The sequence below is a fragment of the Tachysurus fulvidraco genome, chromosome 23, assembly GCF_022655615.1.
Source record: "Tachysurus fulvidraco isolate hzauxx_2018 chromosome 23, HZAU_PFXX_2.0, whole genome shotgun sequence".
Lineage (NCBI taxonomy): Eukaryota > Metazoa > Chordata > Actinopteri > Siluriformes > Bagridae > Tachysurus > Tachysurus fulvidraco.
Genome location: NC_062540.1, coordinates 7274925 through 7328909, shown reverse-complemented (window position 1 = coordinate 7328909; position 53985 = coordinate 7274925). Strand labels below are relative to the sequence as shown.

The window sequence follows — 53985 nt, the reverse complement described above, 5'->3', positions numbered from 1 at the left end:
TATCTCTACAGGAACTTGTGCCTTTTTAGCACACAAAGACTGAAATTAACTTGCATTTATCAAACTGCCAACTTCAGTGTAGCTCTTACAAAAAAAAAAAATTACAAATTACAAGCTCTGTCTTTTAAACAAGTCAAAATATTTTAAACATAAATATATAATATAATGTAATAACATAATATAATGAGGCTATAACAATAGCAAACGCCATAATCAAGCATAAGTTTAACCATCTTAACACAACTGTCATATTAGAAGTGTTGCCATTAACATATTGAATGCATTTTGCACAATGCTTGCACACAGTCACAGTTCTATTTACTGTTTTATTTCCATTGTCATCGTAAGTAACATGAAATCCAAAATGTTCCCACACACCGGATTTGAATGTCGCGGGCGCATCCGCCAACTCTGGGCAGCCTTCATTATCTCCTCCACTTGCCATTTTTGCAGCACTCCTTACTCAGGGCTCCATTTGCGACTAAAAATATTAATTTGCGACTGATAGTTGTGCTGAGGTCGCCAATGGCGACCAATCAAATTTACACTTTATGATTATATAATTTTTACGTTATGTGTGTTCTGTGAACAGTAGCCTATCCACTGGTGTAGTCTACATGATACGCAGGTATACGCCGTATACCCACTAGGAAAGGCCAAGGATTTCCGTATATACCCACTTAAAGAGCGTGAGGATACGTAACAATATCGTTTTGTGACAGAACTTTCATTCATAAATTTCATTCCCGTCTGAGTTGCGAAAACAGGCCATGGTTGCTATTGCGAATCACTAACATTTTTGGATTATTGGGGGTTCCGTGGCCTGTGACCTGATCTTACGTCACCTACCAAGGAGGCAAATCAGTTTCTTGACTGTCTTTTTTTGCGCAAATTTGAAATTAACTAAATAATGTAAAAGAAGATATGAAATGAAAGCAGATTCAAACTACACTCTTTGTGTTTTCGGAAACTACAAGTTCATTCAGTTCATAATATTCTGCAATGAAAGCGTGTTGGGGATAAAACTGAACAAATGTTTATTGTTCACTCTTAAATGTACATTGAAAATTGACAGCTGATAAAACCTGTGCTCCAGGTCCCATATTCATATAACATTTAAGGCTAAATGTAGCTCTTAAAGGTATAGTTCACCCAAAAATGAAAATTGTGTTATTTCCTCACCCTCAATTTGTTCCAAAACTGTATGTTTCTTTCTTCTGTTTAACACAAAAAATGATATTTTGAAAAATGTTGGTAATCAGACAGTTGGCAGCACCCATTGACTTTCATAGTGTATATTTTTTTTACTGTGAAAGTCAATGGGTGCTGCCAACTGTCTGATTACATTTAGCCTTAAATGTTATATGAATATGGGACCTGGAGCACAGGTTTTATCAGCTGACTGTCTTTTGTTGCTTACAATAAATTGGAATGTTGATAACACACAAGCAGTCTTTAATAATGCTCTAAATTACATGTAGATGCATATTTTATGCATTAGTGAGTGTGGTGGTGCCTATGGGGTGTCTCTCTAGGATGGGTGAGTATGAGGCGGGGGGGTCACAGTATACTCGCTACAAAAAACTCACATAATATTTCCCTGAGTTAGAGCGGCAAAATACGAATGAGCAAACCGAGAATCACCTTTCCGCGCCAGAAGAACTATGTCAAAACGATAAAAATGCTCGTGATTATGTTATCGCGAAGAGTGCTCCACAGACTACAGTGTTAGCACATGCAGTTTCTCACGCATGCGAACTGCGTGACGAAAAAGAATGGAAGGATCTAAAAATTAAGTTTAACACAGTCTATATGATCGCATGTCCAAAAATTTACCTCTCAGGTGTTACTTTTGAAGAAAAACGGACTTGATGTGAGCAAAACGTATGACGACGACACAGCATGCACTGAGTTTGTAGGATGCATTGCAGATGAGCTAAAAGAACATGCACTGACAGACGCCCATACAGCTAATTACATCTCCATTATCACTGACTGTGGCACAGACGTTTCTGGGAAAAACAATGTGATTGCATACTGCAAGCACATTTCTGCAGGTGTAGCAGTGAACCAGTTTATTGGTTTAGCTGAGCTTGAACACTGCCATGCACATGGAGTATTAGATAAAATAAAATGCTTGTTTAGTGATGCTAAACAAACTGATCATGATTGGTGGCAGAAGAAAATGACATCCTTTGGAGCAGATGGGGCTGCCGTTAACATGGGTGTCTCAGGTGGTGTAGGTGCTCTTTTAAGAGAAGAAATAGGAGAGCACCTTCTTTCCTTTCATTGTATGCCACATAGACTGGAATTAGCCATGCTGGATGTTCAGAAGACTGTTCCAATGATTGAAAAAATCTATGACTTGCTACAACTAGTATTGAAAACATACCATTTTAGCCCCAAAAGCAAGCGTGAGTTGAAAGCCATCGGTATGGAGTTAGGCTGTGCCATACGAACACCTTCTGCATCTGATGTCACTACATGCCAGGGTCAATATACAGCTGTGCAACTCCACATGCAACACCTTGCTGCCTCATCCAAAAACACTGAAATAAGAGGAAGAGCAAAGCACATCTCACACAAATGGAAAAGTTGCCTTTTGTGGTGTTTTGTCACTTTCTCCATGAACTTTTTGGAGAAATCTCGAAGTTGAGTCTTATAATTCAGAAGAACTCTGTTATTCTTCCTCAGGCTATAGCAGCTATTGTGATTCCTGTGTTTGTACAATAAAGGGAGTGAAGGACAAACAAGTGAGAAATGGAAAGTTGGAGGAATTTCTCAATTACACAAACTTAAATTCAGTTTCTCAGCATGATGTGGTGGAGCAGGACATCCACACTTTTGGAGAAAATGAAATTGACACACTGCTGAAATGGTATCGAGACATCTTGCTGAAAAATGGTTGTGACATCAGTTCTGTGCAGGCTGAATGGAGATTTCTGAAAGCTCTTGTAAAAGGACAGTTTTGGGAAGTCCTACTTACAAAAGAGCCCTACTGCACAGATTTCCAGAACGTTTAGCATCTAGTTGAGATAATGCTTGTCCTACCAATTTCGGCTGCTCAGTGTGAACGTGGCTTTTCAGCTCAAAACAGGATCAAATCTAAAGTACACAATTCACTTCATGTGTCAACACTGGAAGATCTGATCAGAATCAGCATTGAAGAATCACTTGAACAGATTGATCCAGAACCATGTGTCAAATGCTGGCTTTCTGCAAAAAAGAAGAGGACGCGGCCAAACTACACAGTGGCCAAGTGATGCTGAGATAATTATGGTCGGTGTCACTGGCTCGGATTCTGCATGAAGAGAAATTCTTTTGACAGTAGGGCCTACATAGTTTGTAAGTTGGAAAAGACATTAAGTTCCCACATGAACTTCAGTTCCCAGAACATTCAAGATAAAAATGCTGAAACTGTAAAAGTGGGGTATAAAAGTAAGTAATTAAAAAAAATAAGTTTATTGTTATGTGGGTCTTAAAAAAATTATTTGGCGCCTGTTTTTTCCCCCTAAGGAGCCATTGGCTCCTTAATTGATTTTTTTTTTTCTGGAGCCCTGTTACTCAACTTTTGCTGTCTATATGTATGTTCAGGCGAAACTGAGCATGGGGCTACATTGCGCATTCGTCGAACCGTGCGACGCACACACGAACTGAACCGAGACAAGCAAACGGTTCAGGTGTTTTTTCATGTACCATGCCATCCCTAATTTACACTGGTCGGTGCTGTTTGTTTATTGTCTTTTGTGTATTGTCTTGTAATTTTTTGTTTGCACTGGCTTTTGTCCTGCACTGTCTTGTTATGTCTTGTCCTGCACTGTTTGCACCAGGATGCACAGATGCACTTTATGTGACTAGGACTACTTACTAAGTCCTAGCTCTGTCTTTGTTTTATGTAGTACCATGGCCCTGGAGAAACGTTGTCTCATTTCACTGTCTACTGCAACAGCTATACAGTATATGGTTGAAATGACAATAAAAGCTTATTGACTTGACTTGATAAAAGAGAAACTCCTGGAGTCTTTTTTTGTATTCTTTTTTTTTTTTAAATTAATTATTTTATTTTAACAACACAACACAACACAACACAGTGGTACCGGTATCTCACATCAGCATACACAGCTACATAGGGCATATCACCTTATAATCTTTGGATATACACGTTCATACATAGACAGACAAAGTGCCAAAACAATATAATAATAGGAAATAATAATAATAATAATAATAATAATAGTAACAAAAAATACAGCAGGGCATGTCAAAGCAAATAGCATATTCAATCCCAGTCCAGCGAGAATCAGATCTGTTAAGAAACCTGCTTAACATGTGTTAGATTTGTGCAGACCAAAAATATAACTGAAAATTAGGGAGCAAAACCCCACCCAATTCCCTTGGTTTCATCAAAACAGAAAGTTTGTGTCTAGGTTTCTTATGATTCCAAATGTACTTTGAAAGTGAGGAGTTAATCCTTTTAAAAAAAATCTTCACTTAAATAACATGGCAAATTTTGAAACAAAAAATTTAGTCTTTCTTAAGAATTTGGAAGAATTGACCAATCTGATTAATTTTCGTAATTAACTCGGGATAGTTGGCTTTATACAAATCGACTAAATTAGGCGTGACGTTGATTCCCAAATATCGAAATCCAGAAGGTGCTAAATTAAAAGGGGATTTTGTAATGGCTTCAGGGGGAGTGTGCAAATACAGTGCCTGAGACTTGTCTAAATTGATCTTATATCCTGAGAAGTTACTATATTTTTCATTTACGGAAAGAATTGCGTCAGTAGAGGTCTTGGGACAACAAATCTGTCAGACAACATTCTGTTAGCGTTAACTTGAGCCATAGGGTTGGAATATAAAAGTTTAACCAAGCTGATGAAATTAGATCCTAGTTCTATTTTTTCTAACACTGCAAAAAGTAAACCATTCCACCCTATCAAATGCCTTTTCAGTGTTCAGTGTTCAGAGCTACAATGAAGGCAGGTTCTTTGGTAGCATTCAAATGATCAATAATATTCAGCACTGTACGAATATTATCAGTGCTGAAGTATCTGGACTTCACAAAAGGCAAGACAGTTTCGAGCCGGCGAGCTAAAGATTTGGTTATAATTTTATAATCCACATTGAGCAAACTAATTGGGTGATAAGAAGAACAATTTACTGGGTCTTTGTCTTTTTTCAGAAGCAAGCTGATCAGCGCCAATGACCAGGATTCAGGCATAGAATTTGAATCTAAAGTACTATTTATTGCCTGCATTAAAATAGGACAAAGCTCAGGCCAGAATTGCTTATAGAACTCAACGGAAACCCATCTAGGCCAGGAGCTTTACCAGTTGGCATAGATTGCCAAATTTCTTCCTTAGTAAAAGGGGCATTTAAAAAAGCTCAAGTATCTTCCGGAATGCTAGGAAGGGAGACCTCACTCAGAAAATTCAAATCTTCACTGGAGCCACTGGACCCAGCTGTATAAAGAGTTTTGTGAAAATCAGAGAAAGCAGTGTTAATGTCTTAAATGCTTTTATGGTTCTTTCGTTCTGCTCTTTTTTTTAGATGATACGCCAAAAGGCGACTTGGCTTGTTTCCAAATTCTTAATAACGCTGTTTACTGAAAAATAATAGTTTTTTAACATGTTCTGTATGATCTAGATTAAGTTTGACTCTGGCTTTATTTAACAAAGTCCAACTATCTTGATTTGGGAGTCTTTTATGTTGTTTTTCCAAAAAGCATACTTCAGCTTCTAATTCTTTCCTTCTTTGGGTTCTAAGTTTCTTCATCAAAGAAGCATAAGCAATAAGGTGGCTTCGCAGCATGGCTTTGGCAGCATCCCATTTTACCGTAGGGGAAACTGGTGAATTCTGATTGTCCTGCCAATATTGAATTATTTTCTGTTTAAAAAAAGAGTGAAAGTTAGTATTGCTTAAGAAAGAAGTGTTAAATTTCCAGTAGGATGAATTCTGAATTGATATACTAATATCTATCTCTAAATAAACAGGACCATGGTCAGATAACACAATAGGGCCAACATAACAAGAACTCACGCGACGTGATGTCAGAAGGTATGAAAAAATAATCCAGTCTTGAATAGGAATTATGAGAGTGAGAATAAAAAGTATAATCTCTGTCTTTAGGATGCAGCTCTCTCCAAATGTCCACCAGGCCGAGGTTTTTACAAGTGTTGCGCAAAATATGTGAGGATTTACAGCTAATTGAGCAACATTGCTACCCTTCTCAGGAGTGGTCAACCAATAAAGATCACTCCAAAAGCAAGAGGTGTAATAATCCTGAGGACACAAATGAACCGAGGGTAATTTTTAATGAAATTAAGGTGTCTGTAAATTATTGATAAGGATACAGGCAAAGTGCTACCAGGATGGTGTGCCCATTAAAACACAGAAGCTCCAAATAATCCAGTTTGTTAATATTTTATTGTCAGGCAATCATGAGACCAGAGTTGTATAGTATAAATTCAAGCATTCATCAACTCTGAATCTCCCCATGAGCTGTTGGATGACACACTGAACAAAGGGCCACTACTTAACAATTTAACGCAGCTGTGGAGACAAAGCTCCTCCCACCCTACTACAAAGAATTCTCAACAGTGTCTCTTACATTGGCTACTGTTAATGTTCATGAGTCCACCATCAGGTAAACACTGAATAAACTTCTTGTGCATGGCAGACATCCAAAGAGAAAGTCACTTTCCAAAAACATTGCTGCCTGACTGAAGTTCACTAAAGATTATCTGTATAAGCCTCAGGGCAATTGGAAAAATATCTTGTGGAGAGACTAGAACAAAATAGAAGATTTAGGTTTAAATGGGAAGTATTAAGTTTGGAGACACGAAATGCTGCATTCCAGCATAAGAACCTTATCCAACTTTGGGTCCTGTTTAACCATCAAAATGGGGAAAATGTGATCTCAGTGATTTGACAGTGGCATGACTGGTACCACTTTGGCTAGTTTGAGTATTGCTTAAATGATGATCTCCTGGGATTTTTCTTCTTAGCACAAACAGTTTAAGTTTACTGTGAACTGTGCAATAAAGTAAAAAAAAAAATCCAATATGCTCTCCTCAAACAACTTGTTGAGAGAAAGTACAGTAACACAGATAGCCATACTGTAAAATTGTTGTGAGCAGAAAATCAGCTCAAAATGCACAAGTCAAACCTTGAATCACCGTATAAAAGTGCACCTGGGAAACCAGCATTAATTGTGTGACACAATCATGTAAAAACTTAGAAAGCCATGCCACAAATTGCAAAATGTAAATTATCCATTACATTTTAAACCCTTCAAAAATAAGGAAAAAAATAATTCCTCAAATTCCTTGATTGAATGAGAAAAAAGCCAAAGCCAAGTGAAAGTTCTCGGTCAATGCTTTACGTACAGCTAGAATAAAGTGCAAGTGAAAAACATGTTGATCGTATAGTGAAATTTAGCCCTACACTACACTGATCATTTCTATGAGGCCAAAAGAAGTCTAGTAAATTAAAAGTCCTGGATTTGGTGTCAGGTTACCTTCTTATCACCTTTAATTACTTTTAATTTCTTTGTGTCCAACAAATTCTTTAAAAATACCAATATGTTGTAGAGTTACATTTGAGATGTAATAAAAGCCCTTGTGTGAAAATAGTAGATGGCTTATGACAAAATCAATATTACATTGATACAATGTTGATAGCAACTGATAACTCTTTAATCATCCATAAACCTGTATGCCATACCCACAGGATGTCAATCAAGAAGTGTCCCTCTAAGCAGTGTCTGGTACTATTAATACCTGCAGAACCTTTGGTTGATTTAAACAGAAAAACCTTCAAGTTGAGCAAGATAGTTTTGGTTCTTGCATCACATTATCTCCTGCTATTTTGTTATGTCCAGGACCTTCGATTCTTTTCCCAGATGGATACAAACCAGAAAAAAATATGCTTGCATCTTCTATAGCTAATAATAATGCTGCCCCAGCTGGGAGCTTAGAGTAGCCATTTTCTGAGATGTTTTCTATTTGAAGATAAGCTCCTGGCTTCTGCAAGGACACTCCATGAAGATGGGAGAAGAGCAGTGGCAAGTCCTCTGGAAGAGTATAATGAGAGGCCAAACTTAACATGGTGGGTATGTCTGAAGACTTTGAATACTCAAAAGTTGCAGTTATGTATTTGGAGATGTCCTGACTCAGAGATTTGGCACGGAATAACTCTTCTCCAATCATGGCTATAATAGCGAGAGAGGTATTTGTCCTTTCCTCCACTTCTCTCTGGTTATGCTGTCTCTGGTTGAGACCATTAGAGCAGATGACGAGCACAAAGTCGCTCTCCTTCATCTTCCTGCAATACCACCCAAAATCTCCCTCCTCTGTCATACGTAAGGCATCCCACAGATCTAAATGTACCTGACAGGTAATTTATCATCACTTCATCATGCAAACATATATACATAACATATAAAACACTGATCATGCATTCTAATATTATTAATGTTTCAAATGTTAAAGATATTTTAACTGTTTTACCTCAGTAGCCATATGCTTTTGCAAAAACGTTGCCAATTGTAAGACAACCCTTATATGGGCAGAACCATCACTGCTGGAGTAGCAAATAAGGAGTCGAGGGGGTCTGGTCCTGTTTTCTAAAGGTAAAAACTGATGCTCTGTATATTCATCATAATATTCCTCAGTTATGTCTGAGAAAAAAATACTGAGATTAGAGGATTTATTGGATTATGCACAACAAATAACAGTAATTTTATATAATAGTACTACTAAATAAAGTATGAGTAACTATGTAGTACTTGGAATTGAATTACATTTACGGAAACAAACAAACAAACAAAACACTTTATTTGGTCACCTGATGGTGTCTCCGTTTTTGCTGCCTTTTGCTTTTGTTTTTTCTGCCAGTGAATAGTAAAGATGACTGATAAGAAGACTGCTAGTAGAATACCCACAGAGAAGAGAACTGCTAAAGAGACACTTGCCTTGTTCAAGGCTGAAGGATCTGGAAACAATGACATTGTAAATGGCAGGAAACAATGACATTCAATATATTTCTACAGTACAGTCACTTACAGTGCATCAGAGAAAGGGCAAATTGCAACTAATGTCAAATGATGAAAAGCAACAAAATACTGAATGGGCACTACTTAAGAAACATTCTCATCATTTATGTAATTGGCCAATTAGTCAATAATGTGGCAGTAGTACGATGCATAAAATCATGCAGAATTTAAAAGCAAGAGCTCAAGTCAAACATTCAAATGGGAAAATGTGAGCTCGGTGACCATGGCACGGTTGTTGGTATCAGGCAGTTTGGTTTAATTTTTTTAGAAACTGATGATCTGGAATTAAAAATAAATAAATAAAAAATCCAGTTTCAGCACTAAAGTGGCCAATGTGTGTCTGTACCTTTCACAGTGTGCTGCACTTGAACAAAGAAAGGCTTCCTTACAGCATCCACAATATCTGCTGCAATCTAAACAAAAATGTAATTATAGATAAAACAGAACTATTATACAATTCAAGTAAAGAAGAAAAAGATTAGGCAAAATTAGGCTAGAATATTCCTCTGAAAAAAGTATTCCAAGAATTATTTTACTACCATTGTTACAGCGGCGTTCTAATATATTGTAATGCATAATAGGCTTACAGCAGGAACAGTCAGTTATAGCTGACCAGTGAGAAAAATATAAAACTGTTCTTTAGGAAATATTACTAATAAAGTGTTTGACTTTCATTGACTTTGCTTACAACTCACCTCACAGGTATAATTGGTTTCTGTGTGGAGATTCTGCAAACGGTATGTATGATGAGTGCTATTTACACTAAAGTCCTATAAGGTAAAACTCTGCATTAAAACAGAACAGCTAGATAAATGCTATATATAACTTATTTAACTAATTACAGTAGTTTAATTTAAATATAGTACAACATTTATATATTATTGTCATTTTGCCTTTAATTACAAAATAAATTAGGTTACATTCGTTTATCATGTTTTTGTGGTTTTCCTCAAGAATATATGACAAGATGTGGCATTAAAATAATTACTGGTTGAATAACTGTAATTATGCTGCGTGAGTCCCTTCCAAAGCATGATGAAAAATAACGAGAGATTCCCAACTTCTTAGGTGCCAAGTTAAAAGTCACTACAATATCCTTGTTTTCCTGGTGGACTTCAATATATCTGGGATACCAGTCTTTAAAGAAAGAAATGCAAAAAAAATAAAATAATTTATTTATTTTATGTACAAAAAATTCTACATTGATTATGCACTAGACCTCAAAATCAACAACAAATAATAACCAAATAGTACTGACTTATCTACAATATATAGAAGCATTACTATATCATATACTTAATTACCTGTCTTGCAGTGCTCCAGGCCATTTTTCTCAGGACATGCTGTAGAGAGGCAAAGCAAAACTGTCCATTATTTATTGTAACCAGTTTAAAAAAATAAATAAATTATATATGTGCCAATGTTAGTTTTTGTTAATCCTAGTAGACTTGAATGCTGAAGAGCTGATGTTTAAACAGATGGTAAATAACTAGGTGCAAGGAACCGTACAGCGAGTGAAGAACAATTTTCTATGATAAAATTTCTCCCAGATCTCAGGAACTGGAAGTGCCATCACAGTCACTGCATACTGGGTACCAAGGGAAAGATCTGTGAAAAAATCTGAGTAATACACCTGCAAAAATACATAAAGTACTTAAGTTTTAATGTTAGACAAATCTATTTTATTAGTTTATTTGGTCCATTAAATGCAGATATTGCTGTACCCTTTGAGCATGCACAGCTGAGAATGACATATTATTTTGAAGAAGCAAGAGTTGGCATGTGCTCTGAGTGCCTCCTAGAGTCTGGAGGGAAACTAGGAAACCACGCAAAAAAGCAATACCTGCAGCACAAAAAAAGGCTATTTCAGGAACAGAAAAATACATTTAAAAAATGCTATAATTTCACTTGATACTTGTTAATATCATGAACAGAAACCTTTAATACACAAACTATTAAACAGAGCCAATTTAAAGACAAGCTGCTGTTTACTTATTACCGTATTGGCTAGGCCTCCAAGACACAACAACAGTCTCATATTTAGGATTTTGACTTTCCACAAACTCAATAGTGACATTCCTTGGTGCATGTACATAGTGCTGGCAGACCTCAGGACTCTGCAGACCTAAAAAAGAATGACACAGCCATGGTATACAACCTGGAAAAAAAGCAGTGTGTCAGCACTACAGGAAAATATGTAAGAGACCAGCTGTATATCTAATATCATGTAAAGGAATAGGATGTCCCATGAGCATTCATTAGCCTCACTGTATACAGAATATATACCTCCCATACACACTTGCCTTTGAATTTTCAAAGAACTGTTGATGTTCACATTGCCTGCTCTTTCTAAAAGTTCTTTATTTGCATCATGCATGATAAAAAAAAATAAAATTATTTTCCATACTTCTATCCAAATTCTTTTTAAATTTTTGTACTTTTCGATGTCTGGAATTAGTGCCTACATATTTCAAACATATCCAGACTTTCCACACCTTTACAAGAAAACTACTTTTCAAACTGCTACCCATGTACCTTAATAGTGCCCTATACTTTGACACCCCCAAATTTTTGTATCATCTCCATTGCTTGGCCTGTCCAAAACCCCAGATAGGATTAGGTATTTCAAGTAATCTTTCTACTACATGAAAGAAAACATTAGGTTTCTCTGTTCCTGATATCATTCTGACTGTGATGCACAATATAAATCTCACTCCTCCTTAATTTCTCCTTATAGAATAATGTGTTTCAGGAATGTTCAAGCTACCTGCAAAGAGACCAGCAGAGGTGAATCCAAGTGTAGTTTCAACATCATCTTTACTAATCCTGCAATACTCACATCCTGGTGAACCCTGATCAAAGTAATAAAAATATGACAAATTTGAATCTTACAATAAAAAGTCTGTGAACAGTAGTCCAAGCTACAAAATCATAAGTCACTAGTGTGCCACCGTCATGTTTTAAAGAGGTCAGAAATTGATACAAGATACCCTAGATGTATTTGCTATTTGCCAGCTATCACTTAACAGATCGTTGTGAGATTTACAGATACACAAAATATGGACATACAAAAGTAAAAAAATAAAATATCTACACTAAAAACAGGAAACAAAATGTGATTTTGATAAATGTTGTTACATAAAATGATAAGAAATGCACAGATCAAAACACAACCTTCCAACTTATTTTAAACAGGTAGCTTACCTGGCAAACACACTGCAGTGTACAGTAATGAGGTCTGAAAGATGTCTGGAACCCTTTGTCTATCACAAACACTGTAATCGACAACAACAGAGACAGTTTGCCTCGCCACATTTTATTCCGTAATTTCCTTGATCGTTTAAGACAGATTGTTTAAGACTTGTTTCAGAAGAAATAAAGAAAAAGACAGAGTGAGAAATTTTGAGAAGTACAGACAAAATATATAGTACAAAAATAAAAGAGAAAGAATGTCAATGAGAGTTCTTCCAGAACACAACGACAGGGTTTGGAGGAGTGGTAGCTTCAGGCAAAAGGCAGTCCTGGTATTTCTTGTTATACAAGCAAGTCTTGTTGAACATGTGCTTTGTTGTTTAGCTAAATATACATTTATGCTGGCCTGTAACACAACTCTACAAACATGAGTAAAGTAAATGTCTTTTCAAAAAATTTAAGACAACTTTATTCACTGGCTGATATGCTGGCACATTAATAAATCTTACAATAGAGCAAAATTACATTTATATTCTGTGTCCGAGAAAACATAATTCACAAGATACCAGAATGCATGTAGGTACTACAAGACTAACTTGAAAAAATAGGCTGAAAAATTATAATACCAAAAAAAAAAGTTTTTTCTTATTTAAGATATTTTTCTTATTAAAGGACATTTCTAAACTGTACTCCCATACTGAGACCTATTTGTCATAAAATTTATGTTTATTCACTGTGTATGAAAATTTTTGACTATATAGAGGGACATTTCACAAGTATTACAGATGTAGAATCATGTGTTGAATGAATGATATCCTCTTAAAAAGAAATCATAAAATCTGAATACAACACGGATGCAGAGCCATGTCATCGGATCTAAAGGGGGGGGAGAAAGAGAAAAAAATAAATATTTATACACACACAGATAAGTTCATATATATTTGGACAAGGTCATATTTTTGTCCCTGTATGCCACCAGAATAAAGTTAAAATGAAACAATCAAGTTTAATTTGAATTGCAAACTTTCATCTGTAATTCAAGGGATTGAACAAAAAAATCAAGTACAAATTTTAGGAACTGCAACCTTTTTTATTCACACCCCCCATTTTCTCAAATGTAATTGGACAATAGAATATAACCATAAATAAAATGTTCATTTTTATAATTTTGTTGGGAATCCTTTGCAGGCAATGACTGGCTGAAGTCTGGAACCCGTGGACTTTACCAAAGACTGGGTTTTCTCCTTTCTGATGCTTTGCCAGGCTCTAACTGCAGTGGTCTTCATTTGTTTGTTCATGGGTATTTCTGCCTTTAGTTTTGACTTCAGCAAGTGAAATAAATGCTTGACTGGGATGAGATCAGGTAACTGACTCAGGCATTGCAGAATATTCCACTTATTTTCTTAGTAAATTCCTGGGTTGCTTTTGCAGTGTGTTTTGGATCGTTGCCCATCTGTACCATGAAGTGCATGCAGTCCAATCGACTTGGCTGCATGTGTGAATCTGGGCTGACAGTATATTTCTACACACTTCAGAATTCATCCGGCTGCTTCTGTCTTCTGTCACATAAAACACCAGTGACCCAGTGCCATTGGGAGACATGCATACCCATTCCATCACACTGCCTCCACCAAGTTTTACACATGACATTGAATGCTTTGCATCAAGAGCTGTTCTAAGCCTTCTCCATAATTTTTTGTTCCGGCCATTTTGGTACTGATTGATCTTAGATTCATCTGTCCAAAGAATGTTTTTCGGCAAAGTCTAGTCTGGCCTTTCTACTCTTAAGGCTTGTGAATGATTTGCACCTTGTGCTAAACCCTGTACATAAGCTCTCGTCTTCACTTGATTATATAATTTGACAAGACATGCATACCTCCTGGAGACTGTGCTACATTTGGCTGAATGTTCTTAATGGGTTTTTATTTACCATGAAGAGGATCCTGTATTCATATAACACTGTTGTCTTTCATCAACGTCCAGGCCTTTTTATTTTGCTGAGCTCACCAGTGTGTTCTTTTTTCTTTACAATAAACCTGTTTTCCTTAGAGTATACCTGTAGGATATAAACTGTTGATTTGTCCACTCCTAATATTTATGCTATCTCTCCGATGGATTTCTTTTGTTTTTGAAGCCTAATGACTTGCATGGAGTGATCCTTTGATCACTCACTATTTGGTAAATACCTGAAATCAAACAAAAACTGAGTCTGTGTCCAAATACAGTCGTATGCAAAAGTTTAGGAACTCCTGACAAAACCCCTGATTTTCATTTATAAATATTTGGGTGTTTGGATCAGCAATTTTATTTTGATCTGAAGGACACAGTAATATTTCAGTAGTGAAATAATGTTTATTGGATTAACACAAAATGCGCAATATGCATCAAAACAAAATTAGACAGGTGCATAAATTGGAGCACCCCAACAAAAAAAAAATCACATATATTTAGTAGAGCCTCCTTTAGCAGAAATAACAGCCTCTAGATGCTTCCTATAGCCTGTAATGAGTGTCTGGATGAATGTATTTTGGACCACTCCTCCTTACAAAACATCTCCAGTTCAGTTAGGTTTGATGGTTGCCGAGCATGGACAGCCCGCTTCAAATCACCCCACAGATGTTCAATGATATTCAGGTCTGGGGACTGGGATGGCCATTCCAGAACACTGCTCAAAATCTACTCGGGCATTTATGCAGAGGAACAAGTACAGTGTTTTGGGTCATTGTCCTGTTGAAATATCCAGCCCAGGGATAATATTATTTTCAAGAATCTGCTGATATTGAGTGGAATCCATGCGAACCTCAACTTCAACCAGATTCACAGTACCGGCACTGGCCACACAGCTCCACAGCATGATGGAACCTCCACCAAATTTTACTGTGGGTAGCAAGTGTTTTTCTTGGAATGCTGTGTTCTTTTGCCGCCATGCATTACGCCCTTGTTATGACCAAATAACTCAATCTTTGTTTCATCACTCCACAGTCCCTTATTCAAAAATGAAGCTGGCTTGTCCAAATGTGCGTTTGCATACCTCAAGCGACTCCGTTTGTGGCGTGTGTGTGCAGAAAAGGCTTCTTTTGTTTCACTCTCACGTACAGCTTCACCTTGTGCAAAGTGCGCTTTATTGTTCAATACACAGTGACACCATCTGCAGCAAGTTGATGTACGTCTTTGGAGGTGGTCTGTGGGTCGTTTTTAACCGTCCTCTCCATCCTTGACCTCTAATATTTTATGTGGCCTGCCACTTCTGGCCTTAACAAGAACTGTGCTTGTGGTTTTCCATTTCCTCACAGTGGACACTGACTGCTTATATCTCTGTGATAACTTTTTGTAGCCTTCCTCTAAACCATAATGTTGAACAGTCTTTGTTTTCAGGTTATCTGAGAGTTGTTTTGAGGCCTCCATGTTGCCAATCTTCAGAGGAGAGTCAAAGAGAACAACAACTTTCAATTGACCACCTTAAATACCTTTTCTCATGATTGGATGCACCTGTCTATGGAGTTCAAGGCTTCAAAGTTCGAAGTTCACACCAACTGTGTGTTCCAATTAATCAGTGCTAAGTAGTTACAGGTATTCAAATCAACAAAATGGCAAGGGTGCCCAAATTTATGCACGTGTCTAATTTGTTTTGATGCATATTGCACATTTTCTGTTAATCCAATAAACCTTATTTCACTACTGAAATATTACTGTGTCCTTCAGTTATTTGACAGATCAAAATGAAATTGCTGATCCAAACCAATATTTATAAATGAAAAGTGCATATATATGTTTGGATCAGCAATTTCATTTTGACCTAACTCTGTGTGTGTGTGTGTGTACACATATACATATATACACACGTGGACAAAATTGTTGGTATCCTTCGATCAATGAAAAAACTTACAATGGTCACAGAAGAAACTTTAATCTGGCAAAAGTAATAATAGATAAAAATTCTATGAATGTTAACGGATGAAAATCAGACATTGCTTTTCAACCATGCTTCAATGGAATTATAAAAAAAAACAAAAAACTCATGGAACAGGCCTAGACAAAAATGATGGTACCCCTAGAAAAGACTGAAAATAATGTGACCAAAAGGACATGTTAAGTCAAGGTGTGTCCACTAATTAGCATCACAGGTGTCTACAATCTTGTAATCAGTCAGTGGGCCTATAATACAGTCCCTGACAAAAGTCTCATTGCTTGTGTACAAATTGACCTGAAGTGCCGCTGAAATATATTTCTAATCAAGATTTTTTTTTTTTTTTTTACAAGAAATGGCTCATGTTAATCCCAACAGCTTTTGTAATAATGTTTCAGTGCAAAATGAAACTGTCAAAAAGTATTCTAATATTTCACAGCTTGGTAAAGGCCATTGAGTCAATTTTTGTAAAGACATAAGTGTTGTCACCTTGTCATATGAGCTTCACCTGTGACTAATAATGGATCAATTAGGTCTCAGGTGTGTATAAAAAGAACCCCAGTACTAGTGATGGCGAAGTGAAGCTTTATTGAAGCAGTGAAGCTTTCAACCCAATTGTATCAGAAAAAGGTTCATTACTCGAAGCTTTTCAAATCAGAGCTCGATGAGGACCTCTGCTGGTGAAAGTGCTATCACAGAATGTTCCACAACCAAACAACGTATTAATTTTAGAAGCAAAAATTAATGGATTGACAAATTAAGGATAAATGAATAAATAAATGAATCAATATTAAATACAAGAATGTACGTTCTTATTGTATTTCTATAATTTACTATTTTACTTTTGATTATGCACAATGTACTTTGTTTAAATTTAACGTTTCGTACTTTTGTATGCAGCACGGCTGCAAATGCATTGGTAATACAAATGTACAGTTTTTGTCATGCCAATAAAGCACACAAATTGAAAGAGAAAGAGTGAGAGAGAGAGAGAGAGAGAGAGAGAGAGAGAGAGAGCGCATGAGAGAGAGACAGAGAGAAGGTGTTCCTATTTTGACAATAATAAAATAACAGCAGCATTTTTAAACCACTTATTTATTCAAATAATTAAAACTGAAACAAGTGAATAAAATTAAAAGTAGGCTTTAACCTTGGCTGTTGGCTACATCTTGGCCAGAGGATCTGGCTCTATCATGCATTGCATGAAAATGCCTCAACATGGATGATGTATTATTATTATTATTATTATTATTATTATTATTATTATTATTATTATTATTATTATAGACCAGCTGCTGGGAGCAAATCAAACACTGGATCTAAAAACAGATTAAGGATAGATCTTGTCTCAAAAGTATAAAATGTGAACCATTTAAAAAAAAGATCATGCTATTAATCGGTGCACAAATGGCTTTTCTTGCATTCCTTTTAATTTTTAAACTTATTACTACTATCCAATATATATATATATATATATATATGACAAAATATACAACATGAAATGTTACATTGAATCGTATAATTGCCCAATGATGAGTGAGATTTAAGTTATAAATATAGGCTTCACAACAAAACCATATATATGTATAAACATACATGTTCCCACATTTCAGAACGCGATCTTTTTGTAACAGGCTCCATTGACAACTCGCAACAATAAGCTCTCCTAAACCCACTATACAGTAATAGATTCCATGTAATACTCCAATACAACACTCGCGCACGATTTTAAACCTTTGAATCAGATAACATAGCAGTCACATGGGTGTGTGTGAAACGAAGCTTCGGACGTCATCGGTCACGTGATTTTGCCAGAACGAATCAAGCTTTGATACAAAGCTTCAATGAAAATCGGTTAATTTTTTTTTTGACACGCCTCGAAGCTTCGGTGTCACTGGTAACATCACTACCCAGTACACTGCTGATGTGGCAGACACCTTCAAATGTGTCTTAGCGTCAAGTACAGAGGATAAAAAAAGATTTGAAGAGACTGGAGACGTTTTGGATAAGCCCAGGTCAGGCAGACCCCGCAAGACAACTGCTAGAGAGGACCGTTTGTTGACTCAAAGATCCAAGGCCAGCCCATTTTCCACTGCAGCAGAGCTCCACGAGACCTGGTCACCTGAAGTCCCTGTGTCAACCAGAACAGTTTGTCGGATTCTGTCTCGAAATGGCCTCCATGGTCGAATCAGTGCCCAGAAGCCAGCACTAAACAAAAGACAATTGAAAAACCGTGTGGCATTTGCCAAGGCCCACAGCGTGCTAAAAGGATGGACGCTGGAAAAGTGGCAGAAGGTGGATTTTTCAGGAGAATCTTCTGTTGAATTACACCACAATCGCTGCAAAAATTGCAGGAGACCTACTGGAGCCCGCATGGATCCGAGATTCACCCAGAAAACAGTGAAGTTTGGTGGCGGAAAAATCATGGTCTGGAGTTACATCCAGTATGTGGGGTGTGCAAGAGATCTGCAGGGTGGAAGGCAACATCAACAGTCTAAAATACCAAGAAATCTTAGCTACCTCTTATATTCCCAACCATAAAAGAGGCCAAATTCTGCAGCAGGATGGTGCTCCATCGCATACTTCCATCTCCACATCAAAAGTTGCTCAAGGCGAAGATCAAGATGCTCCAGGATTGGCCAGTCCAATCACCAGACATGAACATCATTGAGCATATGTGGGGTAGGATGAAAGAGGAAGCATGGAAGACTAAACCAAAGAATATTCATGAACTCTGGGAGGCATGCAAGACTGTGTTCTTTGCTATTCCTGATGAATTCCTGATCAATAAATTGTATGAATCCTTGCCAAACCGCATGGATGCAGTCCTTCAAGCTCATGGAAGTCATACAAGATATTCAATTTGGATGTCACAGCACCACTACTTAATTTTCTGATATATTTTTGTATTTGCAGGAAATTTGTTCAATTTCTGTATAGGCGACAAAACCTTTCTGTCTTGATTAAATGTTAAATCTTTTTTCAGTGAAACTAATTTATTTCAGTGCATTAAACATCATTTGAGAGGGTATTAGCTTTTCAGAGCTATTTCTAACACCAACTGATTAATTAAAAGTCAGGTTAATAGCAGGTGTTTGTACAAAATATATAAGTGACAAGACTTTTGTCAGGAACTGTATAGGGCTCCAGGTAGTCACTGTCTTGTCTGGTGACATGGTGTGTACCACACTCAACATGGACCAGAGGAAGTGAAGGAAAGAGTCTCAGGACATGAGAAAGAAAATTATAGACAAGCATGATAAAGGTAAAGCATACAAGACCATCTCCAAGCAGCTAGATGTTCCTGTGACTACAGTTGCACATATTATTCAGAAATTTAAGATCCATGGGACTGTAGCCAAACTCCCTGGACGTAGCCGCAGGAGGAAAATTGATGACAAATCAAAGAGACGGATATTCCAAACGGTAACAAAATACCTGCTGAGAGGTGCAGAAGTCTCATTGACAGTAAGTTAGGGGTACCATTATTTTTGTCCGGGCCTGTTCCATGAGTTAATTTTTTTAAATAATTCAAAAAGCAATGTCTGACTTTCATTGGTTAACATTCATAGAATTTTTATTTACTATTACTTTTGTCAGATTAAAGTTTTTTCTGTGACCATTTTGAATTTTTGTTTCATTGACCGACGAAGGGTACCAACAATTTTGTCCACACACACTATATTTTTTATATATATATATATATACACAAGTGTATGTGTATGTGTGTATACAAGTGTATACACGTGTATACAAGTGTAAGTGTATGTGTGTATATATATATATATATATATATATATATATATATATATATATATATATATATATATACATACATACATAAGTATACAAGTAAGTAAATATATAATATCATATATACATACACACACATATACACACACAAACAATCACTACACATTAGTGAACAATACAATACACACACACACTTTATATATATATAAAAATACAGTATATACATACACACACATACATACACACATACACACAATCACTACACATTAGTGAACAGCTGAAATGTCAGAAAAGCAAAGGCTTTTTAAATAATTCCATACTTTTAATACCTGCAACAAGCGTAAAACTTACCGTGTATTTGTCCCATTTTTTTTCAGGATCATAAGGCTCCCAGCGGCTAGCAGGAAATATGTGTTTGTTTTTTTCATACCAGCTCCTCAGAACCACTTTTCCTGCATGAGACTAAACACATGCACAAACAGATTATGTCAACTGTTCTTCCCGTATGAGGAATTTTTTTTTTTTTTAATTCATTAGACCAGACCGTGTTTTTACCTCATCCTTCTCAACCGTAGCATCATTTACCAATCGGATATCATCATGAACATCAAAACTGAAAAGCGGTCCTAGGTTAAGACACAAATTTTTTTTAATCATTCAATTAAAGTGCCAAAGTTTAATGTGTGTTAAACTATACACATTACACATACATGAGACATCATTTTAACATTTGGACTGGCCACCACAGAGTCAAGACCTTAACCTCATTGACAATCTTTGGAATATGATGGAAAAGACAGTGAGTCTTACATAATCAATACAAGCTGATTAATTAATGCAAATTTGGATGGAAATAAATACTGTGACACAGGCTTATCAAAATGATGCCACAGCAAATATATATAAACACACAAACACCCATGTGAAAAAAAGGACACCCTATTAAATATTAAGTTCTTTATTAAAAAATGTCAACATGATCTTGCTTTAATTTGTACCTGAAAGTAATGCATTTACTTGTAAACAACATCAAAAAAAAAAAATCACTTTTCACTTGAAAAAGAAGAAATCAACAAAATGAGTATTTCAACTGAGGAAAAAGTTAGAACACCCTATGAGCTAGTATTTCCCCCTTTGGCTAAAATAACCTCAATGATACGTTGCCTGTAGCCATCTACCAGTTTATGATATCAACTGGAATACAGAATTCAATCAACACAGAATTCTTTAAGCTGTGTGATGTTTGAGAATTTTCACTGTTCATTTCAAATCACACCACAGGATCTCAATAGGATTTAGATCTGGGCTTTGACTTGGTCCAGTTTTCCCCTTTTAGCAAGTCCTTGGTGGCTTTACTGGTATGCTTTTTGTCACGTTGCATGGTCCAGTTCCAATTCAGCTTAAATTTTTTTTGACATATGGTCTCATGGTTCTCAAGCAACTTTGTGATGCGAGGCTGTGCAGGTCCTGCTGCAGCAAAGCATCCAAACAATAACACTTCCACCTTCATGTTTCACAGTTGGTGTGATTTTCTTTTACTGAAATGCTATATTTGGTTTTCACCAAACATGCCCTCTGTTATGGTCTCCAAATAATGAAATTTTATACTCATCTGTCCAAAGCACATTATGCAGATGTCTTGGTCTTTGTCTCTGTGTTCTTTCTCAAACTTCAGCTTTGCCCTCATGTTTTTCTCAAACAGCATAGGTTTCCTCCTTGCCTAATGCCCATGATGATTAAAGTTGTGCAGTCTCTTTCTGATTGTAGATACTTGGACATCAAATGTAGCAAGATCAAAAGTAGAACCTAGGATGATATTTTAGGGTTTTTGGAGAGTTCTTTAAGCATCTTGCATCTTCTGCCCTTGTGGTGAATTTGATCGGATGGCCTGACCTAGCCATGTTGGCAGTTCTCCACTTGCAAATGAATTTCAGATGGTGAAATGGCTGATTACAAATTCTTTTGAGATCCCTTACCAGACTCATAAGCATCAACAATCTTTTTTCAGAAGGCCTCAGAGAGCTCTTTGGATCTCACCATGGTGATACCTCTCACTTCAACAATTAAGAAAAAACAAAAGCAAATATCCGAGGTTTAAATAAGGCAAGCCTTCTTCAAAATGCTCTTTAGCAATGTTTTAATAATTTACACCTGATGTGATATACCAGTACGCAATTTTATCCATATTAAGTACAAATAAATGTGGGGGTGTCCTTACTTTTTCCTCACAAGAAATTTGATTTTTTATTTAAATTACATTTTACAGAAAAAGACCTTTCTTTGGGTTTATTTGTTTAATTACATTACTTGAATCTTCCAATGTTGTTATAATGAAGATAAGGGCCTAACCCTTATCTTCATTATAAGGGTTTATAAGGGTCGACAGGCTTATATGGGGTGTCCTAAATTTTTCACATGACTATATATTTATATAGAGATTAAAGACAAATAATAGCTTTACAACATTTTACAAGCATGCTTACCACTTTTGCCTCTAGCTTTTGTCACAATAAAGTCATAGAAGCTGTGGTGCTGGGGGGAAAAACAAGCTTTTTAATTCAGAGCTAAACTTAATACTGACATGCAATGATATTTCAGAACTTATCAATTTGACATTTGTTTAACATGTACCAATAGAAATAATCATTATGTTGGCTTTGTAGAAGCCAACATTCTGTTTTCCTATTTAAGCTTATTATTATTATTATTATTATTATTTTTCTTAGCAGACTTTTTTAGACTAAAATGCGGCCTAGGGCTTTCAAGCAACATGCACCAAATTCCGGAATTCCCAGTACGGAAGCTCAAAGTGGCCTTTTTTCCCCATTGACTTCCATTATAAATCTGGATATATTTGGAGGTTTATAACTCGGCAAGTTTTCGAGCAATTTACACCAAACTCGGCCAGGTTCTTTAGGACCTTACTCCGGACGAAGTTTTATTTCGGGGTTCCGACAGAACTTTCGGTTTTCCCGTAGTCGATGATCGAACAGCCCATAGACTTGAATGGGGAATTCTTAAAAATCCTCTAAGCTCTCACACACGCAGGGTGCGCAGAGCTCAGGCACGGCTTCTCTTCTATGCGTTCTATGTATTCTATGCAGTATAATAAGTAGAATCCCATAATGACTGCAGTATTGACATGAAATGTCCAAACCCTCAGTAGCCACTTTTCGCCAAAAGTATTGGCATCCCACCGGGTATTCTGGTGACGTCATGTGTAGCCCCGCCCCCAAAATAAGCTAAATCAAAAATTAGCACAACATGGACATGTCATATATCAAAAAACTCAGCCCAAAGAGGGGAGGTGCCTCACGTGTATTATGGTCACGTGACATCATGTGAAAATCAAAAATTTGCACAACATGGACATGTGACATATCAAAACACTCAGCACAATGAGGGGAACTGCCTCATGGGTATTCGGATCACGTCACATGCTCATGTCCGCTCGTCTCCAAAAGTATTGGCACCCCAGCGGTCCAGTAGCTTTCACAATCTTTCTGTCCACTTGCCTCCAAAAGTAACACTGATCCTTATGTCCACTCGTCTCCAAAAATCACCAGCCTTTGTTAATACTTGCACCGTCAAAGCCAACATCAAAGTTTGTCGTGACGAACTTTACAAATCTAGTTGTATTTGCAACATGTCTTCAAGAACAATGGAGTAATGGGTAACAGTAATAAAATAAAAATACACAAGAATATCTGATGTTAATTTTGTAATATTCCGCATAATTAGAGCACAGACAAATGCTTTCATTTCTTTTAACAAGAAACAGTCACAAAGCAGATATACAACAGCAAATAAATTCTGGATAGAAATGCTACATTTACATATCCCTAATGAACAAGCCAGAGATGATGGTGGCAGGAAAAAAGTAAATATCATGAACCCTGAGAAAATCCAGAAACAAAACAGAACCTCATCTGGATGATAATGGATAGAGCAATTAGAAATAATTTATCTTCTATACTGTAAAATGCAATTGTGCAAACAGGAACCTATAAGCAAGATGCCCAAATCTGTTCTTAGCAATTGCATTCCTGAAGCTATCCAAGGAAGAACATGCACATTTTGTTTTCCATTTCTATTAGCATTTTACAAATAAAATAATACAATTTTTATTTTCCTCATAGTTTTGGAAAACTTTTTGATTGATTTTATCAGTGTAATTGGGGTAATTTCTTAGGGATCAGAAGGGTGTATACTTCTTGTGTTTGACTGTGCTTACATGTGGAATGATTAAATCCTCCTTAATATACATGAGCTGCTCCACTCCAGCAGACCTGTACAAGTATAAACAAAAAAAAATATAAAAAAAAAATCATTAGAACGTATATACATGGTAGTGTTAAATTTATACTTTGTTACCATACATAAGAACAAAAGTGTATTTGTAAAAAGAAATAACGATAATGACCAACATTAGTACTGTACTTGCAATGTGGGTGGCAATTACAGCTTTGAGATGTCTAGGGTAAGGACTATTACTGTTTAACATAGTGGCCAAAAATATTTTCCCACATCAATTAAAAATTTATGGCTTTATACTTTTATCATCACATGTAAGTATTATGTCAAAAGAGAATGCGTTTGTATGTTTGAAGTGTATACACACACAAGAAAATATAAAGAACAGTTCAAGAAAAGAACATCCATCACAAGAAAATAGAAACTTTACACAAATAATAATAACTAATTCACAGTAAATAACTAATGATTTCTTCACATTATTAAAATAGCAGTTTTAGACTTGTATGGGTAAGTCCATATGGCCTAGACTTATATAGCCTAGAACTGAATAAATGCACTGAGATAAAAAAAACTGTATTACAAGCACTGTTATAAAAAACTAATAATTTCATTTTAAAAGCAGATAAACACTGAAACAAACATGCATGCACTATTTTTAGCTTTAATTGCTTAACTTCTTTTTCAAATGACAACAAGTGTTCTTGCCTCAACTCACTGAAGTCTTTTCTCAGAACCTCCAGGGCTCTTTGAAGAAACTGCTGAATAGTATTGCCCTTCTTCATCTAGGGTCAGATGTATGAAGATTCAAACACAGTCAAATGTTCCATTTAAAATCACAATTATGTACCAATGTATATTTAGAACTACAAATACAGTATCTCATAAGTGAGTACACCCCTCACATTTTTGTAAATAATTTATCATCTTTTCATGAACACTGAAGAAATGACACTTTGCTACAATGTAGTGAGTGTACAGCTTGTATAACAGTGTAAATTTCCTGTCCCCTCAAAATAACTCAACACACAGACAATAATGTCTAAATAGCTGACCACAAATGTGAGTACACCCCTAAGTGAAAATGTCCGAATTGGGCACAAAGTGTCAATATTTTGTGTGGCCACTATTATTTTCCAGCACTGCCTAAACCCTATTGGGCATGGAGTTTTTCCCAAAGCATCACAGGTTGCCCCTGGAGTCCTCTTCCATTCCTCCATAACAACATCACAGAGCTGGTGGAGGTTAGAGACCTTGCGCTCCTTTACCTTCTGTTTCAGGATGCCCCACAGATGCTTATTAGGGTTTAGGGTCTGGAGACATGCAAGTCAAGTTTATTGTCATTTCAACCATATATAGTTGTTGCAGTACATAATGAAATGAGACAACGTTTCTCCAGGATCAAGGTGCTACATAAAACAAAGACAAGGCTAGGACTTAGTAAGTAGTCCTAGCCACATAAAGTGCAACTGTGCAACCTGGTGCAAACAGTGCAAGACAAGACAGACAAGACAGTGCAGACAAAAGGTTACACGACAATGCACAAAATACAAAAAAGACAGTACACAAAAGACAGCGCTGACCGACCAGTGTCAATACTGTATGTAAATACTGTAAGTTCAGACAATATAGCGTGCAGTAATACTCGAATGAATACAGTTTCTTAGCAGCAGGTCCCTGAGATAGTGTATAAGATTGTGCAAAAAACAGCAACAACTTAAATATTGTACAGTATGAGCAAAATGACTGAAATGTTAGGCAGTGTTTGCAAAGAGCAAAAAAAGTAAAAAAGTGTGCAAAACAGCATGTAAACAGTTTGTAAACAGTAAGCATGTAAACAGTCTGATGAATGTCTGGTTGTGAGGGCCCGAATGCTTCGGTACCTTTTTCCAGACGGCAGGAGGGTGAAGAGTTTGTGTGAGGGGTATGTGGGGTCATCCACAATGCTGTTAGCTTTGCGGATGCAGCGTGTGGTGCAAGTGTCCATGATAGAGGGAAGAGAGACTCCAATTGTCTTCTCAGCTGTCCTCACGCTGCAGGGTCTTGCGATCCGAGATGGTGCAGTTCCCAAACCAGACAGTGATGCAGCTACTCAGGATGCTCTCAATGGTCCCTCTGTAGAAAATGCTTGGCCAAGTCCATCAACTTTACCCTCAGCTTCTTTAGCAAGGCAATGGTCATCTTAAAGGTGTGTTTGGGGTCGTTATGTTGGAATACTGGAATAATTGGAATACCCAGTCTCCGAAGGGAAAGGATCATGCTATGCTTCAGTATGTCACAGCATATGCTGGCATTCATGGTTCCCTCAATAAACTGTAGCTCCTCAGTGCCGGCAGCACACATGCAGCCCCAGACCATGACACTCATACCACCATGCTTGACTGTAGGAAAGACACACTTGTCTTTGTACTCCTCACCTGGTTGCCACCACACAAGCTCGACACTATCTGAACCATATAAGTTTATCTTGGTCTCATCAGACCACAGGACATTGTTCCAGTAATCCATGTCAGTCTGCTTGTCTTCAGCAAACTGTTTCCAGGCTTTCTTGTGCATCATCTTTAGAAGAGGTTTCCTTCTGGGATGACAGCTATGCAGATCAATCTGACGCAGTGTGCGGCTTATCGTCTGAGCACTGACTGGCACTGTTCTTTCTGTTTCGTCATCCAAAGCACCGGCTCTGAACCAGGAAAAGTGGTTCTTAACCCTCTGGGGTCGACGGGCTCGCCGGCGCGTTTTTTTCCTCTTCAACGTGAAATCCACTTAAAATACTCCGTCATTCATAATCATACACACACATGTAATACATCATTCATGTTGCCTTTACACAACAAAAACTGTCTTACAAAAGTTAAATCAATGTATTGTTTCATGTGAATGAGTGGGTAAAATGGTTTTTACATCTTTTTGTAGCAAATTATCAACTCTACAAGAGTAGAGAACTTTATTGTGTGTGAACAAATGTTTAGTATGCGTTTCTTGGCCTTATTTCAGCATCTTTTCTTTTTCTTTTTTTTACTACCCACGCATAAACATCATTTACTTAAAAATACAAACATGTACATACATTTTACTTACACAATACTGTAGCACAGTTTGTGCTGAATACAATGTTATGTGATATTAGCCATTAATATGTTTTGAAATAACTGAAAAAAAGACCAAATTTAAGAGCATGTCAGAACCTCTGCCAGTGTACCAAAATGGTCAGACCCCAGAGGGTTAAGTAGCACCAAAACGTTGCTCATCTAGACTTAAGAACCGCCAATGTAGGTTCACAAAGCCATGAGTATTAGCAGTAAAGTAACATCAGCCATTGTTGATGTGTTTGCCGCTGCTGCGCTAACGTTGCTGTGTAACGTGACATGTATACAGTGACATCAGACTCGGCTCTGTGATGGCTCTCTTAACCGATGGAAATGCAAACCGGTTCTTATAAGTTTCGCCAGTGGAACCAACTTTGAACCAGCACCAGCTCTGAACCAGCACCCGGTTCTTTTTGGTGGAAAGGGGGTATTAGGGGTTTACTCACTTCTGTGGCCAGCAGTTTAGACATTATTGATTGTGTGTTGAGTTATTTTGAGGGGACAGCAAATTTACACTGTTGTACAAGCTGTACACTCACTATGTTGAAGCAAAGTGTAATTTCTTCAGTGCTGTCACATGAAAAGATTATTTACAAAAATGTGAGGGGTGTACTCAATTCTGTGAGATACTGTGTAAATATGTTTTATTGTATATTTATTATGTTTCACTTGATTAGAAACTGAATATGTAATTCCAACATACAATACCCTCCAAAAATATGGGAAAAGAAAACATTTTTGCTATACACTCAGCTTTGGTTTGAGAGAAATAGATAAATATGCATTTGTTTTTTAACACATGAAGACCAGAGAACTACATATTGGTGGGGAAAAAGCTATTATGAAACAGAAAAAAGATGAAAAATCAATACATTTGGAATATTGTGGGTGTTGGGGGTATGGTGAAACCACTGGTAAGTTAACAACCAGACATCAAATAGGTAAACCACAGCAGTTGTGCTTGTTGACACAAAAAGAGGTGTGAGAAACATCAAAAAAAAAAAAAAAAAAAAAAAAAAAAAAATTCTGATACTATTTTTTTCTGATATTAGTGTAGTAAGGAAAAACAATCTTTTGATATATTTAAAAGAATAGATTTAAGAGAGTAAATTGATTTATAGGATAACATTTTATTATCATGCACTCATTATGGGTACCTTGACTGTTTTCCGGTGTCCAGATCCATCCCAATAACTGAAAGTGATTTCAATTTCTTCACCTGAGGAGGAAAAAAGGTTAATGTATGTTATTATAGCAAGTTTATAACTTCAGTTTTTATTTCAGTATCTTCAGATTTCAGAGACCCCTGTAGCGAGAGAGTGGCTGAAGTGGGCAACACACACATGCACAAACCTGTAACAATGGCCTTAAGCATTTTACACAAGCAACACAAAGTATTTTAAAGGCAAAAAAGAGGAATGATATGAAATTGCTAAATCATCTGACTTGAACCCAACTGACCATGCATTTCATTTGTCAATGGTTTTGAGACTTCAGGAAGTCATTGACTGAAATTTCTGCGAACTTGCTTGTGTCCAGTGGGCTAAGAAATATTACACTCCAAAAGTTGAAAACAGTGAAACTGTTTACCCACTTGCCACTTTCCTTTAAGTGAATAAATCAACAATAACTAGATTTGCAAAGTTCGTCATGACAAACTTTGATGTTGGCTTTGACGGTGCAAGTATTCACACCGTCACACTGTATTGTTAAAAGAAATGAAAGCATTTGTCTGTGCTCTAATTATGCGGAATATTACAAAATTAACATCAGATATTCTTGTGTATTTTTATTTTATTACTGTTACCCATTACTCCATTGTTCTTGAAGACATGTTGCAAATACAACTAGATTTGTAAAGTTCGTCACGACAAACTTTGATGTTGGCTTTGACGGTGCAAGTATTAACAAAGGCTGGTGCTTTTTGGAGGCGAGTGGACATAAGGATCAGTGTAACTTTTGGAGGCAAGTGGACAGAAAGATTGTGAAAGCTACTGGACCGCTAGGGTGCCAATACTTTTGGAGGCGAGCGGACATGAGCATGTGACGTGATCCGAATACCCATGAGGCAGTTCCCCTCATTGTGCTGAGTGTTTCGATATGTCCCGTCCATATTGTGCAATTTTTTTACTTTCATGTGACGTCACGTGACGTGGCCAGAATGCATGTGTGGCAGTTCCCCTCATTGTGCTGAGTGTTTTGATATGTCACATGTCCATGTTGTGCTAAATTAATGATTTCGCTTATTTTGGGGGAGGGGCTACATGTGACGTCACCAAAACACGTGAGGCACTTCCTCTCATTGGGCTGAGTGTTTTGATATATGACATGTCCATGTTGTGCAAAATTTATGATTTCGCTTATTTAGGGTGCGGGGCTACACGTGACGACGTTTGGACTAAAGTGACTACTAAGTGTTTTGACATTTCATGTCAAAACTGCAGTCATTATGGAATTCTACTTATTATTATACTGCATAGAACAGTTTTTTGGGGGCTGGGCTACACATGACGTCACGTGAATACCCGGTGGGGTGCCAATACTTTTGGACAAATATGTATTGACTCTGGGCCAATACTTGTGGAATCATTGGATTGATGTGGAGTTGATATGTATTGAGAGTGTGCTTTACATCTACAGAGAGAACAAAATTTTAAGAATTCCCCATTCAAGTCTATGGGAAAAAAACCCTTTGAGCTTCCGTACCGGGAATTCCGGAATTCCGATCGCTTCAAAGTTTTTTCCGGCACAATAACAAGAATGTTGCTTGGCAAGCACCATTAATAATAAGTACGCAGGATAACATTATGCAGAATAACAAGAATGTTGCTTTGCAAGCACCATTAATAAGTATGCAGAATAACAATAATGATGCTTTGCAAGCACCATTAATAAGTATGCAGAATAACAATAATGATGCTTTGCAAGCACCATTAATAAGTATGCAGAATAACAATAATGATGCTTTGCAAGCACCATTAATAATAATAAGCTTATAACGGAAAAGAGAACGTTGGCTTCAACAAAGCCAACATAATGATAAGAAGATTAAATCGGAAAACAGAATGTTGGTTTCTACAAAGCCAACATAATTATATATATCCAGGATGGTAGGCATGGCAATAGCTTGCAGCGGCCACTCCAGATGTTAGCGGGTGGGCGTCCTCTCTCGCACATTCTATTTTCCAATGTTTGCTCCCTGGACAATTAACTGGACTACATGAGACACGTCCAAACCGCGCCACGAACGATGCCATTGCCTTCATTTAGCCCTGAACAATAAAGACACTAACGTAGGAATGCTATTCATATACTTTAGTTCAGCATTCAACACAATCATCCCAGCACCTGATGGAGAAGTTGAGCCTGCTGGGACTGAACACCTCCCTATGCAACTGGATCCTGGACTTCCTGACTAGGAGACCTCAATCGTGCCAAAAGCGTGCTCAGCCCACTGCTGCACAGAAAAAAACATATCACTAAGTTGGCCGATGACACGACCATGGTGGGTCTCTTCAGAACGACGAGTCAGCTTACAGAGGAGGTGCAACATCTAACTGCCTGGTGTAGAGCCAACAACCTGTCTCTGAATGTTGCTAAAACTTAAAGAGATGGTTGTTGACTTCAGAAGAGCCCAGAGCGACCATTCTCCGCTAAATATCGACTGATCATCTGTTGAGATCATCAAGAGCACCAAATTTCTTGATGTTCATCTAGCGGAGAACTTCGCCTGATCACTCCACCCCAGCTCCATCACCAAGAAAGCCCAGCAGGGTCTCTACGTCATTCAAATCCGGTGTGTGGGAACATTTTGGATTTCATGTTACTTACAATGACAATGGAAATAAAACAGTAGATGGAACTGCGACTGTGTGCAAGCATTGTGCAAATTGCATTCAATATGCTAATAGCAACACTTCTAATATGACAGTTGTGTTAAGATGGTTATGATTAACATATGATTATGTTATTACATTATATTATATATTTAGGTTTAAAATATTTTGACTTGTTTAAAAGACAGAGCTTGTAAGAGTTCCTCTCTTTTTCTTAAATTTTTTTTTGTAAGAGCTACACTGAAGTTGGCAGTTTGATAAACGCAAGTTAATTTCAGTCTTTGTGTGCTAAAAAGGCACAAGGGGGGAACTGCCTCACGTGTGTTCTGATGACGTCACGTGATGTCACGTGAAAATCCAAAATTAGCACAACATGGACATGTGACATATCAAAACACTCAGCACAATGAGGGGAACTGCCTCACGTGGATTCTGCTCATGTCACGTGACATCATGCGATGTCACCTGAAAATCAAAAATGAGCACAACATGGACATGTGGCCTTTCAGTTGTGCCGCAGCCCCGCCTCCAATATATGCAAAATCAAAAAACTTTTTACAACATGGACATGTGATGCATTAAAACACTCAGCCAAATGAGGGGAACTTCCTCAAGAGTATTTGAATGACGTCACATGCTTGTCTCCACTTACCTCCAAATGTTTTGGCACCCTAGCTTTCTGTCCACTTGCCTCCAAAAGCAACACTAACCCTTATGTCCACTTAATAAAAGATCAAGAATAAATTTTCAATGGATATCCACTGAAAGTACATATCCATGTGTAAAGTGAGTACTTTATAAGTACCTTATAAGTGTTAAGTGCTAGATGTGCTAAATTACCAAAATCTCAGAAATTTGCTAAGATAAGAAATATGTTACTGTAAGATTTATTTTTATATGGATATTTTGCCTATTATGGTAGTTTTGTACATGCACGCATGGGAAAGTCTGTAATAAGTTGCAATGCATGGTGTTCATAAACACGGAAATGATTCATATCTTGATCGGAAATGAGTCAAGAAGCCTGCATTATTCTGGCAGACCTATTTATAAGAGTCTGACAGTTTATAGCCCTTCTTACATTACTAAACAATGCAGGGAATTAGTTCATGTTTTTGTTATCTCACAGTTGTTGTCTGAAGGTAGCTGCATAAACAAGCTCCATTTAATCCAGAATGCAGCCTTTCTAAAACCAGAAAATATGACCACATCACCTTATCCATACTGCTCTGGCTCCTAGTAAAAATTTTGCTTTGATTATAAACCTCGGGTCCTGAGAAAACTTTTGGTCTTTAATGATCCTTCATGCCTGATTCAAACAATAGGTGCAGGCTCTATGTTGGTACCTCAAATATTAAAGACTAGAACAGGGAGCAAAGCTTTCTTATAAAGCCCCACAGTTATGGAACAGCTTTCCATTTAATGATCAGAACTTTGTTAATTGCTTTTTTCTTAGTTGATGTTGTAGATCTTGAGTGTTTTGAAAAAAAAAATGTGATGATTGGATGCTATGCATAGATGACATGATGGTCTTAGAGACAGTAACCAAATGCTCCAAGCAGAAGCTGTGAAACCAAACTGACACAAACTGTCCTGAGCAATCAGAAAACAAAAGCACATTACATGCCAGAAGAATCCACAGCCACTTCAGTCACATTATCAAATCTCTGCACATGTGGCAGACCATCCGGGTGATCAAGAAATACAGGTCAACTTCACCTGCCTGTAACAGTGATGCCTACCTTCCTGATGTGTTGACATCTACACTCAGTTTGAGTTGAAGAACATTGCAGCAAGAAAGACCATCCCTCCATCGAATGACCAGGTGCTCTGTCTAAACTAGAACTCCGGCATTGTTTCAGGAACAGTGCTGAGGGAATGTGCAAGACAACTAACGGATGACTTCACTGACACCTTCAACATTTCCCTGAGCAGCCCCATTGTCCCTACATGTCTAAAGACCACCTCCATAAAAAAAAAAACCACCGTGCCGAAGAAGCCTACAGTGTCCTGACTCAATGACTATTGTCTATTGCACTCACATCTATTATTATAAAGTTCTTTTGCAAGGTTTGTCTTGCTTCAAGACCCTGCTGCTGCCTTCAATAGACCTGTTGCAGTTTGCATACCATTCCAACCATCGAAAGCATCCTGAGAAGCTGCATCAATGCCTGGTTTGAGAATTGCACTCTCGTGTCACAAGACCCTACAGTGGATATGGAGAATAGCCAAAAAGCTCAGAGTCTCTCTTCCTTCTATCGCCTCCAGCTAACTCAATTGGGATAGATGTTAAAAATATATAGTAACTTAATTTTAAACTTAAATTTTATTTATTTCGTTTCTATACTTCTGTAAAGCCTTTGAGACAATGTGAATTGTAAAAAGCGCTATACAAATAAATTGAATTTAACTGAATCAAGGACATATAAACCATACGAGTGTACTTAGCATAACCAAGTGTAATAGCTTGTTACAACAACTTCATCCAGATATGTACAATAATTGTTATTTTTTAGATTACATACCCTTGATTTTCTCTTGCTTCCGCTCCCATTCTTGTCTAAGCTCCTCCCTTAGACGATTTTCCTCCTCCTGAACACATGAAAGCACACAAAAACATAGTTGTGCATGGATTGGACAATGAAACTGAAACACTGGTCAATATAGTGTTGAATGTTTAATGCTTACATGTGTGGCCTATAAGTCAATCTTCCCTGATATCACATTCCATATATAATAGCAGAGTGGGATAGTTGAATTAGCAAAGCAATAACACAGCAGTAATAAAATGCTACAATCCACACAATATTTTGCCAGTTTGACCAGAGTTCAAAAGTTGACAAATTGTTGATGCATGTCTTGCTGGTGCATCTGTGACCAGGACAGCAAGACTTTGTGGTTAATCAAAAGCCAAGTATTGTGCTGGATGAACCAATGGTTTAAACATTGTTCCATACATAAAGTGGTATCAGGATGATAATGCACACATCAAGACTGGTAACAGAATGGTCGAATGAACATGAAAGTAAAGTTGAACATCTCCCACAGCCTGCACAGATCAGATTTATATTACTGCACAGGCACCAGATCTGTATATTACTGAGCCACTTTGGGGTGTTTTAGAGGAAGAATTTTCCTTGACCAGCATCTCATAGTGACCTGGACACTGTTCTATAAGAATGGCTCAATATATCTGTGGCCACTGTTCAGGGCTATCTGTCATTCACAAGATGAACTGATGCTATATTGGTCTCAAACAGAGGCCCTACACCACAGTAAGTAATTACTGTGGTCAAAAATTAGGTGTTTCAATATTTCATTTTCTAGCCCCTGTACATACAAATGTGAACACAACCTAAATCACTCCAACACAAAACTATAGAGCCCCAAGTAGTGATCTGCAGGATTCAAGCATCCTGACAAGCGACAAAAAACTATAAAGAGACCATAGATTAACATTAACAGAATTTGTGTGATTGTAAATCTATACTGATTATGGAAATTCATAAACACTATAAAATAAAATAAAAATTCTAGGAAAAATCAAGAAATAAAGATAAATAAAAATGGGGAGATGAAATTAAACTGAGAAATCTCAGTGTGGCATTAGTACAAGAAATTGTCTGTGGTTGCTTGACATGTCAATCAAATTGCCTTTTTCAATAAAGGTGCACGTCCTGTTATATTCATTGTTGTAAGGCCTCTTCTCCTTCATACATTCTTAGACCTTAGGGAGGGAAGTGTATCGAAAATCAAAAATCTTTACCTCTCTCTCCCTATCTGGAAGAAAGCTGGTGTCGACATCCGGGTTCTTCCCCAGCTTTTTCTTCTTAACTGGGGTATCTAGCAAACAGAAATGAAAAAATATTTAAAAAAAACTATATATTAACTCCATATATATATATATATATATTATACATACACATACATACACACACACACACACACATACATTTAACAGTACTCGCATCTCAACTCTGCAGCTGTCCAAAACTTACCAGCCATCTTTACATCACATGAAAACTCTTATATCTACAATTTGTTCCAGATGTTAAAAGGTCACATTTATATACAAGTAAAGAGATTGATTCTAATAATAACAATAATAACAATAACAATAATAATAATAATAATAATAATAATAAAAGAAAAAGCAAGAAAATATGTAAAATAAAACCTTGAATTTCAATGTCTGACTTGTCCCACCTTCTGACTTCTTCAAAAATTCCTGAAGAAAACTGATATAACACTCCTGTAATTGTTAGGATTTACTTCTTCTGTCCTAATATGAATCATGCAGACCACACCATAAATCCTACAGACATAAAACTAGGTCAACAGGAAGGACTCCTTCCCACTATTCAGGCAATGGAAATGGGCCAAATTGCCTTAGCAGCCTATAGAACAGCATTTTAACCCTTTTGCATGCTTCATGACATTTGTTTACATTCTGAGGTGTAGTTTCCAAATATCTTTCTCTGTGTTTCATCAAACGGAATGATTTTTTGTAACAAACCTTTACTTAACATGTACTTTGAAAAAAGATGCTTTCAGAATTTTCACCATGTCTTTAATTTGCTGTGTACAAATTTAACACCCTTATGTGTTGTCGTAAGTTCCATAACTCAAATCTTTTTTTTTTTTTTTCATTAGTCCTAGGATGTGTGGCTATTCTTTACAATTTGCTAGCTTAGCAGTGTGAATCAAAAAAAAAAAGATGTTTACATTTCTTAAAAACCATATTTCTTCCTTTTAGCTCCTCCTACATCCAGATGTTGGGAGTGGGTTTGAGACAGTCAAAGGAGCAAAGATTCTTTAGGGGAAAGTCTAGGTGCTAGGCTGTATACAATGGTTCAGTTCTATACAGGAAGCCAGGTCTCTGGATAAAGTTCAGGTCACCAGCCATCCCTTTGTATGAGTCACTGTCATGATGAAAGGTCAAATTTGTCTTCTTCTACTAGAAGACACCTGAAAGCTTTGCACTTACCTGTACTGGTATGTGTAGCTATTCATGACTCCCACCATCTTAATAAAAGCCCCAGTTCTAACTGAAGGGAAAAGTCCCAGAGGATGATGCTGCCACAACACCATGCTGCACCAAGGTATGGTGTTCTTTTCATGACATGCTTTTGCACCAAACATACCCTTTGGAACATTTTGCCACATGGTTTGAGATGATATAGTGGAATTTATAGTTTATTGTGAGAAACGGCTGGCAACCCAGACATGTAGAAAAACATTAGAGATAGTTATCACATGCATAAAGAAAGAAGTACTTGCAGCTATTACTACAGGTCCTTTCTATACTCTATTATTGTTCTGCTATAGTTCTCTTGGCAGTCTCCCATGTCCCAATAATTTTGAAGCAACATCCGATTCTTGGTAACATCACTATGGTGCTCAATTTCTTTATTTGTGGATGGTCTTTACAGTGCCCCATGGTACACGTAATGGTTAGGAAATCTTTTATACCCCACTCCTAATCGAAACCCTTTAACTAATAAGATTCTGTACCATGCATACTTTGTAAACTCTCTGCATACCATTGCTTCAGTAGTGTCCCTCTAATTTAATATAACAAACAAAATTAATTAGGAATAAAACCACTGCAAAAACATGTACTCCATCAATATGCAGCACCAATGACTATGAAGTATTCCAGTGACAAAATGTCAACAAAAATTTTTATAGCAAACCCTCTAGAAAACAACATTACAAAACCAAACTAGTATGTAGAACACACTGCAAACATGTCAGTTTCAAATGTCCACTGATAGTTTGTGATCTCCATCTGAGAGAAAAACCTGCACACTGTATTTATACCACTAAAAATTGGAATAATTACCGTCTTCATCCTCTTCATTTTTTTCCTCATCTTCCTCCCCTTCGTCATCAGGATTGAAAGACAAACTAGCAATTTTTCTCTTCTGTTCCTCTTTTCTTTTTTTCTCTTTCTGCTTCTCTAATTTTCTAAAACAGAACAACCAAATCAAGGTCAAATTAGACTGAACTGAAAATCAATTTTCAAGAAATCGATCAGGAATTTCAATAAAGATTATAAATAAACGTAAAGTAAAAGTCTCACAGCTGTAGCTCCTTAGATTGCTCCTTCTTGGCCAGCTGCTTTTCTCGTTCTTTTACAAGGGCTTCTTGCTTTGCTTTCATGTCATTCAAAGTCACCAATCCTGAAAAAAAAAAGAATAAATCAGCAGCCTCAAACTAAACTTAATCGAGACCCCATACATCACAATTTGTACTCGAATGTACTTCTGTGTTAAGATTACTGTAGAGAGTTCCATCTGTGTGTAATGAGCAAACTTTAGAAACTATTGCAGTATTTTCAGGAACCAGCATTTGCCCACTGTTCACACATTATTATTGTTAATAATAATAATTTAAAAAAAAAAAAAATAATAATAATAATATTATGTGCTGTTGCTGTCTTGTGTGGAAGAAAAAAGTAGACATTATTTTATCTTAAGGATTAAGGACCTGTAGGATCTGACACTACATCAATTCATTTGCAACAACAATGCAAAACAAGCAGCACTACAGCAATTACTTATAATGGATGGCAAAACACTCTGAATGTTACTTACCCACAGTGCTTGATTTAAGTTCTTGTTCAACAGCATCATAATGAGCAGAGAACTTTTTATCAATGTTGGATTTCACAATGTTGTCCTGAAAAGCAAAGCACATAAATAAATAAATAAATAAATTTTTATTTATTTAAAGTTATTAATTGTACAATGATATCAAGGGGTGCGTGTGTATTTGTGTGTTTAATATGATGTTTCTCAGATTTAATCTGCTAAAGAAATATTTGCCTCTGGGCTTGAGGGTGTGACAGAGAAGGAGCAATTGTCTGATATATGTAATATTTAAATTACACATGTTATTACAGTGGACAAATATGGCTGGTTACAAGTCATGTTGTTGACAAGTCATCCAATCCTTCTATACTGCTTTTTCCAGTTCATTTGCATTAGCAGCTCATCTACATATGCACATAAATTGCACCAATTTATTTGATTTTATTTTTAACAGTGCAGTCTTAAATTCATTGAAGTTGGTAATGTGCATCCTACACACGTGGACAAAATTGGTGGTACCCTTCGGTCAATGAAAGAAATGGTCACAGAAAAAACTTTAATCAACAAAAGTAATAATAAATAAAAATTATGAATGTTAACAAATGAAAGTATGACATTGCTTTTCAACCATGCTTCAACGGAATTATTTTAAAAAAATTAACTCATGGAACAGGCCTACCCCTAATATTTTGTTGCAATCACTGCAATCAGACGATTCCTGTAACTGTCAATGAGACTTCTGCACCTCTCAGCAGGTACTTTTTTAAGCCCACTCCTCATGAGCAATCTGCTCCAGTTGTTTGAAGGGTGTCTTTTCCAGACGGCATGTTTCAGCTCCTTCCAAAGATGCTCAATAGAATTGAGGTCAGGGCTCAAAGAAGGCCACTTTAGAATAGTCCAATGTTTTCCTCTTAACCATTCTTGGGTGTTTTTAGCGGTGTGTTTTGGGTCATTGTCCTGTTGCAAGACCCATGACCTGCGACTGAGACCAATCTTTCTGACACTGGCCAGCACATTTCTCTCTAGAATCCTTTGATAGTCAGAGAACAATATTGTCTTCAAGCAAGAGGAAGTCTTGGATCCTGAGCTACCAGGCAGGCTCTGCTGAAGAGACCGGGCCACCCCAGCCCTATGAGTGATTTTAAAATATACAGTTCCCCAGAAACGTTTTTGACAATTAGAATTCATTTGTTTTTGCTATACAATGAATACCTTTATTTTAAGATCAAAATATAAATGAGATGATGGATCAAATTGTCATATTTTGATCTTATTGACATATTTCAAGTAAAAGATGAGGTATTCTGAGTTGTATAAGACATCTAGCTGTAACGATCATCATATTTTGCTTGAAACAGCCCCATGATTCAAGTGATCAGAAATTTTTCAATAACACTGACGGTTGTTTCTTAATGCCAGGTGTGCCTTGTTAGACAACTAATTTCAACAATAGTTCTGAATGTGAAGACTATTTGTAATTAAAAAACAAAATAAATTAACATGACGACCAAAAATTATCTAAGCATGAAATTCAAGCCATTTTATATCTTGAAAAGATACAAGACAACAATTACAACAATTTGAAATGTCCTGAAAAAGAAAGAAACAAATGGTGACATTGAACATGTCAGCCTGAAACAGCAGAAAGAAAAACAACAGAACCTCAACCACCACAATACCTCCACCAAGTTTCACAAATGAGCTTGTATGTTTTGGATCATGAGCAGATCCTTTTTTGACCTTCCCTTAAATTTGGGAGAATTTAACTGTACTTTTTTGTAAATTTTAATCTGGGCTTCTGATTCTTAATGCTGATAAGTGTTCTGCATCTTATGGTGATATTTTTATATTGCTTCCCTTAATTAAAGTCTTTTTGAAACAATGGATTGTAATACCTTTAATCCTGCCCTGTTAATGTTGGTGGTGATATCAATGACTGTTGTTTTTGGGTTATAGATTCAGAGATCTCATTATGCTTCACTCATCAATTGTTGTTTTCTGTTGCCATGTTCAAATTACTTAACATTACACAGTAAACTTTACTGTAAACAACTTTACACAGTAAACAAACCAAACACATAACCAAAGGTACCATAAAAATTGCAAATACATACTACTTGCATGTCCATAACAAATGAAATAAAGTGCCATGAAAGAAAAGAAAAAATGGATAAAGAATAATGTAGAATAAAGTAGTCTGAGCTACTATGAACTGCGTGATTAATTTTTATGGCAAAGCGAGTCAGTGGGCTTCTTTGAGAGATTTTTCTTTAGAAAAACTAACTGGTCTATATGTTCAGATGACAGGACACTACATTCAGATTGGATGTCATCTGCAGTGCTAAAAACACGTACACAATAGTACAAGGAATGTGTAAATACAGTGCCTTGCGAAAGTATTCGGCCCCCTTGAACTTTGCGAACTTTTGCCACATTTTAGGCTTCAAACAATGATATGAAACTGTAATTTTTCTGTGAATAATCAACAACAAGTGGGACACAATCATGAAGTGGAATGAAATTTATCTGATATTTCAAACTTTTTTAACAAATCAAAAACTGGGCGTGCAAAATTATTCAGCCCCTTTACTTTCAGTGCAGCAAACTCTCTCCAGAAGTTCAGTGAGGATCTCTGAATGATCCAATGTTGACCTAAATGACTAATGATAAATAGTATCCACCTGTGTGTAATCAAGTCTCTGTATAAATGCACCGGCACTGTGATAGTCAGAGGTCTGTTTAAAGCGCAGAGAGCATCATGAAGAACAAGGAACACACCAGGCAGGTCCGAGATACTGTTGTGGAGAAGTTTAAAGCCAGATTTGGATACAAAAAGATTTCCCAAGCTTTAAACATCCCAAGGAGCACTGTGCAAGCAATAATATTGAAATGGAAGGAGAATCAGACCACTGGAAATCTGACCACTGGAAATCTAACAAGACCTGGCCGTCCCTCTAAACTTTCAGCTCATACAAGGAGAAGACTGATCAGAGATGCAGCCAAGAGGCCCATGATCACTCTGGAGGAACTGCAGAGATCTACAGCTGAGGTGGGAGATTCTGTCCATAGGACAATAATCAGTCGTATACTGCACAAATCTGGAAGATTTCCTTTATGGAAGAGTGGCAAGAAGAAAGCCATTTCTTAAAGATATCCATAAGTTAATTAGTTAGTTACTGTAGTTTACTGCCATGCCAGCTACTGAGGCTATCTTCATGGCAAGAAGAAAGATATCCATAAAAAGTGTCGTTTAAAGTTTGCCACAAGCCACCTGGGAGACACACCAAACATGTGGAAGAAGGTGCTCTGGTCAGATGAAACCAAAATTGACCTTTTTGGCAACAATGCAAAACGTTATGTTTGGCGTAAAAGCAACACAGCTCATCACCCTGAACGCACAATCCCCACTGTCAAACATGGTAGTGGCAGCATCATGGTTTGGGCCTGCTTTTCTTCAGCAGGGACAGGGAAGATGGTTAAAATTGATGGGAAGATGGATGGAGCCAAATACAGGACCATTCTGGAAGAAAACCTGATGGAGTCTGCAAAAGACCTGAGACTGGGACGGAGATTTGTCTTCCAACAAGACAATGATCCAAAACATAAAGCAAAATCTACAATGGAATGGTTTAAAAATAAACATATCCAGGTGTTAGAATGGCCAAGTCAAAGTCCAGACCTAAACCCAATCGAGAATCTGTGGAAAGAACTGAAAACTGCTGATCACAAACGCTCTCCATCCAAGGTTCTGCAAGGAGGAATGGGTAAAAATTTCAGTCTCTCAATGTGCAAAACTGATAGAGACATACCCCAAGCGACTTACAGCTATAATCGCAGCAAAAGGTGGCGCTACAAAGTATTAACTTAAGGGGGCCGAATAATTTTGCACGCCCAATTTTTCAGTTTTTGATTTGTTAAAAAAGTTTGAAATATCAGATAAATTTCATTCCACTTCATGATTGTGTCCCACTTGTTGTTGATTATTCACAGAAAAATTACAGTTTCATATCATTGTTTGAAGCCTAAAATGTGGCAAAAGTTCGCAAAGTTCAAGGGGGCCGAATACTTTCGCAAGGCACTGTATATCTTGACAATTTCTGCCAGGAGAGGAAACTCAGTCTGAGGAGTTTTCCACCATTCTACAAATTACCACCTAGCCTCAAAGAGGACATCTATTTGTACTTAAAATCAGCAATCAGCAAATATCAGCAAAAGCTAGCTCTCTGGAGGTTTTAATTCTCTGGCTAGGGTCTACAGTGCAAAAAAGATTAGCTTTTTTGTATCTGAGTCTAAGGCAGATGCTCTGAGTCAGACTCATTGCACATCCGCATAATGATGTTCCAGCTCTCTTGCCATAGTTTCTTTCATTTATTGTATCAAAGTGCCATCGCTCTCTGCAACTCGGAAATGATCCAACAATTTGACTAATAGTGGTGTAATCACTGACAAAGTAGGCTGCCCCTCCTTACACATGATGGTCGTGCAGGACTTTACTGGTCCGAGTAGTTTTATCATTTTCCATGTTATTGATGTCATTTTCATTGAGAGTATGAACGTCACTCATGCCTTTCCTTAGTCTTTTGTCCAAAATCGCTCCAAAATATCAAATGCACTATTCCAGTGAGTTTTCACATCCTGTTTTAGCTTGTGCTCTGGAATTCCAAGTTATTTCTGTTTTTCCTTCATAACAGCAGTAGCGACCATGCTGTGGTGGAAAAAACACCCAATCTGTCTCACTCACCTCAGGAGCCAGACTGCACCTGCAAATTTCAAGCCTTTATGAGCTGAAAGGTTAATTGAATGTGCAAAGCATTTAATATGTGAAGATTTGCCTCTTGTTTGGCTATAGATATGTTAGCTGCATTATCGCAAACAAGAGCAGGTTTTTTTGTCATGCATATTCCACTCCACACATGCTTCTTTCAACACTGCCCTCCTGTGTGTGAGTCTTTCCAAATACGTGTTTGAAGAACATACTCATTCTGTATCCATTAATTTGTGTTTAATTTCATCTCGCACTTCTTTACATGAAGTGTTGTCAGGATGGTATGTTGTATATCAGGGAAGCTCTCATGTTCAACAACACTGTAGGGCCTCATGAGCTAGAACCGCAGTCTTCACATTGTAATGCTTTTTCAAGTGATTTGACCGTTTTGATATATTCCCTGAGTTTTTCATTTTACACTTGCATTCTTTGCAAATGGCAACGGTTCTATCGATCTGTCCATTATTTTTTCCAAAGCCAAAATGTTTGCACACCCATGATATATTACCTATGGGAGAATGTCAAACTTCATTTTCACTGCTGCTACTTGGACACTACTTCACTGCTGCTACTTGCTGACTGTTGTTGCTGCATTGTTCAACTGCTGGCAGCACTTCGTTTTGCATTCAGGCAAGAGTAAATATATTCAAGATTCAAAGGGTGATAAGTACACTGCATACTGCTGTGCCATTTGTAGTGTCGACGATAAGTGGATCAAGCGCATATAGTTGGAGCACGTGTGGAAATAATCATGCATGCAATCGATTTCTGCATCTTAGTCTATGTGGTGTGTTGCTCCTATTGACAAAATAATTAAGATTAATATTTACATTAATGCTCATGTAATATTTATTTTTCTTTTAAGAATTCATTAAAAAGTACAATTCAAAAGTTTATATTATGTTTATTACAGCAGATATACCTATATATTGTCTAAGAGGTACAGGCAGATATTTGTTCTTGTTTATTTTTCTGCATTTTGTGTGTTATGTTAAAGACAGGAGATTTATATTTAATATTTTTATTTCTTTTTTGAAGACTGCCTAGTAAAGTTCACAGACAGTGTTTTAAAATTTGCAATGCACATGTGTACATATGATTAAAATGATTCTGAATGATCTAAATACTAAGTGGTAAAGCCACAGATTTGTTTTAATATCTTTTGTTTGTGTGACTTGTTACTGACTTTTGTATTATTGTTTACACCAGACTAATTTGTCAGTGCCTTGTTATGCTGTCAAAATAATTATTACATGTTTACAAGAATTACAAAAATTGCATAACAATTGCAATCTTGGGAAAAACAAAAATAATCACAATTAAGACTTTTTCCAGCCCTACTGGCTACTCATTAAGTAATTCAATAAGCCTAATGTGTAGCATTACTTTACCTGAAGAGTACAACTAAAAAAAATTATAGTACTAGACCAAATGTTAGATTACCCCAAAAAAATGTTTTGATATGCTTAATATAAATGCTAATTTAATGTGCCTGTAATGCAGGACTATAGAGGCTAAATAAACTGAATTTTCTTTTGATTATGTGACAGTCACAAAAACCTTGACACAAGAAGAGATAATTAGATTAATCCTCTGCAAGTACTGAACTTTTTTGAAACAAAGTAATAGATTTAATTTTGTGAAATGAAGTTAAAAACTACAGAACAATGCAGAATCTTGGTTGAGATTGGTACAAAGATCTGCTGTGTGGCTCCTGACGCGTATTTGCGTGCTTTTTGCACGTACTGCAGCCACACGGCTTCCTAATAATGTAGACAATGAATGTCTGCACTATTGTATACAGTGATTGAGTGCCAACATTGACTGGTGTTCCTTTTAGAGTGAGCATTTGAATTGAAGTTCAAAATTGACCATTGTGGATTGTTTACAAAAACGGTTTGGGTATCACTGGTTTAGAGCAATGACCAAAAATAACCGGAAAAACCTGTCTGCTTATGATAAATGAATAATACAGTTAAAAGACAGAGTTAAAGTAACATTTCATAAGAAATATTTGTTGTTATTGAAAAAGGAAATATTGATATTTCCAAAATCCCCTATTGAGCAACCACTCTACAAATAATAATAATAATAATAACAACAATAATAACAACAACAATAATAATAAGTTAAATTAACTAAAATTCATACACAACTACACAAAAATGTTCAATTATTAAAGTTGACAAAAATACCAGATTACTGGGTAAACTTTATGTATCATTTATCAGAAAATCCTTTATGTCTCTATACAGTTTATTGACTGCTCTGATCCACAGCGACGTACAAACGTGTAATTTTTTTTTTACAATATTGCTTTAAAATGTTCTAAATTAAACAGACTTGAAGAGTATTCGAGTATACTGTATTTGTTGTGAGTTTACATAGAATCAAAACACAAAAAATTAAAATAACCTATTTAACTTGCCTCTGCTATTTTTTGTTTTAACTGCTCCAGTTGCTCTCGCTCTCTTTCGCGTTTCTTCCTCAGCTGCATGGCTCTTCCCGCCTCGCTAGCTGCTCCTTTGTACTGCGCCATTGTAACTTTACAGTGAATGAAATGTACTTTAACTGTAAATTGTGAACTGAGTCCGTAAAAAATAAAATGCACACTTCCAAAAAAAATAACCTCGGTGAAGCCGAAAAAGCGTCTTCTTCTTTGCTGCTTCTTCTTTTTCTCCTTTAGTTTAGAGCTGTTGCCATCTGCTGGTACGGAGCCCATTAAGAACCCAAGATATTTGTACGACTTCCGATATTATGGAACTTACACGTCAGTAACGACATAAACATGTCGTTCATTTGTCGGCTATTAATTGTATATATTACAAGATTTTATCCACAAATGTTTACATTTTTTCTCACCTTTGATGTTTTCATGTAATTTTATTTACTACTATATTTTTTAAATAAATAAAATGCTGTCTGTTTGACAATTCTTGTACCCCTGCTCCTTTTATTGACTTCTATCATATTCATTCCAACCATTCATATTTTTGCCCAAGTCAAAGTTTAATTTATTTATTTTTTAAATATCACAGACAATACCAGCATGATATCCAACTTCTGATTGGGTGGGCGACAATGATCTGCCGTCTCTTTCAGCACCTGTTCATAAGGTTAGCAATTTGAATAACAACCCATACCATCCAATATTAGCTAATTGCCCAAGGTGTGCTTTTAGTAATATATTTATTCTTTACGCTCATTTATTAATCCTCCAATCCAATCAAGGGTGCAGTACTCTGTTCTGTGGGATGCATGCTTCTGTTTCTTATGACAGAAATTTGTCACTGTTGACACAAAGGATGCTGTATTTACTCTGAGTGGTTTTAACAACTAAAAAAAGGAATACATAGATGGAATAGAATAGAATAGAACAGGGCATAGAAGCCTTTATTATCACCACATATACATTACAGCACAGTGGAATTCTTTTCTTCACATACCCCAACTGAGGAGGTTGGGGTCAGAGTGCAGGGGCAGCTATGATACAGCGCCCCTGGAGCAGGGAGGGTTGAGGGCCTTGCTCAAGGGCCCAACAGTTGCAGCTTGGCTGTGCTCAGCCTTGAACCCCGATCCTCCAATCAACAACCGAATTAATGAGGCATACACCCAGCTATAATCATGTGCAGAGGCAACAAAGCACACCATTAAGAGCATCCTTGTTAAAGGATTAAATTAAAGGAACATTTTAATCAGATTACTTTATGTGTAACATTAATTCAATTAAACTTCTGGGATAGTGACCTGGTTAGTTACATAGCAAACGGGTTGTTAATTAGTTTCAGCTAGAGGGACAACAAAGACAACATCTGTATATGTTGCATACACACTACTGCTGCTGTATATTGTACAAAAGAGCGTGTGTGCACTCTCACATTATGTACATTATTGATCCGTCATATATTCTGTATTCCTATTTAATATTTGTACTGTCTATATTGTCTCACATTGTCTTTCTTGTTTGTATAGTCCAAGCTAAATGTAAAGTATAGTGTTATTTATGTCTGGACTTTTTAGAGTCACAAAAAGCTGGAACCAAAATTCTTGTGTGTGTCAACACACTTGGCCAATAAACCTGATTCTGATTCTGATTCTGATTAGATGATTAGATGTTCTTTCTTGCTCCTCTTAGCAATTTTCGTTTGTTGTTTTTCCCTAAGGCTCTGGAACCCAATTACAATGACTAGTGTGAATCCACATCACTCTCTCTCCGCAACCTTTACAGCAGTCTGCATTGCCAGAAGTACCTAAAATGGTCAAAGCCACTGCCTGACTTTCCAGCTTTTCCTCCTGAAATCCTTCACTAACACCCAATCGCCTTTTTTGAGATCATGTAGAACTGTTTGTGTCACTTTAGGCAGTGACAAAATAGAGGACAAGTTTACACAGTAACACAGCATTTCATCTTCACATTGGTTGGTTAACCTAGGTGTGTGTTTAGGCCCAATGCCTCTATTTGGGTGTCAGCCAAGCAGTATCTCATATGGACTCAAATTTGCTCTACCTCTCGTACTCCTTGTGTACAGTAACATGATTGGGAGGAGGGACTTTGTCTAGGACAGACCTGTTTCATCACAGCATTTAGCCAATTTATTCTTTAGTGTTCCATTCTCTGTCTCTCCCCTACACTAGCAGGGTGGTATGCACAGTGTTGTCTGAGATCTATACCCAGATATTTTCCCAGCCATTGAAGCCCTTGTTTTACAAAGGGAATCCCATTGTAACTAACTGATTTTGTCTTGGATTCACCAATGAGGGATAATTTCAGACAGGAGCGCTTTACTGTAGCTACTGCTACTGAAGAATTGCTTACCCTGTGGTGCATCAGGGATTCTATATTATTCTTAAGAGCTTCATTGTAAATAGTTGGAGATTTACAATATCCCTGATAAAAGTGTATGATTTTCAATAAAAAACAAACAAACAAACAAAAAAACAAAAAAAACAAAACTGGCTGTCTGGATGAACTGATACGTTATAAAAAAGCATTAGCTAGGTCTACTACAGAAAACCACTTGCTCCCTGCAGAATTTGGGACAAGATTGTGTAGAGATTTAGCACATTTTTTGGGGGCCTAATTTATTTCAAAGGAAAAATAGGTGTTCTCACAAGAGAGGTTTCACATGGCACAATCACAGTAACGAGCTAAATACCATCATAATGCCGTTAAAAGCTTTTGGCTTAAAGGTGTACTGCATTTTACAGCGCCTGTAATCCGATTTATGTGTTATTTGCACAATTTTTGATCAGACCTACATCATTCTTCCCTGTTGCCAAGAGTTCCCTAGAACTGCTTTTAACCAGGGGTCTTCCCCAGAAATGTGTGCCATTTGCCACATTGTTTTCAGTAGATCTTTGTCTGCCAGTGGCATTATCTTAACTGTTCCAGTTCAAGGGCATACAATAGGCTTTATTGTCTTCACTGTACAACACCATGGGATCTGATCTTTGTTTTCAATCACCAGTTTTCACACATTTTATTGTCCACTCTCCTAAATCATCCCACAACTCTTATTCATCTTTTGATAGAGACACATGTGGGTGTGAATTCTCCATAGTAATTAGGTGGGTCTTCCCTGATTTTACATGTATTCTAGAGAGATTCACTTCTACAGTACATATGTGAACATCCCAATACATATTCTTTAACAACAACACATCAGCTTCTTTCTGTTTCTCAAACCACTCTTGTTCATAATGTGCATCTGGTCCAGTGTGTATGTGAGCTGTGCAGTGCAGATCATGTGTGTCCATGTATTGTTTGCGTGTAGTGGTAGTAACAGCACAGGCCTAAATCTATACACACTTGATTCACTGAATTTACAGCTGAGGTGCTGTTTCCACTCATATACATATTGAAGAGGTCTGGGGTCCCACCTAATGCCCTAAAATTTAACTGGTTGACATGTACACACTTTCAATCAATTTGGAATACTAATTAGGCTTACTCCCAATTTACAAATCAAATCTCTATCTCTACCCATCAGATAGCAGAAATGAAAACTTCAATGACCGCGGGTGTTACAAACCCTTTTTTAAGTGTCTAGGGGTCAAGGGTGCAACATTAAAACATTGAACGTGTACTGGAAATAAGAAATAACTAGAAATCACCAAGTCCACCATAGTGTCTTTTATTCAAGTGAACAATCACCAACTAATCCAAACATTATATACATAAATTTACAAAACTATGTACAGTCAAGAACCAAACCCAAAATAATTCACATTAAAACAGGGACAAGAGAAAAGAACAAGACCGTGCCAAATCAAGAAAGAAACAAAACAAACAATCTTACTAAACCGGAAACAAAACTTCTAATCTAACTCAACCGTCACGATAAAACATACATTAAACGCAAAGAAAAATCTTCAGCATGCAAGACGCCCTAAATACACTACACTTACTAGAAACAAAAATACACGGGGTGGCACGTGTCACTAACCTAGTGTTCTAAACAAGTAGCAGTGGCTCAGTGTTGCACATGTACATCACGTGATGTCTTACCTGTTCTATCTCTTTCCCCATTTAATACTGTCATTTGATATTTGATCAACCAGATAACAGTCGATAGGAAACATCAGAGAGACACGACCAGAATGAGGCATGGAACACTGATACAGCAAAGAACACAGACTTAACCAACAAATTAATGCAAGGATGGTACAGGACCAAACAAAAACCACACGAGTCAACCACCAGACAACCAAAAGACGCCGCGTGCCAGAGAACTCCTGCCTCCTGCACAGGTGTGCCTTTTAAATCCCATGTAGGGCGCTTTCATTGGTGGAGCTGTGCGTTGTCATCACCATGCGTCACGGTGATTGGCAGACACAAATTGACCCGTTAAAGCAAAAGTGAGGACAAAAGAGAAGGGAAGAAAGACAACAACAAAACACCATTCCAAAAAAAAACAATAATATGGGGACGTAACAGCGGGTCATTCCCAAGACGCCTTAAAGTTGTAAATTTTTCTCTCATGATAATCCCCGATGCTTCTACTCAATCTAGCGCACGGACAGTCTTTTCTCCCTGCTGCTATTAGACTTTTGTTTTTCGTTTTGTATATACTATATATTATATTATGTCTCTATTCTTTTTATATATTTGCATTTTCTTACTTTTGCTGTAACAGTGAAATTTACACATTGTGGGACTAATAAAGGTATATCTTATCTTATCTTATCTTATCTTTTCTTTTCTTTTCTCCTGGGACTTATACATAATGTTGAAGGCGGCTGCTTTGATTTAGTCATTCCATGGCAATAAAAATCCTTTGCAGCCAAAGTGTAAATTTGTTTTTTTCTACCACTCATTTTTGCCACCTGTTCAAACTGATTCAGGACCCAGCACTCCTTGTGATGGTCTGCTCTGGAAGAAAGAGGAATGAAAGTCAGTCATATTAAGACAGAGCACATGTGTTTGAACGAGAGGGAGGGAAGTAGAACAGTAAGGTTAGAGGGGCCTGTGTTCAAGAAAGTGCAATAGTTTAAGTATTTGGGGTCAACTGTCCAGTGCGATAAAAGAAAAAAAGGAAAAGAGGTGAAGAGGCGTGTGCAGGCTTGTAGGAGTGGGTGGAGAAAAGTGTTGTGTGCTGTGTGACAGAAGTGTGACATCAAGAATCAAAGGCAAGGTGTACGAGACAGTAGTGAGTTTACAGAATATAGCATTGAGGAAAAGACATGAGGCAGAGATGGAGGTAGCAGTGATGAGGTTGTTGAGGTTCTCTTTAGGAGTTATAACGATGGACAGGATTATAAATGAGCATATCACTGGGACAGCTCAGGTTGGCTGTTTTGGGCAAAAGATCAGAGAGGCTAGACCAAGATGGTTTGGACATGTAACATCCACAGCTTGGGCTCTGGAACCCAACTCCTTGAGAGAGGCTGGACTCTCTACTACTCTGGAGTTGCCCGCGGTGAGAGGCGGCGGGCTGGTGTGGGTTTGCTTAAAGCCCCCTAGCTCAGCTGCCATGTGAAAAAGAGGGTGCGTTTCCCTGCGCCAACGAGACTGGGAGAGGTCTCCCACATTTATTTGCGCTTATGGGCCAAATGGCAGTGTAGAGTTCTTGGCATCTCTGGGAGGGGTGCTGGAAAGTGCTCCGAACGGGGACTCAGTTGTTCTACTGGGGGACTTCAACGCTCACATGGGCAGCGACAGTGACACCTGGAGGGGCGTGATTGGGAGGAACGGCCCCCCGACCTGAACCCGAATGGTGTTCTGTTATTGGACTTCAATGCTAGTCACAGTTTGTTCATAACGGACACCATGTTCAAGCATAAGGGTGTCCACCAGTAAACATGGCACCAGGACACCCTAGGTCGGACGTCGATGATCGACTTTGTGGTTGTTTCATCTGACCTCCGCCGTATGTCTTGGACACTCGGGTAAAGAGAGGGGCGGAGCTGTCAACGGATCACCACCTTGTGGTGAGTTGGATCTGATGGTGGGGGAGGAAGTTGGACAAACTTGGCAGACCCAAACGTACTGTGAGGGTCTGCTGGGAACTTTTGGCAGAGTCTCCGGTCAGAGAGATCTCCAGCCTCCGGCAGAGCTTCAACCAGATCCCGAGGGAGGATGGAGACATTGAGTCCGAGTGGACCATGTTCTCCACCTCCATTGTCGACGCAGCCACTCGGAGCTGTGGCCGTAAGGTCTCCAGTGCCTGTCGTGGTGGCAATCCCCAAACCCGGTGGTGGACCCCGGAAATAAGGGATGCCGTCAAGCTGAAGAAGTTCAGTGAGGCCATGGAGAAGGACTATCGGCCGGCCTTGAAGAAATTCTGGCAAACCGTCCGGCGCCTCAGGAGGGGGAAGCAGTGCCCTGCACACACTGTTTACAGTGGGAGTGGGAATCTTCTGACTTCGACTGGGGACATCCTCGGACGGTGGAAGGAGTACTTCGAGGACCTCCTCAACCCCATCAGCATGTCTTCCACTGAGGAAGCAGAGGCCGAGGGCTCAGTTGTGGACTCGTCGATCCCCCAAGCTGAGGTCACTGAGGTAGTTGAGAAGCTCCTCAGTGGCAGGGGCACTGGGGGTGGATGAGATCCGCCCTGAGTACCTCTGGATGTTGTGGGGCTGTCTTGGTTGACACACCTCTGCAACATTGTGTGGTGGCAGGGGACAGTGCCTCTGGACTGGCAGACTGGGGTGGTGGTCCCTCTGTTTAAGAAGAGGGACTGGAGGGTGTGTTCCAATCATAGGGGGATCACAGTCCTCAGCCTTCCCTGGAAAAGTCTATGCCAGAGTACTGGAGAGGAGAACTCGGCCGATAGTCAAACCTCGGATTCAGGAGGAACAATGCGGGTTTTGTCCTGGCCATGGAACACTGGACCATCTCTATACAATGCCAGGTTGCTAGAGGGTTCATGGGAGTTTGCCCAACCAGTCCACATGTGCTTTATGGATCTGGAGAAGGCATTCAACTTTGTCCCTCATGGCCACCTGTGGGGGGTGCTCTGGGAGTGTGGGGTCCTGGGCCCTCTGCCAAGGGCTGTCTTGTCCCTATATGACCGAAGCAGGAGTTTGGTTCGCATTGCCGGCAGTAAGTCAGACTTGTTCCCGGTGCATGTTGGACTCTGGCAGGGCTGCCCTTTGTCCCCAGTCCTGTTCATTGTTTATATGGACAGGATTTCTAGGCGCAGTCGGGGGCCGGAGGGAGTCCGGTTTGGGGACCACAGGATTTCTTCTCTGCTTTTTGCATATGATGTTGTCTTGTTGGCTTCCTCACATCAGGGCCTTCAGCGTGCACTGGGACGGTTTGCAGCCGAGTGTGAAGCGACGGGGATGAGAATCAGCACCTCCAAATCCGAGGCCATAGTTCTCAGCCGGAAAAGGGTGGTTTGTCCCCTTCAGGTTGGTGGAGAGTTCCTGCTTCAAGTGGAGGAGTTTAAGTATCTTGGGGTCTTGTTCACGAGTGAGGGAAGGATGGAGCGGGAGATTGACAGGCGGATCGGTGTATCTTCTGCAGTAATGCGGTCGATATACCGGTCTGTTGTGGTGAAGAAAGAGCTGAGCCACAAGGCAAAGCTCTCTATTTACCAGTCGATCTACGTTCCTACCCTCACCTATGGTCATGAGTTTTGGGTCATGACTGAAAGGACAAGATCCTGGATACAAGCGGCAGAAATGAGTTTCCTCCGTAGGGTGGCTGGGCGCTCCCTTAGACACAGGGTGAGGAGTCAGCTGAGGTGGCTCGGGCATCTGTTCCGGATGCCTCCTGGATGCCTCCCTAGGGAGGTGTTCCGGGCATATTCAACCGGGAGGAGGCCCCGGGGAAGACTTAGGACACGCTGGAGGGACTAAGTCTCTCAGCTGGCCTGGGAACGCCTCGATATTCCCCGGAAGAGCTGGAGGAAGTGTCTGGGGAGAAGGAAGTCTGGTCATCCCTGCTTAGGCTGCTGCCCCCGCAACCTGGCCCCAGATAAGCGGTAGAAGATGGATGGATGGATGGAGGAAGGCCAAACAGGAGATTTATGGATGTGTTGAAAAAGGACATAAAGTTAATCGGTGCAAGAATAGAGGATGCCGAGGATAGTGTTAGGTGGAAACTCTAACGAGAAAAGCTGTAAGTGAAAGAAGAAGAATTAATATATAATCTAATTCACAAAGGACCAACCGACCGAATGAGTGACCGACCAAAATTTGTTGATGTTATTTTAGTCATCTCTGAAATGGATGGTCTCTGCTTGCTGTGATTAAATAAATAACAAAAGCATTGTTCAAGAACATAAAATGAGACAGAAGTGGAAAGTGAAAAATACAACAATCAAAATATTTTTTTGTTGTTGTTGAAAGCAAATGCAAAATTAATGATGAAAAGAAAAAAGAGTTTAGCTTAAACTGTGACAGTCAAGAAAATCCTAGAAAATGATCTGTCACAGCAGCTACTATTACTTTTGTGAACTAGTCTTAGAACTCCTCATTTATCTTCACAAATATTTTGCCAAACTATTCAGGAGCATGTGGAGATCATTAATTATTGCATCAGTGTTGGTTTGTGCTGCAATATCATGGTTTCCTAAGTCCACTTCTTAGTGAGATTGGTTCCACACTCCCATGATCCATTCTGGATGATCATATGTGCCTAATGAGTATGTACCATACTCATTTTGTGATGTGGCCAGTCCTACAAGGGTAACAGCCAAAATCTCTCTGGCCAATGCGCAGGACTTTTTTGTCATTCCGGAATTGATGAAATATTGGTCCTACACCATAATAGTTTATTGTGGTCTAAATCCAGGTGTTTCAGTTTCATTGTGTCCTTTAAGTCCTGTAGCGTCATGTTTTTTTCTTCAAAATGTAAAACTTATTAGGTCATTTTTATTAGGTCATTTGGGGCATCATACCACATACCAAAATCAAACTCAGAATATCTAAGAATTTTGGTCACTAAGGGAGTATATTAAATTAATGGTAATGTTAGATCACAGTGCAATCCATTTAGTTCATGAATTCATGTTTGCCTGAAACTGAGGCATAAGGGTGTTCTGCTTAAAGAACAGAAAATTTAATTTATTACAAATTGTGATTGTA

General features: G+C 37.8%; 2 protein-coding genes across 5 annotated transcripts; both read right to left on the bottom strand.

Annotated features, from left to right (window-relative positions):
* Nucleotides 1-6410: 6410 nt before the first annotated feature.
* si:ch211-207e14.4 (interleukin-17 receptor D) lies at nucleotides 6411-12398 on the bottom strand. Of its 4 annotated transcripts, none has more exons than XM_027145151.2 (12): nucleotides 12263-12398; nucleotides 11826-11910; nucleotides 11058-11216; nucleotides 10783-10901; nucleotides 10568-10691; nucleotides 10363-10401; nucleotides 10047-10195; nucleotides 9754-9828; nucleotides 9405-9471; nucleotides 8851-8997; nucleotides 8514-8683; nucleotides 6411-8393 (listed from the first exon to the last, which is right to left on the bottom strand). In XM_027145151.2, the coding sequence occupies exons 1-12, from the start codon at nucleotides 12371-12373 to the stop codon at nucleotides 7821-7823; spliced, it is 1818 nt and encodes a 605-aa protein (XP_027000952.1). In that variant the 5' UTR covers nucleotides 12374-12398; the 3' UTR covers nucleotides 6411-7820. The 4 variants fall into 4 exon arrangements, with proteins under 4 accessions (XP_027000952.1, XP_027000955.1, XP_027000953.1 ...); XM_027145154.2 differs by having other exon boundaries at nucleotides 9754-9786; XM_027145152.2 differs by having other exon boundaries at nucleotides 10059-10195.
* On the bottom strand, nucleotides 12354-45401 carry fam50a (family with sequence similarity 50 member A). Its single transcript, XM_027145155.2, has 13 exons — nucleotides 44876-45401; nucleotides 37686-37770; nucleotides 37172-37271; nucleotides 36932-37056; nucleotides 34853-34929; nucleotides 33612-33678; nucleotides 28408-28469; nucleotides 24873-24949; nucleotides 24145-24199; nucleotides 22394-22442; nucleotides 20466-20536; nucleotides 20262-20372; nucleotides 12354-13126 (listed from the first exon to the last, which is right to left on the bottom strand). Exons 1-13 carry the CDS (start codon nucleotides 45167-45169, stop codon nucleotides 13118-13120), a joined length of 1182 nt encoding a protein of 393 aa, XP_027000956.1. The 5' UTR covers nucleotides 45170-45401; the 3' UTR covers nucleotides 12354-13117.
* Between the last annotated feature and the right edge of the window lie 8584 nt (nucleotides 45402-53985).

Excerpts from the sequence above, each read along its gene's own strand:
- fam50a (XM_027145155.2), bottom strand. The coding sequence starts at position 45,169 with ATGGGCTCCGTACCAGCAGATGGCAACAGCTCTAAACTAAAGGAGAAA. Across the intron at positions 28,470-33,611 it reads GAAGCAAGAGAAAATCAAGG|GTGAAGAAATTGAAATCACT; the intron begins GTATGTAATCTA and ends TTTCCTCCTCAG. Across the intron at positions 22,443-24,144 it reads AGGATTTAATCATTCCACAT|CACCACAGCTTCTATGACTT; the intron begins GTAAGCACAGTC and ends TTTTCCCCCCAG.
- si:ch211-207e14.4 (XM_027145151.2), bottom strand. The coding sequence starts at position 12,373 with ATGTGGCGAGGCAAACTGTCTCTGTTGTTGTCGATTACAGTGTTTGTG. Across the intron at positions 11,217-11,825 it reads CTCTGCTGGTCTCTTTGCAG|GTTGTATACCATGGCTGTGT; the intron begins GTAGCTTGAACA and ends CTTTTTTTCCAG. Across the intron at positions 9,472-9,753 it reads AAACCAATTATACCTGTGAG|ATTGCAGCAGATATTGTGGA; the intron begins GTGAGTTGTAAG and ends ATTTTTGTTTAG.